General features: G+C 41.5%; 2 protein-coding genes across 5 annotated transcripts; one reads left to right on the forward strand and one right to left on the reverse strand.

Moving 5' to 3' along the window:
* The first annotated feature begins 6,861 nt into the window (after positions 1 to 6,861).
* Positions 6,862 to 32,871, forward strand: LOC131218592 (extra-large guanine nucleotide-binding protein 1). The gene is made up of 8 exons (XM_058213223.1): positions 6,862 to 8,664; positions 9,078 to 9,215; positions 9,447 to 9,551; positions 9,672 to 9,845; positions 16,901 to 17,081; positions 27,602 to 27,843; positions 29,026 to 29,189; positions 32,106 to 32,871. Exons 1-8 carry the CDS (start codon positions 7,291 to 7,293, stop codon positions 32,683 to 32,685), a joined length of 2,958 nt encoding a protein of 985 aa, XP_058069206.1. The 5' UTR covers positions 6,862 to 7,290; the 3' UTR covers positions 32,686 to 32,871.
* Positions 32,872 to 35,036: 2,165 nt separating this feature from the next.
* LOC131218593 (protein root UVB sensitive 4-like) lies at positions 35,037 to 43,632 on the reverse strand. 4 transcript variants are annotated; one of them, XM_058213224.1, is made up of 11 exons: positions 42,199 to 43,584; positions 39,398 to 39,544; positions 39,150 to 39,296; positions 38,611 to 38,673; positions 38,451 to 38,527; positions 37,630 to 37,735; positions 37,358 to 37,457; positions 37,074 to 37,225; positions 36,521 to 36,586; positions 35,341 to 35,636; positions 35,037 to 35,230 (listed from the first exon to the last, which is right to left on the reverse strand). In XM_058213224.1, the coding sequence occupies exons 1-10, from the start codon at positions 42,652 to 42,654 to the stop codon at positions 35,397 to 35,399; spliced, it is 1,554 nt and encodes a 517-aa protein (XP_058069207.1). In that variant the 5' UTR covers positions 42,655 to 43,584; the 3' UTR covers positions 35,037 to 35,230; positions 35,341 to 35,396. The 4 variants fall into 4 exon arrangements, with proteins under 4 accessions (XP_058069207.1, XP_058069208.1, XP_058069209.1 ...); XM_058213225.1 differs by lacking the exon at positions 38,451 to 38,527 and having other exon boundaries at positions 37,358 to 37,396; positions 42,199 to 43,588; XM_058213226.1 differs by lacking the exon at positions 39,150 to 39,296 and having other exon boundaries at positions 42,199 to 43,384.
* Positions 43,633 to 72,089: the final 28,457 nt, after the last annotated feature.

Below are 72,089 nucleotides of genomic sequence, written 5' to 3' on the forward strand. Positions count from 1 at the left end.
TTGGATATCGAATTCGCTGAGTTCAATCGCCCACTTCGTGAGCCGGCCTGAAGCTTCTGGTTTCTGTAGGACCTGACATAGTGAGAGATCAGTCATGATGATAATTGTATAAGCTTGAAAATATGGCCGAAGTTGTCGCGAGGAAACAATCAACACTAGGGTCACTTTTTCCAAAAGTGGGTATCTCGTCTCTGCCGGTAGTAATACTTTGCTGACGTAATAAACTAACAGTTGTTTCCCTTCGTGCTCCCGTATTAGTGCCGAGCTAACTGCTGCCTTGAACACTGTAAGATACAACAGCAGGGCTTCTCCTAGCTCGAGTTTCGATAAGATGGGCGGAAACCCGAGGTAAGACTTTAATTGTTGGAACGCTGCTTCGTACTCTTCTGTTCAATCCACCGTTTGTTGTCCCCTCAAAATGGGAGACATTTATCGGTGGCTCAGGAGAGGAAGCGGTTAAGTGCCGCTACTCGTCCAATCAATCTTTGTATATTTTTATAGTTTTCGAAGACTCCATGTTAAACAATGCCTTGATTTTCTCCGAATCTGCCTCGATTCCTCGTTGGCTGACTAGGAATCCGAAGAACTTTCCAGAGCTCACACTAAAGACACATTTGCTCGGGTTCAACTTCATTTGGAACTTGCGCAAGATCAGGAACATTTCTTCTAAGTCGGTTATATGGTTGGCGGCGTGTACACTTTTGACGAGCATATCATCAATGTACACTTCCATGGTTCGGCCGATCAATCGAACGAAGATTTTGTTCAATAATCTTTGATAAGTCGCTCCAGCATTTTTAAAACCAAACAGCATCACTCGGTAACAATAAAGTCTTTTGTCAGTGACAAAGGTGATCTTAGATTTATCTGACTGATGCATTACAATTTGGTTGTACCCTAAATAAGTATTCATAAAACTAAGAAGTTCGTGCCCCACAGTGCTATCCACCAATTGATCGATCATTGAAAGAGGAAAACTATTCTTTGGGCAGGCTTTATTTAAGTCGGTATAGTTAATATAGATATATCACTTCCCATTAACTTTTTTCAAAAGTACGACGTTAGCTACCCATTCCGAGTAGTATATCTCTTCTATAAATTTGGTATTGAGGAGCTTTCTAACATCTTTTTCAATGATTGCGTACCTTCCAGGACCGAGCGGACATCGTTTCTGTCGGATCGGCCGGTAGGTCGGATCGATGTTAAGTCGATGCATGATAAGAGATGAGTCGATTCCTGGCATGTCTTCATGGTTCCATGCAAATATGTCAGAGTATCACCGGAGCAGGGCTATCAGATTGTTTTTCAGTGGCGATCGCAGAGACGAGCCAATTTGTATCGTTTTAGATTCGTCGGTCTCTACCAAAGGTATCGAAACAAGGTCTTCCACCGGTTGCCCTTGCTCGTGAGTTTCGACTTGGGGATCTAGTGACTCGATATTGTTACCTCGGTCGGGACTTTTACGGCTGTTGCGTAGCAGCGTCTTACGTCTTGCTGATCTCCTTTAACAACTCCCACTCCCGATTCAGTCGAAAAATTCATAGAAAGATGGTATGTAGATACCAAGGCTTGGAGGAGACTCAAAGAGGGTCGGCCAAGTATCGCATTATAAACAGACGACTGGTCGACTATTAGAAAGTCAACCATTACTGTCACCTGATGCGTAGGGTTTCCAACAATAAGTGGTAGCAAGATGATACCTTCTGGGAGTATTTGTCCTCTAGAGAATTCGATCAATGGGGTACGCACCGGCCGTAAGGTCGATCGTTCAATCCCATTTTGTTGAATGCTTGAGTGAACAGTACATCAACAGATGATCCTGTGTTGACAAGTATGCGGAATACCCTTCGGTTTGCGATGGTCAGAATGATAACTAATGCGTCATTATGAGGATGATGAATGCCTCAAGCATCTTCATTGGTGAACGAGATGCAATATTTTTCTCTCTTCTTTTCCTTTAAAGGCCGAGTTATGATCAGAATTTCGGACTCAGGTCGACTAATGCTCTTGGCGTGACTTTTTCAAGCATTATTTGAGTCACCTCTGCCGCGGGGACCACTGACGATAGTCCGGATATCCTCCGTGGGTTGGTTATCCTCCGAGTGTTCTTCCGCTGTCCCGGTTCTCTCGACGTGTTCTCTGAGCCAGCCTTCTCGGATAAGCCTTTCGATCTCTTCCTTCAAGTGATAACAATCACTCGTATTGTGCCCATGATCGCGATGGTACTGGCAATATTTATCCTTATTCCTCTGGTTCGGATTACTTCGAAGCTTATTCGGCCAACTGACAAATCCTTCACTCTTGATTTCTATCAGCACCTGCTCTTGAGGTTTATTAAGCGGGGTATATATAAAAAACTTTTGGTCAGGTCGCTTACCTGACTTTCATTCATTGCGTATTCAGTCATCCTTATGCTTCTTTCCTCCGGTCGAGTCAACTTCCTTTTTGGCTGACTCTTTGACTGGATTTTCACGTTCTGGACGGCCTCACGCAAGTTTCTTTTTTCCTCGGCGTCCGCGTATTTATTTGACTGAGTCATGAATTCAGCAAAAGTCTTAGGCGGATTCTTGTCCAGGGATGCTAGAAACAATTTATCCCTGACGCCTTGCATAATGGAATTGAGTGCCGTCTCCTCTAAATGTTTCTGAACTTAGAGTGATTCAAAGTTGAAACATTTGATGTAGTCTTTCAGTAGCTCTCCCTCTTTCTGAACTATGTTGTTTAGATGCGCATGGGGTTTCAACTTCTTCTTCTCGCCAATAAAATTGGTGAGAAAGGCATCGCTGAGTTCTGCGAACGTGTTGATGGACTTTGGTTTCAGCTGCTTGAAGTAAAGTCGGGCCACGTCGGCTAGGGTGAGGGAGAAAGCCCGACACATTATGACATCCGAGGCATCATGCAGTTCCATATACGTTCGGAAACATTCGATGTGTTCAGTTGGGTCGGTTTTGCCTGTGAAAGGTGTAATCTGTGGGAGATAAAACCTTTCCTGCAGCCAAGTTTGCATCACTTCATCGACGAACGAGGACACTTTTGTTTCTGTCCTGGTTGAATATGCATCCCGACTATGCTTCATATCCGCCATAACCTCTAGCACTTCTTTTTTAAAGTCCTGAAGGTCAGCTTTCTAAGGCTCGTTACTTTCTGTCATCTCTTTAACTGGAGGTCGGCTGCGCCTCCTCCGATTTATCTCTTGTCGAAGATCAGTGGAAGGTAGCACGACAGTCGCGGAATGAGCGGGCGCTAGCTCGGGCGGCCCATGGGGCTGACTCGGCTGTGCCAGCGACCTCGGGGCAGTGGGATGAAGGTCGACAACTTGTTGCGGAACATTCATCGCCTGTTCTTGTTGAGGCTGTTACATCTGTTGACGGTGCATCTGCTCCAACATTTGTTTCATAACGTTTATATCGGCTCTGAGTTCTTGGACCTCCCAATCCAACCGTCCATTTTCTCGATTCCGCTGGGTATTCCTAGCTGCGGTAGATGCTGCAGGACGAGCCGCGGAACCTTGTTGATTGTCAAGTTGGTCCCGAGCTCCTTGGGTCCTGTCTGGACCTGACAGTCTAGCGTCATCAACTTTATTTGGTTTGGTAGGACCAGTTTTTCTGATTCTCACCATTAACGCTCGCTTAACACTTCTGAATAGACCCTGAAACATGACTTTTTGTATCGTTTCCTACATACGGTGTCAAACTGTTGGTGTAAAAAATCTAGTTCATCCTCTTTAGACCTTCGTGTACTTGCATAGGAAGAAGACAAAGGAGACCCTGGCTAGAGCAGGGGACCCTCCGATGCCAAAGTCAGGCTAGGAATCTGGGTCTTATAGTATTGAGGGGTTCTAAGAGAGAGTTTTTGCGTACCTTTCACCCTTCAAGTGTCTCTCATTTATAGGAGAGGGATAATCCCGCCGTACGGGGATTCTTTTCCTGATTTATAGGAGATTTGATTTAGCCGTAGCCTTCTTATGGATGCTTCTCGATCCCGAGATCCTCGGGGTCGAGAATTCTTTTCAATAATTTCCGGAATGGTATTTAAGCTTACACCGTTTCTTCCTTACTTGGCTCGGCCTTAATCGACTCAAGTAATAGATGAGTCTCGGCTGGCCGCAAGGATAAAGCTTTCTGCCCCCTGTCGGACGGAACAGGATCGGCTTATAGCCGACGTTCTTCCTTAATCCGATGCCTGACACTCTATCTAGCCTCGTATGGGTCGATTTTATGGTCGGTCAAGTTGCTTTTAGCTTAAGGGCCTCAATCGGCCCCTTTAGACATTGTTGCCTTGTTAACTGAGTTAACTTTATGTGTCTTATTTTGCCTATGGCTCTTGACTTTTAAGGTTTTGGTCGGGATTCGTTTTCCAGGAATCCGAGCTAAATCTCTCCTCTAGGCTCGTCTCGCACGTTGCCTCAGACTCTCGGGCAGTGCCGATAGAATTGGTCCATTTCATAACCGAGTCTTCGGACTTGTGTTTTTTCCCAACAGAAATCATTTCAAGAGTCAGTCTTTGTAACCTCATGAACAGGTTGGATGAAAAATAAATATTATTATGGGCCCCACAAATGCTTTAAAGATGACTTGCTATCTGTGGTGTAGTCTGTTTGAACCACGGATATGAATTATTTTAATCTCATACTCTAAAGTGAAATGTATAAATGAGGTAGATATAATAAATACATCATCGTGGGGCTACCAAATGTATAAACAGTGTGGAGGTAATTCCATGAACGTCAACGCTCATGACATGTACCCACACCGGCCGGGTCGGTGGTGTGTGTTACACGAGCCAATCCGCTTCAATGCCAGGCCAGGCCAGTCCAGTCATCAAATTGATAGCACGTGCACGTTAAATAAAATGTCATTGGTGATTTTCTCTCTAACCATCCATTTTTCACTCATGAGTCTGGCCCACCTCATGAGTCGATCGAACTGATTTATCGGTCTGGAAATTCTCACAGTCGGCCCCACTCAACGATTGGCTTGGATCTTGCATACGTGCCACACTTACAACTCTTGAGATGGAAATACTTTGCCGACTAATCTCAACCATTGAATTAATGGACCATCTCATGGGTGGGCCATTGCTAAGGAATTGCAGCTATCAGGTTCCATTTTTCCATTCAATTAGAACTCTCTTTGGGACGTTTCTCTAAAAGATTCTCGACCAAACAAAAACGGATAACGGAATGGATGGCCTACATTTTTTTCGGGCATGATCTCATACCACTCATCCATTTGGTGGCCCACTTATTTACGATCCAAATATTCTGACACAAGCGCCAAACTGAACCGTCCATGCCCTTTACTAATCGGATCGGACCACACAAAAAGAGACTCATCATGATAGGACGATCATAGGCATTCGATCTACGACCGAACGAGCGGTCCAACGGGTGCCGCGAATCGGGCCTGAAACCCGATTAAGCTACAGCCGCGGCAGGAGACTCGTTGGCGCCCTCTTTCCTTCCCGACAAGCCCCAGGAAAGAAAGGCAACAAAACAAAATAGAAAAAAAAAAGAGGTCCCACGTGTCAACCCGTGCCGCACGTCAGCTCTTGTTTACTCGCGCGAGTATAGAAGGTCCCACGTGTCGACGCGTGCACTCGTGGAGAATGGATGGATCGTCCTGACCCAGGAATCACGTCAACATGTACAAAGAAAATGGACGAACGAAAGAGCTGCCTCAGCTCCACCTTCAATCGCACAAATCGGCTAATGAATGGCCAGGATCCCGCACGTGTAACAAGATATATGATCCTAATCCTACTCGAGTGAGTAGCTTTCGCGTTTGTCTCGAAACAAAACAAAAATAGATTCCACCATAGCTGGGCTTTCCTGTACGTCTGGACGAACTGACGATTGGTCAATCACAGCTCACCCGGTCTTCAATATGTACGGAAACTAGATAACATGCATCCCACCAGAACGCGGTTTGGCTAATGACGCTGCTACTAGCCATTGGTCGATGCTCAGTGGGCCCACCATGATGTATGTGTTTTATCCACGCCGTCCATCCAATTTTCCGGATCCTTTATAACTTGATCCAAAAAAATTAACTAAATATAAATCTCAGGTGGACCACACCACAGAAAAGCAACAGTAATTGAACGTCAATCATTTAAAAACTCTAGGCCCAACTGTAATGTTTATTTACATCCAACCTATTGATTATGTCACATAGACCTGGATGAAGGTCAGAAACAAATATAAGCTTGATCCAAAACTTTTGTAACCCACTAAACTTTTAATGGTAAGCGTTCAATCTACACGGTTTCTTATGATGTGGTTCACTTAAGATTTGGATCTACCTCTTTTTTGAGATGATGCTATAAAATGGTCTGAAAAAAATGAATGGACCACATGGATGAAACACATACACCATAGTTGGCTACCTAGCACCGACCAATGGGTCACAAGCCAATCCACGTCCGCCCATGGTTATAGTTCGACAAGTGTACGAGAAAAATGGGCCATCGAATAAAAGGCGGGAAAAGATCCAGTGTCTACCCATGCCCGCACATGTTTATGATGATTCGAATGATTCATCTCACATGCTTTCTGACAGATTGAATTGGAGCCATTGCAATCGTTGATCTTTTGGTGTCCATCTATACACCATCCATAGAGGGTCACGATCATCCAAACGGTGTGATTTTCGATACAGGTCCCATTACCATTCAACCAACTAAATGAACGGTTCAGTTCCTATTCGATGTCACTCGACAAACTAAAGGACGAGATGGACGGTTCAGATCAACTAAAGCCAGAGGCGCGTAACATCTCCAGTGCAATGCACCAAAGCTTGTCCATCGGTAGACGAACCAGAGCCGCCCTCTTCCAACAAAAAGCATTCTCTTCGCGTTTCTCTGCCGGCCTTTTGCACTTCTTGAAATCTCTCTCCAAACGCCACACACCAACCGATTTTCCAAACAACGCGTCTTCTCTCCTTCTTCTCTCTGGTAAGAAAGAAAAATCATTTTTTGAAAAATTCAAAAAAAAAAAATCCATTTTTTCCTTATTTCTGGCAATTTCATTTTTTCTTCTTTGTTAAAACTCTGCCCTGCATTTTCATTCGAGTGGAGGAAGAATCTCTGTACCATTTTAGTAAATAACTTGAAAAGTAGGGTTAGTAGTACTTCAACACCAACAGACATGGAGTAGCTTCCAAGGAGAAGAAAAAAACACCGTCTCTCACTCGCTTTCTCTTTCGGTGCTACTCTTCCCTACCATTCTTCCGTGCACTCAACTTCTTCTTCCTAGGGTTTTCGAGTTAGGGTTAGGGTTTCTGCAAGGAGATGGCGGGGCTTCTCAGGCGAATGCTCCCTGCCGGAGCTCCGATTCCTGACGTTGACAACCCCGAGTACTCTTTCGCGCTAGAGTACCACGGCCCACCGGTCGCTTACGATCTCCCGCGGGCCGTTCCGATCGATATTAACCGCATACCCACCGCTTCGGTGGTCTCAGCTGCTTCTCTTTCCGACCGTCTGTCGGTGCCTGTCGTCCAGCCACTCCCCTCTCCCGATCCACTGAAGAGGTCGTCGAAAGATGCAGTCTCGGGTTCTTCTGATGTGATCGTCTCTCCGACGTCTGTGATCGCGTTCAACCGGACGGTTATGGATGGCCGCAGCGGCCTTGATAGCTCGGGCGCGTTGGGGTCCTCTGATGGCCATGGTGGGTCCCATGAGTCATCCCCTGGAATTGGTAGCTCGGGAGCTCTTGGGTTTTCGGATGGGCATGGTGGCTCCGACGAATCATCGCCTGCAGGCGATGGATCAGGAGGGTTGGCTTTGGATGGGCACAATCATTCGCTCGAGTTATCTGGGGAAATTGTAAGCTTGGGGACGTTAGGATTTCCAAATGGGCATGATCAGTCGCATGAATTGTCTGGCGATGTTGGAACCTCAGGCATGCTAGGCCTTTCAGATGGTCATGATCGGTCGCAAGAGTTATTGGGCGAAATTGAAAGCTCAGATGCAGTACCATTTTCTAATGATTGCAAGGAGAGTGAAGATTTCTCTAATGATATGAACCAGCCAGACTGGGTCTCGACTGAGTCAGTGTTAAGCTCACCGTTCCCTTCCTCTGAGAGTTCGTCTAGGAAGGAAGAGGACTGCGGCAATGAGCCTCTGACCCATGCCAAAAGAACAGCACTTGTGACCTTCCGTGACGCCGAATCCAGCGACAGGATCGAACAGGAATCCAATCCACTTGGGACCGAAACTTCCCATGAAAGGAAAGAACCTGACTCGAAGATAAGGAAAGGGTCGTGCTATCGGTGCTTTAAAGGCAATCGATTTTTGGAGAAAGAGGCTTGCATTGTTTGTAATGCAAAGTATTGTGGTAATTGCGTGCTTAGAGCGATGGGGTCAATGCCTGAAGGAAGGAAATGTGTAACCTGCATTGGGTACCCGATCGATGAGTCAAAGCGGGAGAACTTGGGCAAATGCTCCCGAATGTTGAAACGGTTGCTCAGCACGTTGGAAGTTCAACAGGCAATGAGGGCGGAGAGATCGTGTGGAGCGAATCAGCTGCAAGCCGAGGATGTTTACGTGAATGGGAAGCAGCTATCTCAGGAAGAGATGGTTTTATTGCAGGCGTGTCCAAACCCGCCAAGTAAGCTGAAGCCTGGTAGATACTGGTACGATAAAGTATCCGGTCTTTGGGGAAAGGTGAATGGGATTTTGCATTTGTGTATTTGACTGCTTCTAAGAGGAACAATGTGATACTCAGCCCCCCCTGTGTTTGTGCAAGTGGGACCCACACTCCATCAATCAAGATTTGATATGATGGGCTTAGTGTGGATGTGAAATGCCTCAAAATTATCCTGGGTTAAACAATCCTAACCATGTGATCAGTGGCCTGAAAATGACTGTTAAGAAACAAGGAAATTGCACCAAAGCATGGATGGCTATGACCTTCCATCAGACCAACGGTCTGGAGAACACTGGCCCCACCTGTACAAGCTGGGAATCTGTGAGGATATTTTGTATATCCTTGGGTCAAGGATCATGTGACTCATCTGTTTATGATGTGTGTATTGGCGTGCGAGCTTGACAGAATGACTTTGGTGAAAATTTAACAGGAGGGACAGAAGCCTTGCATGTTTATCAGTCCGAGTCTGAATGTCGGAGGCAGTCTTATGCAGAATGCTAGTAATGGGAACACACAGATTTTTATAAACAATCGGGAGATTACGAAAGCCGAGCATCGGTTGCTTAAGGTTTCTGTTGCTAGACACATTCCAATTATTGTTTTTTAATTAATTTATTTTGTTTCTATTAAAGGAAATAGAAATTCCTACCCCTGCATGGGTAATTTTGTCTTTAGGTGGTTGTAAGAACGCTCATTGTAGAAACCCACAGTGGTCAAAATTGTCCCTGTAAGGTTGGAAATAATGTTCCTGTTGATTGAATAGACAGTCAAGAGTTACAAATTTCTGTTTACATTGCAGTGTGTTGGAGTCCAATGTGCCGGAAATCCTCACTTTTGGTTGAATGCTGATGGGTCATATCAAGAGGAGGGACAGAAGAATCTAAAAGGGAATATATGGGAAAAGGTGTTTTTTCTTTATTCTTTTACATCCTCTGTCAATTCTTTGTTTTTTCAGATTTTAACAGTAATTTATGTATATTTGTTTTTTTTTTTTTTTTTTTTTCAATTTTATTTTTTATGGCAGACTGGAATAAAGCTCATTTGCTCCGTTTTGTCATTGCCAACGCCTTCCAAGCCTGGGAACCTTTCAGAAGAAGGGAATAATCTGGTCAGACCTGACTTCCTTGAGCAGCGTATTCTTCAGAAGCTTCTTTTAGTTGGATATCATGGATCTGGGACATCTACTCTATTCAAACAGGTAATGGGGAGTCAAAACTAACTGTTTCTTCTGTTTTCTGTTACTATGGCTCTCCCTCTTATTATTATTTAAATTTTTTCTTTTTTTTTAAAAACTTGAACTATCATATCTTAGGTAGCATTGCGGTGTATGATTGAAATCATGGTTGGAAGGTGTAGCACACTTAGGGCCCGTTTGGATGCACTTTGATGTAGAGCGGGTCGCGGACAGTTACATGGCCAAGATGGATCAGAAAAGGCCCGGTCGACGACAGAAGTGATCCAGACCATCGAACCTTAAATCGGGCGTATCTTGCAATCCGGAATGAGTTATCTGACGTAAAATATATGATTTTGGGGTAGAACGAGCTACTGAAGCCAACCAACCCAGCTACGCCGGGTTGCGCAACCCGGAATTGCAAAAAATCCCTGGATCGACGGTCGTTTCCCTGTTTTAATTTCGTTTTTATTATAAATAGTAAGTTTTAGTTTGATTATAACTCTTCATCCGTCGGGCTTTAGGAGTTGCGCCCAATGTGAAAAGAGCTTAGAATAATTAGGAGAACGGTTTGGTGAAGCCAAATGGGACACTTACTATTTTTGGCCGAAAACCTTGCGCACTAGTAGACATCACGACCGTCTATAAATAGTATAAGTCGCGGATTCTGGGAGTTTGAGTTGTAGTTTGATTCTGATTTCTTTTCCATTGCTTGGTACCCCTATTTAAAGGGTTGTGAACTCGTTTTTATTCATCATGTAATCTATTTCGAATTTTATTAGAATATATTTCTATTTTCTTGCTTTCTTTCCTCGTGGATTCGAGAAGTCTCTGTGAGGAGTCCGGATAAGCTCCGTGGATTCGGAGTAGTTATCCTTGAGGAAGACGGTGATCGTCCTCATCACGTTCATCCCTGCGTCAATTGGTATCAAAGCGAGGATTCCTCTTGGGCCGATGGCAAACAATGAAGGTATGAATCAAAATCCTGTGGACGGTGATACGGGGATTCTATCTTTCGGAAAGAATGGAAGCTTTCCACCGGGAGAGTCAGTTGACCATGCAAGGGCTGCAGGCAACTCTCGACCGTCTTGCGGATGCGCTACTCTCGCACCGAGCCCTAGGCGGTGCTCCACCACCTTTGGTTGCTCCCCCACCCATGGTGGCTCCACCACCCATGGTTGCTATACGACGCAACCCCAATTTTCGTAGAGCACTACCAGTGGCAAACTGTAGGGCTACACTAGATGATTCAAGTTCTAGCGACGAGGACCTTAATGAGGGTTTTGCTCGACGACCAATCCATGGAGGTGATTATCTAGATCGTGCTGAAAGAGACTATCGAGGTAAGGCTGAACTTCCTAGTTTTAACGGTTTATTACGCATAGAAGATTTGCTCGATTGGCTAGCCGAAGTAGAGAGATATTTTGATTATATGGACGTGCTAGATTATAAAAGGGTAAAATTGGTAGCGTTTAAATTAAAATCTGGTGCTTCTGCATGGTGGGAACAATTACAACTCTCACGAGCCCGCCAGAACAAGGCGCCCATCTCATCATGGCCACGGATGAGATGTCTTCTTCAATCTCGATTTCTCTCCAGTGATTATGAGCAGATATTATTCCAGCAATATCAAAATTGCAGACAAGGAAATCGAACAGTTACAGATTACACTGAAGAATTCCAACGGCTGGCTACATGAAACGATCTGTCAGAATCTGAGTCACAGAAGGTGGCACGATTTATAGGTCAGTTGCGACTGACAATTCAGGACTGAGTTCAGATGTACCCAGTCGGGACTGTGGATGAAGCAGTTCACTTGGCGGGTAGGGCAGAAACATAACTTGCAAGAGTTCCTGCTCGTCCATATCCTTCAACTCGACCCCCCATTACGGGTCCCACGCAGGATCCAGTGCTGCCACGAGAAAAAGACCCAGTACTTCAACTTCTTACAACCGCAAACCGTGATACGGGGAGCGGCTCATCCAGACCTCAATGTGCAGCACCCACAACAGCGGGTTCGAGTAGGATTCCAAATCCTTATGCTCGGTCAAGGTCGAACAATTGTTACCGCTGTTGCCAACCAGGCCATTTATCAAACACTTGTCCTCAATGTCCCGCGGCACACTTGATTATAAACGAAGGGGACACTGAAGATGAGACCGTAGAAGAAGATCATCGCTTTGATGAACATGAACAAATCACTGAAGAAATAGCAGGTGGCGATGAAATGACGGGCGAGGATCGTGGCGAATTTCTAGTTGTGAGGCGATTACTTTATGCCCCATGAAAGGAATTACATCCACAACGACATAATATATTTCGTACTCGGTGCACCGTCAACGGAAAGGTCTGTGATGTGATCATAGACAGTGGTAGTAGCGAGAATATCGTCTTGAGAGTGATGGTGGACAAGTTGCGTCTACCAACGATGAAACATCCTTCCCCATACTTAATCGGCTGGATAAAAAAGGTGAATGAGACCAAGGTAACTGAACAATGCACTATCTCGTTTTCAATTGACAAAAATTATAAGGATCAAATAATTTGTGACGTGGTCGATATGGAAGCTTGTCATATGTTACTCGGTCGACCTTGGTAGTTGGACCGTGATGCGACCCATAGGGGACGAGATAATGTTTACGTATTCGTCAAGGATAATCGAAAAATAATTCTTGCCCCTATGGCATTAGAGAACCACCCTGAAGCCTCTAAAGTGGAGGGGAGTTCCCTCTTGACCATTCGGGATTTTATGGAGGAATCCAAGGAAACCGGCGAGGTATACGCTGTAGTGGTAAAGGGCGAGGAAGAGGAACCCTCAAACATCCCTCCAAGTTTAAGACTGTTGCTAAACGAATTTAAAGAAGTCTGGCCTGAGGATTTACCTGATGGATTGCCCCCCATGAGGGACATTCAACATCACATAGACCTCGTCCCTGGGGCTAGCCTGCCCAACCGCTCTCATTATCGGATGAGTCCGAAGGAGTGTGAGATACTTCAGGGGCAAGTGGAGGAATTGATCCGTAAGGTCTCTTGAGAGAGAGAGCATAAGCCCATGGAAGCTGACGCATGTGTGTCGACAGCAGAGCAATCAACAAAATTACCATGTGTCGACAGTCGGGCAATCAATAAAATTACCATCAAATATTGGTTCCCAATACCACGGTTGGACGACGTGCTCGATATGTTAGAATGGGCCAAGGTGTTCTCTAAACTAGATCTAAGGAGCGGGTACCATCAGATTCGTATTCGACCCGGTGATGAGTGGAAAACGACATTCAAGATCAAGGAAGGGTTGTATGAATGGCTGGTCATGCCCTTCGGCCTATTGAACGCACCAAGTACTTTTATGCGTTTGATGAATCAAGTTCTAAAATCGTTCACTGGCCGATTTGTGGTAGTATATTTTGATAACATATTGATATATAGCCAGGATGAGGTGGAGCACAGGAAACATCTCAGGCAGGTGCTGCAGGTCCTACAAATTAACAAGTTGTACCTCAACTTGAAGAAGTGTAGTTTTTTAACTGACAGCCTGTTGTTTCTATGATTTGTTGTAACGTCCACAGGCATTTGTGTGGACGATGAAAAGGTGCGAGCTATTAGGGAATGACCGATCCCGACAAATATTCATGAGGTGAGGAGTTTTCACGGGTTGGCGACTTTCTATCGTCGATTTGTGCGAGATTTTAGCACCATAGTCGCGCCTATAACAGATTGCATGAAAAAAGGACCGTTCCAGTGGACCGATAAAGCTGACAAGAGCTTTCATGAGATCAAGCATCGTTTGTCTACAACACCGGTTTTGGTGCTTCCTAATTTCGACAAATTGTTTGAGGTTGAGTGTGACGCTTCGTACGTCGGAATTGGAGGAGTATTATCACAGGAAGGCAGGCCGGTAGCCTTCTACAGCGAGAAGCTCAGCGAAGCCCGAAAGAAGTGGTCGACTTATGAGCTTGAGTTGTATGCAGTTGTTCAGGCGCTGCGACATTGACGGCATTATCTTATTCAAAGAGAGTTTGTTTTGTACACTGACCATAAGCATTAAAGTTTATTAATAGTCAGACTAACGTAAATCGTGTACATGCTAGATGGGTTGCATTTTTACAGGAATTCACGTTCATTTTGAAACACAAGTTAGGGCAGTAGAACAAGGTGGCTGATGCACTTAGCCGTCGTGCATCACTACTTGTTACGATGAGCAACGAGGTGGTCGGCTTCGACTGTCTCAAGGAGCTGTATGCCGAGGATGAGGACTTCAAAGATTCTTGGATGAAGTGCCAAGAAGGTCACCCCAGTGACCTTCATATACATGACGATTTTCTCTTCAAAGGGAATCAATTGTACATCCCCCAAAGTTCTCTAAGGGAGCAAATTATTCAGGAGCTACATGGAGGTGGCCTCGGTGGACACCTGGGGCGAGACAAGACGCGAGCTCTTGTGGAAGAGCAGTATTACTGGCCGCAATTAGTACGTAATATGGGAAAAGCCGTACAACGTTGCCATGTTTGTTAGATCTCCAAGGGGCAATCTCAGAATACGGGCCTCTACACCCCATTACTGGTGCCTAACGGTCCTTGGGAGGATTTATCAATGGACTTCGTGCTTGGTCTCCCACGAACACAACGCGGCATGGATTCGGTGTTTGTGGTGGTAGATTGTTTCTCCAAGATGGCGCACTTTATCCCATGCAAGAAGACCCTCGATGCAACACACGTGGCGAATTTATTTTTTAGGGAGGTCGTACGGCTACACGGGGTCCCCAAGACCATTACTTCCGATCGTGGCACGAAGTTCATTAGCCACTTTTGGCGGATTTTATGGAATCAATTCAATACACGACTTCAATTCAGCAGTGCCGACCACCCACAGACTGATGGGCAGACCGAAGTTGTGAATCGCACGTTGGGAAACCTCCTTTGGCTGTATTTCAGGAGAAAAACCGAAGTAGTGGGATTTGACCTTGTCTCAAGCAGAGTTTGCATTCAACAACATGGTGAACCACTCGATAGGGAGATCACCGTTCCAGATTATCTACGGACGAGTGCCTAGCCACACACTTGACTTGGTCCCTCTACCCAAGCACCCAGGCACGAGTATTGCAGCAGAACATATGGCAGACAAGATTATGGGCATCCATGCAGAAGTGCAGACCAAGCTATATGCTTCGAACGAGAAGTACAAGGAACAAGCGGACAAGCATCGGCGACAAAAAGTGTTCGAGGTGGGCGACCACGTTATGGTCTATCTGCGCAAAGAGAGATTTCCGATCGGGGCATACAACAAGTTGAAAAATAAGAAGATTGGACCGGTACCAATCATCCGAAAGATCAATGACAACACTTATGTTGTTGATCTTCCAGATGACATGGCAATCTCACAGACTTTCAATGTCGCGGACCTGACAGAGTATCATGAACCAGAGCATGACGAGAACTTGAAGACGAGATCTTTTGAAGTGGAGGAGACTGATGTAGAGCGGGTCGCGGACAGTTACATGGCCAAGATGGATCAGAAAAGGCCCGGTCGACGACAGAAGTGATCCAGACCATCGAACCTTAAATCGGGCGTATCTTGCAATCCGGAATGAGTTATCTGACGTAAAATATATGATTTTGGGGTAGAACGAGCTACTGAAGCCAACCAACCTAGCTACGCCGGGTTGCGCAACTCGGAATTGCGAAAAATCCCTGGATCGACGGTCGTTTCCCTGTTTTAATTTCGTTTTTATTATAAATAGTAAGTTTTAGTTTGATTATAACTCTTCATCCGTCGGGCTTTAGGAGTTGCGCCCAACGTGAAAAGAGCTTAGAATAATTAGGAGAACGGTTTGGTGAAGCCAAATGGGACACTTACTATTTTTGGCCGAAAACCTTGCGTACTAGTAGACATCACGACCGTCTATAAATAATAAGTTTACTATTTATAGTAAGTCGCGGATTCTAGGACTTTGAGTTGTAGTTTGATTCTGATTTCTTTCCCATTGCTTGGTACCCCTATTTAAAGGGTTGTGAACTCGTTTTTATTCATCATGTAATCTATTTCGAATTTTATTAGAATTTATTTCTATTTTCTTGCTTTCTTTCCTCGTGGATTCGAGAAGTCTCTGTGAGGAGTCCAGAGAAGCTCCGTGGATTCGGAGTAGTTATCCTTGAGGAAGATGGTGATCGTCCTCATCACGTTCATCCTTGCGTCACACTTCCTCAAAAGGGGTTTCAAGCCTGCTTTTTCAATCAACTCGTCAAAAACCAATTGGATTGGTTTTTACCAAGTTGGTGTTTTAGTGTCTATTTTTTTAGTTGCGCAGGAGATGTGACGGGGATTTCCAAAGTGCATCCAAATGCATAACATTATCTGCTGTTTGGATCAAAATGGTGTTTAGGCCTCAAACACACTTCGGAGGCATCCAAATGGGCCCTTAATGCTCTCTGTGTTTGGGTGTGTTGGACTAAACAGAACCTGCATCAGCATCCTCCCTCTTTTTCTGCCTCAAATAGTAGTTTAAGTAGCAGCACAGGAAGCCTGTTCTTAGCTCATTGTGGGAAGCGGGAACTGCAAACACCCAAATGTTTTTTATTTATGGAAAAAGTGCTTTCTTCCATACAACATTCATAGTAAGAATATTGTTTTCTTATGGATGATATTGTAGTACTGAACTGGATTGGGTAGTACCAAATCCGAGTTGACTCGAGCAGGTTGCATCGGACTCGTCCGAATCTTAAAACCATTTGTTTTTCTGATAATTCTCTAATATACTTTTTTCGCTAATGGTTTTGAGCTAGTTGATAAATGAGATGCGTCATAACCTGTCTAGTTGATAAAGTCACTTATGACTGTGAGGTGTACTGAGTTAACTCCATTTGGCCTGGGGGCTCCAATGCATTTGAGCTCTTGAGATCTGAATATTTTGAAAATGGAGGACACAGTGGATTGCCACCAAGAATGTTGCCTTACATCTGTGAAGCTTGACCTTTGAATTATGTTTTGTATAGCCTTGCAGAAGTGTCAAAAATAAAGAAAAAGTCTTCTTTAGCCAAAGGCTGAAGCAATACTGGGTTGAGTAAGTTAAATTTTTATTTCAGGCCAAGTTTTTGTTTCAACCTGTCCCGTTCTCTGAAGATGAGCGTGAAAACATCAAATTTATGATCCAGAGCAATCTGTATAGCTATCTTGGTCTACTACTTGAGGGGCGTGAACGTTTTGAAGAAGAGAGTCTGGCAGAAATGAGGAAAAGACGAGAGCTTGATGAATCTGCTTCCGTAGGTATGATCCTCAAATTTGAGTTCGCTCTTGTATGTTGCTTGTGCCTATGGATGATGTCTATTTTTTTTTTCCAATTTTATATTAGGATCCGTCAACAAGAAACTGAAGACAGTGCACAAATAATTGGTTATGCAATATATTCTTAAATTTGGACCATATAGAATTTTAGTGAGGAAGTGTGATCTATGAAGACACTAAGTTCACCTGTGTATGAATTTCGAAATATTCACTATTTTGTTCCCTTTTAGAGGAACACTATTTCACTTATTTATTTAGTGTTACCATGATTTTCAAACTTATTGTCTCTGTATATTTTGAAAACACACTGCTAACTATTCCTTTTTTTTTTTTTTCCTGTTGTATGACTGTATTTTTCTTGCTAGCATGATTTGGCAATATGATTTTTTCTTGCTAGTAATCGAATGGGCGACTGCTGTTCCGGGGCTGAAAGATTTTAATATTCTGTTTCTTGGCCCGTAGTTTTTGGGTCTGCTATCTCAGCAGTCCCCTTTTGTACTGCTCTTTTTTCTAATATATTCTAGTTACTTTCAAAAAAATATATATATTTATTTTTAGCTATCAGTTGTATTAAGCATTCTATTCTTTAGATGAATTCTATGGCAGCTCAGTTTGTAACCTAGTCTGCTTGGTAGAGGTTTTTCTTTTATTTGAATGGCAACTAAAATATTAGTAAAAAACAATGTCCGAAGGCCGTCAGACATCTTGGACAATACGGTAATCTGTGACCATCGGAGAGAAGATAACACCAGCATTGGAAGGAAAGGAACCTGAGGCCTCAAACTATTAGCAAGCAAGACAGCGGTTGCTCCTTTCTTTCCAAATACCCCAAAGGATAGCTGCAAAACAAAGATCCTAATAATTTGTGCTTCCAATCTAAGGGACACATCCTTAATCTGCGACAAATTGCTGAATTGATTGCGGCATCACCCATGCGACCTCGAAGTAGTTGCAGGATCCTTCTAATTAGGTGCTGCTCTTGCTTGGAATCGCGCTTCAGACTCTCACTCCTGCTCCTACTCCTACTCCCTACTTATTTATACTTGTTTGCATTTTGAAACAGACCTTTTCCCGCTCTGGCACCCAAATTTATCGCTGCTTTGCCTCATGCTTTGTGCAGTTATACCTTGAACCATTGGAGGCACCAACCCCAAAAGAACAATGGATGAAGAGTGTAGGCCAAAGTCAAGGACAATTATATGGATGGCTAGGGTTGAAAGAAATTGGGCTAGAAAGTTCGACCAAGGGTCTAGCACGCATTGTAACTTCCGATGGCCATAACTTCGCATGCAGATATTTGTTTAGTGTGTATGATATATCGTTTGAAAGCCATAGACGAGCTCGACGGCTTGGCCAATAACCCGAGGTTCATTTCTCCCCAAATGGCTTCGCAAAATTTAATAATTTTAGGGGTCAAATTAGAATTTTAAGTTAAAACTTACTATCTTTAGTAAGTTCCCTTTTTGCTATTTTTGGGTTTTGAGAGTTTGGTTGTGCTCCAAAGTCTTTGTTTTAGTCATCTAATGATTGTCTATGAGTTTTAGTAGATGATTAAACTTTATTACTTTTAGTATTTTTTACTATTTCAGAAAAGTTTCCTATTTGAAGTGAAAATAGGAATCTAGGGCTTCTTTAGCTTATATAAGCACATCAAATACATTGAAATTAGCATTTTCATCAATAATATTAATTTTATCTCTCGTTTTTAGAGATTTCTCTCCTTGTGGATTCAAGGGCTATTTTTGAGAAGAAGATGGTAATATCTTCTCTTTTATCCATGCATTGGTATGTTAAAGAGGTGGTTGGTATCTTCAGCGTCCCTTAGGCACATGCATCATCCTGATCCGCTAACCTTGCAAAGCATGGCTCTACAAGGGGCTTTTGATTTCCATAACCATCTGGTAGGAGCTTTTGGAGCATCATCATTCAACAGTTTTTTATACATATATCTAACCGAGAATTGGCATGAGGGATCCCAAAGCAGGATGTCCTCCCTTGAGAGATCAACTTTCACCCGTGATAGAAAATGAATGAGATTCGAGAGCTCTTCCTCAATTTCAGTTAGGTGCCTTCTAAAAACAGGGATTCAAACAGCCTGAGTGCCCACAACCTCAACGTAACCGACTTTGGCTTAATCTCATTAGTGAAGAGGCAACAAAAAGAGCTTTTCAGTGGGAAGTACCCCGCTCCAACGGCCCTCCCCAATCTAGTAGCCATCCCCTCCTTGACATGCACAGCCATCCCTTGGATCACAGTGATTTCCAACAGTTGGAACATCTGTATCTAGCCAACAAAGCCTCATCGATCAGCTGGAACGTCTGTTTCTAGCGGATAGCGAAATACCTCACTGTCCTTAGTATCTTGCGGATAGCGAAATACCTCACTGTCAACAGTTGGAACGTCTGTATCTAGCTGGTGGCTGTTGGAACATCTGTATCTAGCGGATAGCGAAATACCTCACTGTCCTTGCAACGTCTGTATTTTCCACCACAACTCTCCTCCAGAGTGATGATTGTTCAGTAGAGAACCGGCAAATCCACTCGCCAACAAAGCCTCATCGATCACTTTTGTAGATCGTATACCTACTCTTCCTTGTGAAGTGGGTTTGCACACCTCCCAATTTAGGTGGAATTTATGTTTAGATTTTGTTCCTTACCATAAAAAGTCCCATTGAATTTTTTGATTCTAGCGATCACACTTGCAAGTCACCAAAAGAGAGACGAAATTCATTGCCATGGTGGCCATGCCGCCTTTTAGAGAGAGAGAGAGAGAGAGAGAGAGAGAGAGAGAGAGAGAGAGAGAGAGCTCCTCCATGAATCCAATCTCCTTTCCATTCTGATTATTACTAGGTTCCAAAGACACGCTTGGACGGGGACTCCACACAAAGTGGCTGCCCAGGATAGGTCAAAGGAAGAGAGCAAGGTCATTGGCCTGCACTTATGCCAATCATTTCAATCTTTAAGAGGTTCACCTCTAGGCCCAAAGATGCCTTGAAGCACCAACAGATGCAACGCAAATGAAGCAAGAACTCACTCTTAGCTTCACAAAATAATCAGTGTGATTAGTGGATTGAAGATGCGAAACAACCATACTATTTCTACAAACCTAAAGGTGAATGGCCTAGTCATCGTCCCATGAGGAGGTATTTACATATGTAAATTGCCACCCTTGATTTTACTACCTCAAGTTGGTCCATTTCCCAAACCACTAATTTATCATCCGATCAAAGTGGTTTTTTTTAGAGATGACAAAATTTTATTACGGCCAACAACAACAAAAAAAAAAGAAGGGAATTTCACAAGTAAATTCCTAATTAATATGGAATTTGCATTCTAATACCTTCTCAAAAAGGTTTTCATCAAGCTACCTCATTAATCGATATAATTATCATTCCACTACCTTCCGTGACGGCAACCATGAGAGCAAATCGGTGGGTCGTTCGGTGTACCCCACCATGATGTTTATGTAAAACCCACCTTGACCACTAGGTGAGTCATACCATGTTAGGTTAAGAGCCCAAAATCCATCTCAATATGTGATTCGGGTAGACCACATGATTGGAAACAGTGTACATGACAATGCTCGCCCTTCAAACTGTTTCCATAAGTCTGGCCACCGTGAATCATGGATGGGTATGGTTTGTGGGACACATGCTTACATGTTTGTGTGGAATCTAATGATTGGAGTGGATTTCATATAATTATTTGAATGGACTTTGTAAAAATCAAGGGTGGATGTCTAATGCTCGGAGTGGATTTTACATCATGGTTGGGCCTGTCAAAAATCAAGAGCAACATCCCGTGTAATTCCTTTTTTTTTTTTTTTTTCCTTTTTCTTTCCTCCGAATTCTCTCCGTTTACACTTGAAGAGGGACAACAAGATTTGATTTTTGGCTGGGCCCACCATGTTGTTTATGTAAGATTTACTCCAACCATTAGATGCATAATCCTAGATTGGGCCCAAAGCTAAAAAAATTAGGTAGACTTGTGGTTCAAGTGGGCCACACCAAAGAAAACAGTTGGGGGGAGACGCCCACCCTTGATTTTCACAGAGCCTACCATGATGATTATATGAAATCCACTCCAACCATTAGATGCCAAACAAGAATTTAGGCCAAGTGATATAGGACAACTAACCACTCGCTTTAAAAGCTCGAACTGATAGAGCGTGGAGAATCAATGCCTTTATCTCAGGCCTCAGACAGGCACTTGGTCAAACCCCCGTCGTGGGCCCCACTTCACATGGGTCTCGCCTCACATGAGCCACCAACTTCACACGGGCCGCCCACCCCTAGTATGCCCTCGCTTCACACAGGCCACCCCAATCGAGCCTGGTGTGAAAATGCCCTTGCATTACTAGGGGCCTAAAAGTTAGACTCATCTGTGATTCAGGTGGTCCACACCAAAGGATACATTTTGGAGGGTGAATGTTGCCCTGTACATTGTTTCCAATCATGCGGTCCACATGAATCACGGATGGGGGTGATTTTTGGGCCATTGGCTTAACTTGAGGTGAGGCACCTGGTGGTCAAGATGAATTTTATATAAACATCACAATAGGGCCCACCCAAGCAGCCGACTGATATGCTTGCACGCCCACCCAATCGGCCGTAACGGGTGGTAGTGGAATGATAGTAATATCGATTAATGGGGCAGCTTTTTGAAAACCTTTTTGAAAAAGGTACCGGAATGTAAACTCCATATTAGTTAGGCAATTCTTTGTATAATTCCCCAAAAAAAAAAGGAACCAAAATTGAAAACAGAAAACATGAAAAGAAAGGAAATCTGATCGAAGTGATTTTATTTATTTATTTTAAAGATGATTAAATTTTATTAGGGCCAATAGAAAAGAAGAAGAAAGGAAATTAGAAAAAATAGAAAACAAAAAGAAAAACTACAAAAAAGGAAACAAAAACAGGAAGGCAATAACTAGGCAAAAAGCCCACTCCCACAACTATGGCACCTAATCCCTTAAATACATATGAACCTGACTAAGGACACCATTGGCAGACCCATTGATATTCCAGAAGCAGAGAGGGATATGCAATCAAAGGTGGGCACCACGTGATGGATGGTCCACATCAATGATTATTACCTCTTTAGTGTAGTTAATATGGACTGTTTATTTCTCCAAACCACTAATCCGATTGTTATGTTCATCCAATTAAAGTAATTTGAGACTTGAGAGGGATGGGCAATCAAAGGTGGGCCCCACATGATGGATGATCCACATTGATGATCAGACCTTTCTAGTCTACTCAATATGGAACGTCCATTTCCCTAACTAATCCAATGGTTAGGCTCATCTAAATAGAGTGATTTGAGAGAGATGGGCAATCAAAGGTGTGTTGCACATGACGGACAATCCACAACAATGATTAGACCTCAATAGCACACTCAATATGGATTGTCAATTTCCCCAATCACAAATTTGATAGTTAGGATCATCCAGTGAAAGTGATTCGAGAGGATCGGGAAATCAAAGGTGGGTCCCACTTGATGGATGGTCCACATGGATGATTAGACCTCTCTAGTACACTCAATACGGGCCATCCATTTCCTCAAACCACTAATTCGATGGTTATGATCATTTTATCAAAGTGATTTGAGATGAATGGGCAATCAAAGTTGGGGCTTACATGATGGATGGTCCACATTGATGCTTAAACCTCTTAGTACGGATCGCCGATTTCCCGAACCACTAATCCGATGGTAAAGATCATCGGATCAAAGTGATTTGAGAGGGATAGACGAGTAAAGGTGGGCCTCACATGATGGACAGTCCATGTCAATGCTTTGACTTTGTTAGTATACTCGATGTGGATCGTCTATTTCCTGATGGTAATGATCATTTTGTCAAAGTGATTTGGCATGCCTATTAATGTGATGGGGCCCATCTACAATGATTTGGACATATGCAACCTCCCATGTGTGTTGATGTGGTCAGGTGTGGGTCCATCATGTATAGTTGCATGAAGCGTGAAGCAACATAAATTCGGGTGCGGGAGCGGGGAAGCATCTGGTTCAAAATTTAAACAAGTGTAAATGGGTAGGAAGTGGGAGTGGGAGCGAGAGTCTGAAGTGTGATCCGTAGGAGCGGTAGCTAGTTAGAGGGATCCTACAACTAACATGTGGCCATTTCTCATGTATTGAGCCATTATTGACAAGTCACCGGTTGGGCCGTATTCACATTTTCACACCTGTTTCCAACACAAGCAAACATGGGAAACTGAGTTATGTAAATTGGAGCAAAATCACAAGCTTGGTAAACATCTTACATGGTGAACTACTTAAATATATAAATGGATCCCTATGTAAATACTTCACCATTTGCAATGTAAGCAGACAAACATTCCCTTAAGGCGTCCACAATAATGACAAAAAGGCGAGGGAAAAGGGGATGCCCTTGGAACCCACGCTTTCTGAAGAGCGGTTGGTGAAACATTGGACGAGATACACTTGCATCCACCGCCTCCACCTAACATTGAGACCCGTTCTGTGCATTATGTACTCTCTGAAGTCCCAATTTGCATTGTCAAAAGCCTTTCCTAGATCAACTGTGCAAATCAACCCCGATTTGTGATCTTTCAACTTTTGATCGATGCATTTGTGGGCAATGAGACTGCCGTCTAAAATTTGCATTCCCTTCGGAAAAGCTCCTTGGGAGAAGGATACAATGTATTCCAACATTCAATCTCGATCCCAAAACTTCAGTCAAATTCTTATACATGGATCCTATTAAGCTAATGGGCTCAAAACTAGATATATCCTTTTCTTCCTCCTTTTTGGGGATGAGAGTGATAAAGTAGGCACCCAAGTCCCAAATTCTCAATAAAGAACATCACATCTTCCTTGACATCATTCAAAGAAATGGTAGAATGCAATTGAAAAACTGATTGGTGTTTTGCAGATATTAAAAATATGAACGAAGCTTGCACTTTCTAATGGTTGGTCACAAATACTTGCAAGGTGGGAAATTTTAGAAGGATTCGAATATAATCAAGAATTCCTTTAAGATCATGTTTTTGTTGAGGCATATTCTACAACATAAACATTTTGAAATTGAGGAAGTTTGGATTCTGTACCTTTTACGTGAGAGCAAGGTGACAGGCAGTCTTGCTAAGGAAGGTTACACAGACCATGTTGCTAAGGAAGAGTACATAGACCACTTAGGATTCAAAGGCCACTTCTTCATATTGAGTAATCCCTGTTCCTTGATTAAAAACATCTCTTTGTGCTATGAGTAGTCGAGTATCGAAGTCATTACTTAAAAGATTCTTAGTTATGATTCCACCTACTCATGAGTCTTGCACATTCAAACGATTGAAGAAACAGCAGACGGAGAAGACCTAAGAATGTAGCATGATCAATCTGTTGATGTATATCAGTATACCAGGCTCCAATGAACTTAACATTTTGAGAGGAACCAAAGATTGGGAATGATTGAAATGTTGGCATCCTCATATGAAAAAATGAGAGTGGCTGGCTGAGCTTATATGAGTTTTTATGGTGTTGACATTGATGAGTTTTAAGTAGAATCATTTATAAATTTTTGAGGGGTGCGCTCCAGTGGTACCTGTACCCAGTGTTCAAATTATCTCTGATATTATTGAAATATCTCCGATATTATCTTTATCTTCAGCTCAGCGATACTGATAACGCTGGTAGTATAAAAAATTCCAGGTATTAGCCATGTATCGCTAAGTATCGCCAATGTATCAATATCGCTAATGTAATCGCCAATATTTTCAACTATGTAAATTCTAGATGTCGCTTGTATTGCCAATGTATCACTAATATTTTCGACTATGTAAATTCAATGTAATACTTGTATCATAAGTATATCGATAATATTTTAATAATATCGCCAATGTATTGATATTATCAAAATTTTGTTTATTAGAAAAAAATTTATTTCATATTTTTTTTCATAGGCACATGGTTGTATGTAGTGTTCAATTTGTTGTTGATAATATTGATTATATCTCGATATTATCGATATCACAACACGTGCGATATTCAGACCACAATCCTTCGTTTCCTTTCCAATTGTTGATGATTTCTTAGTGAAATATCATGTGTTGTTGATATTTTGCAATGTTGATGGATGTTTGGATGGAGGGTTGGATGGTTAAATAGGCCAGATGGGATGGTTGGACTGATTTCTTACTACAACACATGCTTTTAAGGCCCCCATCAAATGCAAATTTGTTATGTATGCATTCTTTTTACAATTTTATTTTAATTTTTTTTAAAATTTAATTTCTAAAAATGCAAATATGTACATTTTAACATCTCCTGAAGTTTCGCAGAAAATTCCACCGGCTTTTCCCATGTTTCCCCGCATTTCCAGTTATCAGCGATATTATCGGCGATATCGATATTGTTTCCGTATCCCTAGCTAGTGAAACTTGTAACGATACCAATACTTCGAACATTGCCTGTACCACAGTAAACTATGGTGGTACCGGGCAGATGTAAGGCTCACATGATGCATGGATAAAGTCCAACCAGTCCATCATGTGCAACAGCCAATGTTGTCAAAATCGTTATTGTATTGCAAATTGTAATAGCGATTGAATTGCAAATCGTAATTTGTTTTTTCTGAATTCTTTAAAAAAATCATATGAAAATATATAAGTAAATTCTGAAAAGATTAAAAACTCATCAATCATCCACTTTCCATTAACATGTACCAAAAAACTAACGCATATTATGATATTACCAATTGAGAGAATGTATATGGTATACGGATCATGATAGTAAAAGGATTCTTGTCTTTTTTCCTTTGTTTTCTTTTGTTGTCTTTACAAAAAAATTACCTTAAAAAACGTACAAGGGTCCTTTAATAAATTTGTTCATTTGTACCTTTTTTGAGTGTAGAATCATGTTAGAAAAAATGGCATTAGATTCCATTCTGAAAAAAAAAATATATTTGATTTCTTTGTTTTGGATTCTTGAATATCTATATCCCCAACTTGTCTCTATCCTCTGTCTCAAAAGAAAAAATGAGGATATTTTCAATAGGGGAGTGTGTTTTTCATGTTTTATAAGCAAGAGGGTACAAAGCTAGTAGAAAAAATTGAATAGAAAATATTTATTTTATTTTTTTAAAAAGCAATTTTTGGGCCCATTTATGTAGCCTATGATTATCGTGCAATTATTTAGGATTTGCGATTTGGGTGCACGATTCAAATCGTACACCCATAAGATACGCTGTGACTTGTACCCCCCTTTTTTGAAAGGCAACGGATACTTTCATTGAAAGAAAAAGGGGTTCTGAGGTAGCGCCAACTACAAGCCCAAAACAGGAAACAACAAAAACCAAAATACAAGAATCGTAAGCATCCCAATGTTACGGCCCACTCATCAACAAAAAGTTAAAGCTTTACAGACTACCTGCTCCTCCCCATTACTTTCATTGCGGAAACATATGAACCGTACGATTAATACCACGGATTGTATGATTCATATAACACCAGCACTAGCTAATGTTACCCTCAGGCCCCCTCAATCAGACTAATCTGTGAATCAGGTGGGCCACTCCAGAGGGAACAAGTTGGGAGATTTTAACGGAGGGCCCATGGTGTGTATATATGAAACCCAGGCTGTGCAGATCCTTCATATGGTCTGGATGAAGTGTCAGGCTGAAAATAAGGCTGCTCTAAAGTTCATGTGGGCGCCTGTGTAAATCAAAGGTGGGCATCCTCTTTCACATTGTTCCCTGTGTTGTGGCCCACTTGAGCGTTGGATCAGCTGATTTTTGGCACCTGGAGGTAATATGAGGTGACACATATGATGCACAGGTTGGATGGTCTTAATACTTCATGTGGACCCCACATCTGCCCAGAACCACCACAAGCTTATGATGGCACTGTACCACTTGAGCGTGCCTGAATTTTAACACAATTCTCAATTTGGTAAGATGACTTTTGTGATTTGGAATTGATGGATATAATGGAAAGCAACTTCAGATGTAAATTTGGACAGATTGGTTTTGGTGTGGGTTTTTTTTTTTTTTTTTTTTTTTTTTTTTAAATTCTAAAATTTCTGCTTCAATTATTATTTATTTTTCTGCTCCACTTGTTCGCAACTGTAATTTTATTCTTATCATTTTTTCGCCAGTTTTTTGTGGTAGTCATTCTCAGGATTCTGGATTTCTATCATGGAGTACTAGAATTTCAGTAATCAAACAAGAGGAGATTGGCGTGCTGCTAATCTGGATATTGACTTCTTTAATTTTATTTTCCTTTAATGATTTCAAAATTTCAATATAGGGTGGTTATGAGTCTTATTTGAATCAAATATTTAATTGATGATTTTGTGCCCTTGCTATTCTTGTACATTTTTTTAGTTTTTTATTTATTTTTATTTTTATTTTATTTTTTATTTTTATTTTTGAGACTCCTAACAGCACACAGGCCCTTTTATATTGCAAACATAAATTTTCAGGCTATTTTATGCTGTATTAATGAGTCTGAAAGAAAAATCTGGTAATTACAGGCCATGCTGACAATGCCAGTGATCAAACCATATATTCCATTGGTCCAAGGTTGAAAACATTCTCTGATTTTCTTCTCAAAGTTATGGTGTCTGGCAACTTGGAGGATATATTCCCAGCTGCAACTCGTGAGTATGCGCCAATAGTCGAGGAGCTGTGGAAGGATGCTGCTATTCAGGCCACATATAGTCGAAGACGTGAACTAAAAACCCTGCCCAGTGTTGCCAGTTATTTCTTAGACCGGGTAAATTTAAAATTTTGGGCACTCTTTAATTTGCATCTGCATAAAGGAGTTGGGTGGTTGCGTCCATAGAGTATATTGAGATGTATGAGGTCTGCAAGCTCCACATGCACCTGTAATTGAAATTTTGATGAGGTCCACAAGCCCTACATGTGCCCTTCTCCATGTGCACCATTCCATGCGGCAAAAGTGCCAACCTTGGAAGTGTGTGGGACATCCGAACAGTGCATAAAATCACTCTCACCTGGTCACTCATCATGTTGACCCCTCGTGTATGTTGAATGTGCTAGTTTTTTTAAACTGTCCATTCTTTTTGTATGGGGTTGGCCACCTGATGGATAGACCATTCTGATTTTTTGCATATGGTCAGGGTCACCTCATGCACTGCTCGGATGCCCTGTTCACTTGCCAGACCATTGTGCAAAGGTTTGCATGGGGCTATCAAATATCTGAGAAGAATACAGTGTTGCTTTTCGTTAATTCCAAATTTGCGATAACTGGTCGGAAAGTTAGAACAGCAAGTTTTCGAAAAGAAATGAGAGTAAGAAAAGGTGCTAGCTATAGCACTGTTGACCAATAGCAGTGTGATGTTATACCAAACAAATAGTCCGACTTTTGATGCTTCTTGAGTTTCATCCTGACCATTCCTATGTTTCTATTCCACATCTACGAACTTTCACAACACCCAAAGATATGTTGAGAGCATTTGGTGGAAATAATTGCCAGAGCAAAGACTGAGAGCTCAGCCTGTCATTCATCGTTATTCCTTAGCAACCTAGATACTTGGAAATCTTTAAATTACTGAGTTTAGGTAGCCCAACAAACCTCCCCCCATGACTCCAAATGACGTTTGGTCTACTCCTGTCATGTGCCAGCATCCGTTGAATATGGGCAATTGGCAATATTTTCCAACCATCCATTGCTTTTGACATGTATGCGGTCCACCTGATGATTGACTGACTCGATCTCTGGGCTGCTCATCTATATAGTAGCGAACCTGATGCATAGCTCGAATTCCCCTGAGGCACCAGTTTGGCATGTTTAACTGTGGGTATATGTGCGTGGGTTTAGCAGAGCTCAAAGTTCTCTTATAGTGAGTGCATGCGGTAGTTAGCTGTAAGATTCTCTCATGTTGCCTTGAGTCACCATTTAGTCACTAAACTTACTCATGGCCAACTTCTGCAGGTTGTAGATATTTCAAGAATGGAGTATGAACCTTCCGATGAAGACATCCTTTATGCTGAAGGGTTTACTTCATCCAATGGACTTGCATACACGGACTTCTTGTTTCCCCAGTCAGCATATGATAGCACTGTTGATGCTGCAGATCAGCATGACCCATTGCTGAGGTTGGTATTCTGAATGAAATTGTCCAGATCCACCATTTCTTGCACACTAATTCTGCACAAAGACCTGAACCCCTTCATGCCATTTGCTCCCATGTATTTAGGGGATGTTATTGTGGTTCGCGGATAGTCTGAATAGGTTAAACATTTGCATTTTAGAACTTGGTATTTTAATTCTGACACGACGCACGCACGCACGAATGCACTTCCTACTTGATATGTTTAAATCCTCTCTCAGCTTTTGGTGTTGAGCAGTCTGCTAAATCCCCACAGCCCACAAGTGCGTACGCTGTTGGACGTGCTAACCTGGCTTGTGTATGATACGCCTGAAACATACATCCACTGGGTACATGACCTGTCCCAAAGGTCAGGCTGGTCCACTGACAAAGAGAGCTACATTCGTGCATTGAATTTGGACTGTTGGCAAGATTTTAAAACATTCATTTTGTTTGTACATGCATGGCCCATTTGATGAGTTGACTGGCCTGGATTTTGGGTTTGGTCACCTACACATTATGGTTCACCTGATGCATCACCTACGCAGTATGTCTAACACAGGTGCCAGGTTGGTGCTTGTGGGCACTTGGTACATTGACTTGATGAAACCATAGCTTGCAACAACTTGAAAAAATCAGGGCGGTATTGAAAAAGTTGTCCTCTTGTAGATTTGAAACCTAGACCCTTTTGTTTCCTTTTTGGCATGGTTCCTGATGACGGGAAACACAATTCGTTGTGGATCAGCAGGCTAACTGCCCTCAAATATGATTGTACTACTTCCTCATCAGGGGTGATGTTGATTATGAAAACATCAATCGTTGCTTGTTGGTAACTATTGGTACTGATGTTTAAAGCCTCCAACTTGGTTGGAAAGGGACCTCTTGACTCTTGTATTTGAGTTGGCGAAGTGAGTGGGCTAGTAAACGAGGATCGGATCATTTATAGATTGTGGGTCAGGACCTGGGACACAGATCATGGATAAATTGAGTCCAAAGCTTGGTTGAGTTCTGAGTTGGTCAAGGATTTTTGAACTTAGCTTGTTGCCCCACTGTGTAGGCCTGCACAAGTGGCGTCCGTGGTTAGGTGATCTAGACCAGTGTTTTATCATATCGGTATCACACATCGCATTGCACCCTTGGGATATGGATACGTATGGGTTATCGCATGGGATATATCGGTCGTATCACAGAAATTATCGCCATTTTTGGGAAACATTGGGGAAATATTGGGAAATTGTTCGAATTTTTCAATAAAATTTCGGAGACTGTTAAAAAAGACATTAATACACACGCTTAAAGCATAACATCACAAAAAACAAGTGCATATAATTGGTTTCCGTTGTATAGGGTCCTAAGCTATGCGTTGTTTGATTGGACTGATGCAAGTATATTTAAAGTCTATTCATATAATTTATAAATGTAAGTAGACATCCATTATTTTTAACATTTATGAAATTAAATTAAATTATTAATTATATTTAAAAAAATTCAAACACTCTTAAATGCTCTGAAACATTTATTTTTGGAAAAAAAAATAATCATTTTGGAAAAAGAAATTTTAGAAGAAAATTATTTATTATTATAATTTTTTAATTAAAAATATTTTTTATATGAAAAACCTCTAAAACTACATGAATCAGTAGATCAGGCTCATATGTTTGATTTTGTGTTTGAACAATTAGATTGCAACCAATTTGTGAGAAATTGTGAAAATTTCAAAAAAATTTCAGTTTTCCCCAAATCAAACCACTTAGCTCAAAATTGCAATATAATAGTGTATGTAATGATGATTTTATTAAATACTCCTACATACTCTGAAATTATAGGCCCAACTAACCACTGATAGAAGTGGAATTTAGAAAAACATTTATTTTTTAATTTTTAATTTTTACTATTTTTAATTGAATTTTTTAAATTTTTTTATTTTTATTTTTAAAAATCTCCTAAACTACATGAATCACTAGATCAGGCCTCATACGTGCTTGATTTCGTGTTTGGACAGTAAGATTGCAACCAATTTGGGAGAAATTGTGTATTTTTAATTTTCCCTAATGTCCCCCAAATCTCGAAATGAAGAATCAAGCATTTCTAACTTTAAATCTCAAAATCAAAGGTTCAAATCCTTGATTTTCCATGCAAAACATGAAGAATCAAGCATTTCTAACCTTTTGGTACTACTTCGATATGATTAAAAAAAAAAAAAAGGATCAAAATACTCGTCGAAATGAAACCGGCCCCAAATCTGCTTTGATCTTGATTCCGATTCAAAAACTTTGTTTTTCTCCCAAAATATTCAAAGGATGGACCGAAATCCACCCTAAAGGTATTGAGAAGAAGGAAGAAAGAAGGAAAAATAGGAAAAATCGATTTTTGGGTTTTTTTTTTTTCTTAACACAGTACCAGTTCCTAACAGTATAGCTAAAGAAACGGTAGCGATATCTTGCTATATTTGCGACATCGCACGATACATTTAGCAATTCTATGGATTTTTGATACTCAGCGTTTCATGTTGCTGAGCTGCGATACCGATAATATCGGCCAATATTATCAATACTGCCAAACACTGATCTGGACTGTCAATCTGATTGGGGATGCCCTAAAATCTCTCTGAGTGGCCTAATAAGAGTGGATGGTTAGGAAGAGAAGGGGGAAACAGCGAAAGAAACAGCAATGCTATGGGAAAAGGCAAAGGTTGGATCAATAGGATCCCCCAATCTGGAAGATTGTTGGGTCATTGCCCACAAACTATGTAGCCATCAGATTGTGGATCACCCATCTACTGGCTGCACCTGTAAGCACTTAGTTTGGACACCATGCATTAACATCTGACAATTCTTGGGTGTGGTGGGATAAAATCCTTGCTAACATGGTTTAGTTAGTTACTAACTGCTACTTTCATCATCATTTATGGTCATGCTTGCAGATATGAACTCATCCGGGTACACGCAAGAGGCCTTGGGGAAAACTGCAAGTGGCTTGAGATGTTTGAAGACGTTCGAATTGTCATCTTCTGTGTGGCCATGAGTGACTATGATCAGTTTTGTGATGATGGAAACGGGCAGCCTCTGAACAGGATGTTGGTCAGCAAGAAACTCTTCGAGAGCATCGTCACCCATCCAACCTTTGAACACATGGACTTCCTCCTGATACTCAACAAGGTTGATCTGCTCGAGCAGAAGGTGGAGCAGGTTCCGCTCTCCGTCTGCGAATGGTTTGACGACTTCAATCCAGTGACCAGTCGCCACCGCTCCAGCAGCAGCAGCAACAAAGATGTGGTCTCGCCTGGCCACCAGGCCTTCCACTACATTGCAGTCAAGTTCAAGAGGCTCTTTTATGCTCTCACCGGACGCAAACTATACGTTTCGATGACGAATGGGTTGGATGCGAAATCCGTTGATGGAGCGCTCCGGTATGCAAGGGAGATTATGAAGTGGGAAGAAGATAGAGCGGTCTGTCCCAGCGAGTACTCAGTGTATAGCACGGAGGCGAGCTCCTCTCACTGATTTTGCCAGAGAGAAATGGCTGTAAATGGGGTGTTGTGATTGTATTGCTTAGGAATTCCAGTGTATATATAAAAATAGAGTGGAAAAGAAGCAAGGGAAAGTGTTTTTAGGTTGCCATTGTATTGCTGGTAACCATACAGAAATTTGCATTGAGGAATGATCCTGTTTGTAGCTTATAATGCTCAATTGTGGTGTATAGTAGGGTGAGGATAATGCATTCAAGCAGCTTTTGAGGATTAGGGTTCTCTCTTCAAAAAATTGATTGATTCTCGTGGTTTGATGGTGTCCGGATGGTGCGTGGCTTCAGCTGTAATCGAGCTGCTTGGTAGGCCCCACTGCATAATCACCGTCCAAATTAAGTTTTTTGGAGATTGTTCTGCGTAATACTGATATTCTGCGGCATACGGATTTCAGGCAGCACTTGAATCACTTGTAAATGGAAAATTTGTTGAATTTTAGGCAGTGTGGCTTTGTTTTGGAACAGGCAGTGTTTGGAGTAGTGGGAGAATTAACTAGTTGAATCAAATCGACTCATAGGCGAGTCAGGACTGCATTGGCCTGACTTGTCTGACTCGGGGGATGAATCATCCATGTGACTCGTGTTGAACCAGAGTGGGTATGGCCAAGTCCGAGTTGACACGGAGGATTCATCCAACTGTTTAACCTATGGACCCGACCATGTTTGATATTTGGAGCGAGGATGCAGCCCCAGATCCAACCTACTAGCATACGGTTCAGGTCTAAGTTAAGAGGATACATGTTGGGTCTAAGTTAAGAGGATCCATGTTGGGTCCATGATAGTTCAAGTCCAGCTGGGCCATGTCAGGCCTAGATTAATAAGAGGACCCACAATCGGTCCATTTATCGAAAGAGTCATTTTCGGCTAGGGTCTAATTTCTAATTTCATGTTTAATATAGACTGTTCTTTAGGTTGGTTTCTACAACTTTATTATCTTAGTTAACTTTATTGCATTTTAAAGCCCAGTTCTGGTTTATTTTTGGGACATCCAAATTTGGCTCATTTAAAAGTCAGGTTTATAGTGGGGGATGAATTGGTTCCAAACCTGATCCATTTTCATAATCAGGCAGTGTTTTGCATCTGGGCCAACCCAGGTCCAATTCGTACACAAACGCATTTATTACTGGGTCAGGTAGGCTTGACCCATCTCAGGTCCCTTCAAGTAGGTCTATCAACAGGCCAGGCTTGGGCAGGCTAGTGTCTGTCCCAGCTCACATACAAAATAAAACCTCAGGCCAAGCGCTGTCTGGGCCACTGAGTTAGAATCCAAGTTAAACATGTGGTACCTACACCTGTGGCCCATTTGCCAATCTGCAGTAGGGGCCATATTAAAAAAAAAAAAGAAGCATTAGAAGTGCCTAAGCGGTTTGTGAAACAATGGGATGTTCATTGTGTTCCATTTCAGGCCTAGCCTGCCTAGTATTCCTGCCATGAGAAGGCCAGGCCGGAAAGTCTGATGAACCAGCCCAGGCCATTGACAGCCCTACCCATGAGGCACTTTCAAGGGTACCCCTCAGGGTCATGCTTCTCTGGAGGTGGTGCGGATTGAGTTGGATGGATGGCTGCATTTCTTAAGGGATTCATTTGATTGGGTATCAATGCCTGGGCATATGTCCAGAAATTTATAATGAAATCTAGGGCCCACCGTATTTGTAGACTGGATCATCTTTATGTCCCAAGTTGGGACACTGGCAATACTGACCATCACAAGTTTGATAGGCTCATTGTATATTCTCTTTAACATCAAGCTAACTGATTCCCAAACTCTCATACATCCAAACTTAATGCCATTATATCCTACAACTCCCAACTGAGAACTAATCACATCCAGGCAAGACTTGTGGAATTGTACTCTGTCCTGCCAACATGCCATTTGTGTCGAACATCAGTAACATGACAACAGTAGGCCCCACCATGAAGTTCACCTGGGACAAAAATCAGGCTGTTCCACTAAACCAGTGGTCCACTTGAATCAACGGGCAACTAACAGTCTGACTCAACATATAAGTCCAGCATAACTAGCAAGCAGATCTGCCTGACTTTTAAGAAGGGTTATGTACACATAGTGGGGCCGACCGTTTACATGGAACCAAGGTCCTACCCAAGTGGATTGTTGGTGGGAAAAGACGGTATGGTCCTAGTTGTGGTACCATTGATTGAATCTGATCATTTCTCATCCCAGTTTCACAAAATTCTCAAAATTTTGTAGAGATTATGGAAAATCTTTCCCAGTGGCTCCAAATTAGGATGCATAGGAGTTTCACCTGAATCAATTCCACCAAATCATTTCCCAAAGAAATCAAATAGAAACATGGGGTGCATGCAACCAACCTAAAGAATGTTTCTTTTGTTCTTTCTACTTTTTCCTGTTCATCTGTAAAACATGCAAAATAATACAACATTAAGAAAAATGGCAATATGTTGAACTCGTAGAGACAATGGTGTGTGTGTGTGTATGCATGTGTGGTCCGGGTTTGTGCCCTGGTTGTTTTTCTTCTCTTTTTCCTTTTCCTTTGATCCCGCTTCCTGCAAGAGAGAAAATAAACAATTAAGAAGAGGTAAGGAACAAAACTCACCACCCACCAACCAACCTGCGTGTGATGATGCAATTAGAAGGTATAGAAGGATGCAATTACCTTTACACTTGATGGCATTGCTGAAATCACTGTAATTGTGCTTGTTCATGTCCTGTTTAGTCACCTACAAAGCTATATCGTATCTGCTCATGTGTATTCAGCAAGATGTTCTTGACAGCCCACCCTGTTCTACAGATTGCTTCCATCAATGGATTGATCTCCCCTTGTGCGTATCTCCTGCTATCTTCCACCACCTCAAACCATTCCTTGAAAATAGACTCCTCAGCTCTGCTATCTTCTAAGTTGCATTTCTGGTTGTGCCTACTCAGTTGAAGTGCCTTCCGGACTTGGCATGCCTGTAATAGTAGCATGTCGATTATGATGAAGGTTAAAAGCTAATTCCTCAGGACATGGAATGTAGAAGTGAGAGGGCTAGAAATGGAGATTTGATGGCTTTCTTTCTCCAAAAGTCAAATAAGGAGAATAAATCAAACTACCACCATGGGTTTCATAAAAGGACTGTTGAAATTCATGACCCTACCAAAGAATTATGATCTGATTGGTGAATTAGTAGTTAGCACACCATAAGTCACTAGTTTTCATCAGCTGAAAACCGAAATGTGACGTAAGTGCAAACCAGATAGCTATACCAAAGGAGGTATTGTACAATGTTCAATCGAAAGAGCCTTTTCTGTTTTGACACAACAACAGCAAAGGTAAGGCCACCTTTTGGTAATCTAAACAGATCGATGGGTGCAGCCCATCAAGCGCTCATACATGGTCCACTCTTCCAATATTAAATGATCCTAGCCATCCAGTTGGTGGTTTTCAAATGAGCAATAACAGCCTATGCTAACAGAGTCAAATTGGATTGTTAGGATCATTAAACAAGGGTGATTTTTTGGGGCATCTCCCATATATGATGGGATCCACAACATGCCATGCATGTGGAGTTTGTTGGGACTTTGGCTACTTGCTTGATTTGTATATTTCTTGACTGCAACAGAGTCAAAGTCAAGTAATTTGATCTCATAAAAAGACGCCAGGCCAATCATAAAACAGTTTTAACTTCTAATAGCAAATGATGTCTGTATGTGCACATTTGGATTGGTCCAAGCAGCATCAGGCGGGTCAAATAAAGTCGTTGGCGAAGAGTATGTACATTTGGGTGGAACCCAGCAGCATTTTGGGCAGCAAACAATATGATTAGTATCTTCTAATTGCATGTTTTTTTCTTTACCTGCAACAATCCCGCAACTATATCTGTACTGCCTGCTCTTTCCTGTAGACAAAGGAGAATCCCTTGCTGAAATTTATGCACCGCATATATCAGATGAGTTCCACATATAAATCAAAGTTCCTCCTAATAAAAGATTTATTTGATACTCTGGCTAAGTAGAATGGTCCATACACATGACAACACCACTATACAAGGGCTTGCATAGATGTACCTCACCTTGGAGGTCCAAATTATGGGCCCCACAATATCAAATTGAGTGCATGATCATAATGTCCAATGAATGGAGATTTGCTTGTTGAATTCGGATAGTTGACTGCTAATTTTAATCACCAATTTGATGGTCTCCAATCAAACCATACAATCCGTTTAGTTCAGTTTTGATTAACAAACAGTGAAGCCACCATTTGAACTGTTTGGATTGAGGTTGTGTAACCATATCCATGTGTAGAGTGCCATGAGCACGAGTAATGTTGTCATACTTTGCCAGAGTATCGAGTGGCTTTCCTCCCAAAAAATACTCTAGTGGAAAGAGTTGAGTTCTGGTATTACTAACTTGCCGCTTTCTTGTCAATCCCACGTACGAGGTCTCCATGCAGATGAAGTAGAAATCCTCGCCTCTCAAGGATTGCATAGTCAACATCGAGGACTTGGGTGATATATTCTTGGGATCAATGCACCCGATTCTGATGGGCCATGACTCACTGCCTGATCCAAACCTCACCAATCATCTGTAAGCTCCAGCATTGATGTTCTCTCAATTTTTGAGAAGCGTGTATAGAGATGGAGCAACCAAAATATAGTTTGAAAGAAGCTAAACTAAACCATTTAGAGCCTCACCTCTACTGCTCATGAAAACACCTTCCTCATTGCTCACGTCTGCAGGTGAAGGGACAAATCCGAAATGAATCCATTTATCTATTATGATCTCTAGCCTATCCTGGATATCAAGATCCAAAATATAAGGGGATGAAACATGGAGTTTACAGCAAGGAAAAATGTGAATGAATCTGTTATACTATTGAAATCAACCTATTGTATGACCTATAAGCATCATAGAGTTTCAAAATTTTGATTGAGCAATGCAAGAAAAATTATTGGAGATCACCAACCTTTGTTAATGTTTGTAGATGTACGTGTTTGAGCCCTTGGTAGATAGCAAACAGGTCGATTGTGGAGAAAATTGGATATACAACCAATGGAAGAGTGGCTTGTAACCTTGTAGAATCGATCATTAGGTAAAAAAATGTCAACATAGTTCTCAATGCATTATAAGTCAAACAAAAGCTGCTATAAATGTAAATCGAGAAACATATTTCCCTCCCTTAGAAAGCAAAAAATCGGTTGATTCATGAAATGTCACAACTGTACATTGTAGTTTCACAAGGGAATAAGTGAGCTTGAGCTCAAAAGATCCTTTGCATGCAATTAGGGGCCCTTTGGATGGTGGAATTTGTTGATCCTGGGGGTATATTAACACAGGGAGTAGTCAAATCTTGATTTGTCACTCGTCAAGTTGTTTGCTTGCATTCTAGAGTGGGAGTCATAGGTGCTGGAATTTGTAATATGTTTTTTTTTTTTTTTTTGAAGATTGGGAATTTGTAATCTGTTTGTTAGTTTTATATATTAAAAAAAGAAAGAGGAATACTTCAAAAAAGAAAAGAACAATCCCTGATTGGAAAAGATTGGGGGGGAGAGAATGCAAGGATCGAAATGGCCCCTTAGGGATGCAGAAGTTATTTATTCAATGTACAGATCATGTTCTGTTGTGCTTGCATGTATAATTGCAAGTATAAAATTCAAGCTTGACTTTACTAGATTGTTTTAAGCTTATTTATTGTAAACATAAGGACATTAAAAGAATGCCATTTGCATAAATATTCACTATTTCAACCAGAAGAATTAAATAAGATAATATGGGTGGAGAAGAAACCTTTGGCTATTCTTGCACAAAATATTTAAGATAGCAGCAAGCATCAGACCCAAGTTATCAAAACAAACGGTTTGAATCTGAAATAGACATAGAAGTTTCAGTCTAAAAAGTGGGGGGAAAACATGGCCAACACATTCTGAAGGCAAATGTTATATAGTACCTGAGCTTTTGCCGAAACTTCACCAAGATTATCTGCTATGGCAAAGCTCCGATGTATGGCAGACTGCCAATACGGTGGCAATATTAAGGTCTTGCAGATAAAAGTATGGTTACAAAAAAAAAAAAAAAAACTTCATTTCTTCTTTGAGGCAACATAAGCATATTAAAACACACATTCCTGTGACAACTACAAACATCAAACTGACATTAGAGGGCTCCATTTAGGACCTGTAGATGTACCCTACAATGGGATTTGAGTTTGAATGGGGGCCCAACCTAGCTGCGTTTTGCAACGCAGGAGGCATTTCGGCAGAATGTATTAAATGCTCCCGTCAGCAAAAACTGCATCAAAATGAAATGCCACAACAATGGGTCAGACCCATTACCATGGCATACTCATTCAAACCAGTGAACAAGTTGGTCAGCCTAAAGTTCGGGGGTGTTGTAAACAGGCCCTTATGTTGTTACTATCAACTTGATGTAAGTATAACAGGCCTGTATATTAGTGAATCAAAAGTATACAGAAGGTTGAAACCTTACACCGGTTGCTAGGTAGGCAGCCAGACTAATTGATTTCGCAATGTTCGCTATAGTTGCAAGAAGCAAAAAATACTGGGGAAACATTGGAGTCAGCAACTCAACTCCAATGCTCAAGCTGAATAAGATTGATGTTGAGAACCTTACCCTCTGCATATGAGACAAAAACAACACATAGCAAGATCAATCACTAAACCTAATTCTAATGCCACCAAAAGATTGAATTCTAGAACAAGTAACAATACTCATGCCTTCAAGTTGGCATCGAATGCAGATCCAAGGCTGGCGGTGTATATGCATCGGCTAAGCCGTCCAAGCCCATCCTTCAGCACCCAATTCAATGCAGCAGCCGATGGAAGGGACATAGAGGACCCAATCCCTATGGCTCGAAACATCGCCTGAAAATCAATCAATCAAGCATTCCCATAAGAATCTTAATGCAACCATGATTCTTTGCAGCTACTAAAACTAAATGATTTAAGGATTCTTCTTCTTCTTCTTCTTTTATTTTTTGTCAAATTACTGCAGTGAGGAGAACATATGCAATGTTCAATCAAAGCCAGTGGCATTTTAGTCCGTGCTAGAATTTTGTACAGGTAAAGACACCAAAAATGGATCCTGATCCTCATGTGGGCTGCCCCACTGTGGATGGGTGATGTTGCAAAAATAGTGGAGAAACCGAGCAACCAACGCCTACCTTGGAAATGGATGGTTGGAAATCAAATAAAGCAAATGGTCCACATGCTAATGCTACAAGTAAGTTCACTGATTGAAAGGCTACTATTGTTCACTGGAGGGCATCTTTTGTCCATCACCATCCATAGTGGGGTTTGCCAGACAAACACTATTGATCACCAAAAGGTAGGTCTCACCTATAAAGAAGATCATTCGAACAAAAATGCCCACTAATTTGGGCCGAGCACTACATAATACTTCAAACAAAACTCATCACTCCAGACCATCCCAATTGTGGGCCCCACTATCCATGTGGCATAACCAAAGAACTACACCCATCAGACGATCTCACCCATTTGACCGACGGACTATGGAACAGATCAGAAAGCCTACTGACAAGTTCCAGCAAAAAAGGTAAAGAAGGAGAGGAGTCACCATAGCTAAAAGTCTCGGAATCGACAACAGGCTAGAGACCATGGAACCAAAATGACCCAAGGGTCTAGATGGATGGTCTTGATCACTTAGCTCCATGTGGTTTACATCCGCAGATTTCGAGTAAGGGCCTCAATTATGAAGGAAGGTGTGAGGCACCTTATCCATCCAAACATGTATACAGTCTCTACTTTATGGGATTTTGAGAATTCAAGCTGCAGAGTAACTCGAAGCAAATAAAATATGCAAAACAAGAGGTATATGAGAAGGAAAATGTAGTGGTCATGGAATTCCAAATCGGCCGTTACAAAAAACATAAAAAATAGCCGTAATGATAGACTCATAACAATTTGTAACTGCCTGCAATGGGCCTATAATGGTTTATAAACAATTTTTAACTTTTATTTTTTCAAAAGGGGGAGTCCTAACAGGGCCCATATCATAACGGTAACAGTGGTGATCATTACGGCCACTGTTACCATTATGGAACACCTTGGTAGTGGTGCATTTAATAAAAGAGAAGAATACAAAATAAAATTGCCTAGAGATATGAATGAAGAAGAAAGAACTTTGACACTCATCTTTGCGAGAAGATGATTAGAGCTCTTAAACCTCCAACTATAATACTCTGTGAAGATCTTCCGTAGAATCAGTTGAAGACCTTGGTTAGAGATGAGTGTGGAGAAAGAAGAACCTCAACACTCCTCGAAGAGAGAAGATGGTTGAAGCTCTCTGATCCTCAACTTACTCTAGTCCGTATCACATGGGTATGCATGGGCTATGGTGTGATTATGAGTGGAGTAAAAGGAGAGAGGTCAGTTATGGTGGAGAAAAAATGAGAATGTCAGAAACCTATTAAAATAACATAAACAAGTGCGAGAGGAGAAGGCTTCTCGCCAAAATCAAGACTTGGGTAGAAATATGGGAGGAGAGGGCTTTTTATAGTTGGGTAAAATGACAATTTAGTTATTTTGAGATAGATGGTAGTAAAATATGCACATGTTCCCTTTCTATTAGCTCTTGAATGCTTGAGGACACATGACGCTCTCTCATTGAGTGGTTGGAGTGGCATGCCTTATAGTTTCCAGAAACTTCATGGGTGGGTGTGTAGAAATTGGTATTTTGGAGTTTTTACAAAGAAATAGCTATGAGAGAGGCAGTTTGAATGATAAAGGAAATGGGAAAAGAGAAAATAACCTCATGATGAGGTTGTGGCAAAAGTGGACCCCATTTCTGCCCTTGCTTTTGTGGGAGGACACACGGAGGTTTCTGCAGACCCTTTTATTTTGGTCAGAGTGCTAAATTGGGTGGTTTATCTTTTGCAATTTGGATTGGATTGGAAGGTTTGGATTCCTTGTGAGAAGTAGCCCTCCTCATTTGGCCTGATTGGTTATCCCATTGTCAGTTGGAGTGTCTGGACATACGTTTCGCCATACTTGTTTTGAACCGCCCATCCAACAGCCACCAATCAGACAGTTGCAGCTGACCAATCAATTCAATTTCAGGTGTCCACTATGGGGTCCATTACAAACATCCACCACATGTACGATCCACCGTACACAGCTCCAGATTGCATTTTTACCACTAGACGAGAAAATCTAGTAATAGAGAACGGAGTGCAAGGCGTGGGAGCAGAACCATACACAGCTCCATATTGCATTTTTACCACTCAACGAGAAAATCTAGTAATTCACACTGCTAAATATAGAACGGAGTGCAGGGAGTGGGAGCAGAACCATATAACACAGCTCCAGATTGCATTTTTACAAGTCGAAGAGAAAATCTAGTAATTTACACTGCTAAATAGAGAACAGAGTGCAAGGCGTGGGAGCAGAACCATACACAGCTCCAGATTGCATTTTTACCACTCAACAAGAAAATCCAGTAATTTACACTGCTAAATAGAGAACAGATTGCAAGGTGTGGGAGCAGAACCGTAATTCACCTGGGTGGCAAGGACCTGGAGCGTCGAACTGAAAACCCTATGCAAGAGCTTCCACTTCAGATAATCCATGTAGTTCCGCTGCACCTGCTGCGGGACGAACAGCTTCCGGATCGCTGATCTCGAGATTCGAGATAACCGTCGAATCTCATCAACGAACAGCACCGACCGATCATCAGGAGACTCTCCACCTCCACAATCAAAAGGGACCAATCGGAGGTGGGTCCCATCCCACGAGTAGCGGGATGCCCTTCCCGCTCTGCGGATTACGATGGGGAGGGGTTCAGTTTCCGCGGGGCCATCCCGTCCGTTGATGAGCCTGAGATGGGAGGTGGACGGTGAAGATGATGGTGATGGTTTGGAGAAGGAGAGAGATGGACGGTCGAGATTTGTGGGGGTTTTCTTCCATGGGATAGGGAGGGGAGAAGAATGGGATGGAGTGTGGTGTGAAGATTGCATGAGAAAACGGTTGTGTGGGTGTTTTTGTTTCCGTTTCTTACCCTCTTTTTGAATATCTTCATGGGGTTTAGGGTTCTAGCAGCGAACACCACACGCACGCCTTTGCTCACACGTGTGACATATGAAACAGCCATGTAAGCGGATTGCGTACTGAGTAAACTGTGGGGCCCAGCGTGGATGTACGTGTCTTATCCACGCCGTTCATCCGATTTTCCATCTGGGGTTTTAATAGCGAACGCCACACGCACATCTTTGCTCACACGTGTGACATCTGGACCAACCATGGAAGTGGGTTGCGTACTGAGTAAACTCTGTGGGGCCCACCGTGGATGTATGCGTCTTATCCACGCCGATAGTCCATTTTTCCAGCTCATTTCAGGGTTTTAACAGCGAAAGCCACACGCACGTCTTTGCTCACACGTGTGACATCTGGAAGCAGATTGTGTACTGAGTAAACTATGTGGGGCCCACCTTGGATGTATGTGTCTTATCCACGCCGTTCATCCATTTTTCTAGATCATATTAGGGCAGGAATCTATAATTGATGAATACCCACCGCCTAAGTGGACCACACCACAGGAAATAGTAGGGATAATGACATCCACCGTTGAAACCTTCCTAGAGCCCACAGTGATTTTTATTTGTCATCCAATCTGCTGATAAGGTCATAAAGATATGGATGAAGCGAAAACCCAAATATCAGCTCGATCCAAAACTTCTGAGTCCCACAAAAAGTTTTTAACCATAAGTGTTCAATTCGCAATGCTTCCCGTGGCGTGGTATATTTTGAGGTTTGGATATGCTTCTATTTTGAACTTGTGCTCTAAAATGAGCTAGTAAAACTGATGGACGGCGTGGATATCACGATGGTGAGTTTACTCAGTTCACAATCCGTTTCCACCGGGCATCAGCTTAGTAGGGACGGCCCGGTCCGAACCGGGTCATGCTTAGGGCTGGCAATGCCCGGGGCGAGCCCATCCCGGCCATAGACCGAGCTTTGACATATTAGCTGGGCCTGTGGGTGGGCTTGGGCTCTGTATGGCCCGTCAAACTTTTGGAGTGGGCTTTGGTTATTTTTAGCCTGACTGGAACCGGCCCAATATTTGATACTACAAAATTGCCATTCCGATCCTTAATTAGGCACCGCAGATTTCTTTGTGCACGTGTGGCTCAATTGATCAACGGATGGATTCATGGTTTTAAGATTCGGATGAGTCTGATTCACTTGTGTACATCACACTCCCTAAGTCGGGCAGGTCGTGACTGGACTCTAGATTGAACAAGTCCATCCGAGTCTAAAAATCATGGATGGGCCATTGAAATTCACATAGGAAAAAAGGATTTGATCAATTTACAGGTGGGCCGGGCTTGGGTGGTTGTGATTGGCCCATCCATTATTGGGCCATGGGCCTTATATTTTGGGCCAGGCCAGGTCCTACCCACCGATTAGTAGTTGGAATTTGATTTTAACCCAAGTGATCCACTGATAGAGGTGTACATGAGTTGAGCGGAGGAGCCGAGTATTGCCCTGCTTGTGCTCGACTCAAACTGCTCGAGTCCCAACTTGTGCTCAGCTTGGCTTGGCCTTGGAGCTCGGAATAGCAGCTTGTGCTTGGCTCGTCCAAGTTCTAGCCGAGTTCAAGTAGATTTCGAGCTGAGTTCCAAAGGTAAAAGGGGGCAAATGGGGTTTCGATGGTGGAAGATGGAGTACAGTCTTCGTATACCGTAGGAGCACCAAAAGTTTTAAATAGTGAATGTTAGAAGCCTGCAGATGGTCATCATGTCATCGAAAATAGAAGGATGTTCGGTGCGACGCGTGGCAACTCTACCTCTACTTTTCAATGGCATGGTGCTCGAAAAGGGCAGATGAAAGCTTTAACGCCCACGTGGAGGGACGAGCAAGAGCCGTATCTTCAACGTATCCCCGCCATATGCAGAGAGATTGAATTTAGTCAGTCCCTTGGGGTCGCCATAACACGTGGCTGCTTAGGAGAGGAGAATTGAGCTGGGATTGGGTTTTTGGTTTTGAACGGGCGCTGGGAAGGAAGGGGCCGAAGGGGCGTAGGGTTTTTTTGAACGGGGCTGGCTGGCAATGACTGCTGAGAGAGGGAGTTTGGGTTTTTTGTTTTGGGTATATATACCCTTGGTCAAGTACCGAGTCGAGCCGATTTCGAGTAGTAATCGAGTCGAGCTGAGTCAAGCGGGGTCAAGCTTGTGCTCGGCTCAAACTCAATTCAAGCATCTAAAAATTAGCTCGTGCTCGACTCGAACTCATTTCGAGTCAAGTTGAGTCGAGTAATTCCGAGTCGAGTCGAGTGAGTAACCGATCTAATTCTGTTCATATACAGCTCTATCCACTGACATCATCTGTCTCCAACCTGAGAGATTTTGACTATATTGGCATAGTTGTATGATAATATTCTCTAAAGAGGTTCTACGTACCAATTATTTCGAGGATAACCTTCTATCATGCTTTGGAAAATTATTCTAACCAAAATGCCCTTATTCTTGCTTCAATAGTTATGCGGTTTTCCCATGAATAAGAAATTACATCATTAATGCCAAGAAAGTGACGTGGGAGGAAGCTTTTTTGGGAGTGGGCAAGGCCCAACTCGTGGGGCCCACATTGATGTATATGTATAATTCATGCCGTCTAACTTTTTTGTCGTGTCATTTTAGGACTAGGGCCCAAATATTAGTCTAATTTAGAGCTCGTGTGGGCCACGTAATAGAAAATTATGATGGTAATGGCACCTATTGTTGAAACTTTCAAGGTTCACTATGATGTTTGTTAGAAGTGGATGTTATTGAAGTCAGAACTTTTTGAGCCCACATTGAGCTGGCCGATTAGGTGGACGGAACGGATCACCCTATTATGAGTATCGACTCCTATTATTTAAAAACAATCAAGTTACTGATTACATCAACTTAGCAGACGCATACTAACACTAGCGTGTTAGAATGACCTGACTCATGGGTTTCTATTGCAGGCCCCAGTCCGTTCACTACTAGGCCGAGATCCGAACCCTGATGGGCCATCCCCACCCGTTGCCAACCTACAGGTGGGGTCTGCATAGTGGATGATCTGGCCCAAAGGTTAGTTCAAGTAATTGGGTGGACCCCACCAGAATTAAAAGAGATGGAGTTTAGTCATCCATGCACAAGCACATATTACACGTGCGATATCCAAGCTTTCCATCAGGTGGGCCATTGGGAAGACCTTTGAAACAAGATCGTTCCACTTCTCAGGTGCACAAAATACAGAACAAACCAACGGTGAAAACTCTTTCTAGCCATCCATCAGTTTTACATTGGCCCACTTTAGTGATACAACATGATTTATAAGCCACATGATCTAAACAATGTGGCCCACTTGATCGAAGACTCACAAATGTGCCATATTGGTGCCTGTATAGGTGGGGCCCACCTGGCCTGGCTTTGAACTAGAAATGGGCCTATTATGTTGGTTTGTGGGCTGATCTTGGGCCTCACATGACTCAAATCATTTTTGGGCCGGGCTTGGGCTTGAGTTATATACAGATGCCCAGGAGCATTTTGTCTCGGATATGCCCAAAGGCCCAATAAGACATCGGCCCATATAAAAATAACCATTTTTTTTGGGGGTGGGGGGGACAGACTCCTGCCTGGGTTTCTTTCATGTGGCATGCATCTATGAATCTAGACCATCCAAATCAAGGGCTCACCATTGTGGACGGCCTAACATAAACAACATCAAGTATCCACGAGTCAAAGGTCAGGAATGTTCAATCAATCTAATCTTGGGACACTGTAGGTGCCACCATTTTGTCAGTGTAGTTCAAGATAATCTATACCAAGTGTACAATTTTTAAGTGCCTGTATATCAAGCGTTATACTCTGCCAGAGTATCAAAATGCCTTCTACCATTTCCTGACGGTGGAGATAAACGATCCAAAACAAAATTTTCATTATACACCAAGCGGGCCCTATAGGTAATAGGATATATGCGGGAGCACTCAACTTCTGTGCTCTTCAACAAGGCGCAAACCGATCCATGAGCATACATATGGTGGTCTCCGAGAATGTCTCTTGACGCGGCTCCACTGGGAGATTTCGGCTCTTAGCCGATGACGGCCTTTGAAGAGGTTCTTCCTTGAGAACGTGGCTCGGCTCGGCTCGAGAACGTGGACTCGATGTGCTTTGGCTCCTCTCACGTAGCTTTGCAAGCTCATCCATCCATATATCTATCAAGACTGACATTATACCCCAAATATTTGAATCAGAGCCCTCTTTTTCTGCTTTTTTACTCTCTTTGTTAACACTTAACAGTTCTGGGAATATTCAGACTCTTATATATATAGGGAAGAGAAAACCAGCGGTTTTGCAACCGCCTCATCTTTAAGCGGTTTTGTGAAACTGCTTGCATGGGAAAATCAGTCAAAAAGAAACCGAGGGTGCAGGGGGCGTTGTATTTAAGAAAATACTTGGGTACGTCGGGCTATGTACCGACCTGGGTTAGTCTCACTAACACGGGAGAAACGACTTAACTTGCATAAAATCCAATCCGTCCATCGCGTAAAACATCATTTTTTTTTCCATGATAAATTAGATTATTCATGTTCAGGTGGATCACCCAAAGACAATTATACCAAAAACCTATAAATTCATGTGGTATGGCCCACCTGAGTTTTGAATACTGTGATTTTCATATGATTGTCTTCATCCTCGTAACTGATATCATATGAATGGATTGGATGGCATATAGATAGCACGGTAGTCCCAAAAACAAACCAATGTTTGTATTCCATCCCAACCGTTTCCTTGTTTTGGCCTACCTTGGATTTATATTATAGTAAATTTTATGATTAATGGTTAAAATGAGGAAAGTTACCTAATGGACGGTGAGGATCTCATTAAAGATCCATCCACGTGGCGTTCCCTTTGCGAAAATAACTGCGCAGGAGTCGAGCGCGAGTACCCAAGAGCAGTCCATTGTTTTTTAATACTGTGGTAAGTGCCTTTAGTGGATAAGAACGTGAGTCATCTGACAGAGTGTGATGGATGATACACGAGCACTTTTAAATCACTTATATGTGGAGTAAAAATATTTCAATTAAACTATCAAAATTGTAAGGCCCGTTTAGATGTATCATCAAGCAATCCAAGTTTTGGTCATTTATTTGACGGTTAAAAATGAAATATTCAACTGTCCTATTTCAAAAAACAAGTGTCCATGAATCAGAGCTTATAATTTTTAGATTAATCTAATTTTCGGTTCGTAACTAATAGAAAATGATTAAAAGCTATTTTATCGGTTTAGAGAGCTAATAGGTGGTTTTCATACAATTTATTAGTGGCTGCGTATCAAGTGCAATAGACAGCCAGAGCATCAAATACTCCACGTGGCAAATTCTGAAATCCCGGAAATCGTACCACCCAAAAAACTGATGGATCCGATTATAAAATGGGTTACAGCACAAAAACAACATGTACGGAAACAGATCGGCTACTCACCCTGCCACTAGCCAATGGCTAGTGGTCGGTGCTATGTGGGCCCCACCATGATGTATGTGTTTCATCCATGCTGTCCACCCATTCTTCCAGATCATTTTATGGCATGAGCCCAAAAATGAGGTTGATCCAAATTCAAGTGGACCGCACAGTGTTGATTGAATGTCCACCATTAAAAATTTCTTAGGGGTCACGAAAGTTTTGGATCAAGATATTTTTTTCCCTTCATCCGAATCATTCCATCCAAGTCTGTATGATCTAATCAACAGGTTAGATGTCAAATAACCGTTACCACGTGCTCTAGGAGGCTTTTAATGGTGGACATTCAATCACTACTGTGTTCCCATGGTGTGGTCTAGCTGAGATTTAGATCTAACTTATTTTTGGAATCAACCATTAAAATTATCTTTCAAAAAGGATGGACGGCGTGGATAAAATACATACATCATGGTCAGGTCCCCATAGCACCGACCACTAGCCACCAGGCTGATGGCCGCGTCACTCGCCAAACCGCGTCCAACATGCACCACCCTAAAACATCCACGTGGATCGAGGCATAGGCGGTAAAAATGAAATCGGATTGTGTACTGAGTTGCTCAGTACGCTCTTATCTTACTGAGTAAACTCAGTTGGGCCCACCACGAACGCATGTGGTTTATCCACGCCGTCCATTCGTTTTTCTAGATCATTTTATAGGTTCAACCCAAAATTGATGCATATACAAAGCTCAAGTGGTCCATACCACTGGAAAAAGTGGAACTATTGATTTCAACCGTTGAAAATTTTCTAAGGCCCTAGTGATGTTTATTTGTCATCCAATTGTTAATAAGATCAGAAGGACATAGATGAAGGGAAAACACAAATATCAGCTTGATTTAAAACCTCTGTTGTCCCCAAGAATTTTTCAATGGTAGATGTTCAATTTACACAATTTCTGGTGGTGTGGTCCATTTGAGGTTTGAATATACTCTATTTTTGAGATAAAACCCTGAAATTATGTATTAAAAGAGATAAACGGAGTGAATATAATGCATGATTGACACAAGGGCCCACGGAGTTTACTCGGTACGCTTACCGTACTGACTGAGTACGCAATCGGCTTCCGGTGAAAATGGACGCGGATTGCGTACTACCCCCGCCCGTCCCTGGCTCGGAATTGGCAGTTCTGTGGGCCGGCCCACAGTGATGTATCTGTAAATCCAAACTGTCAATCCCTTTTCTTAGATTATTTTAAGGCATAATACAAAAATGAGGCAGGTCCAACGCTCAAGTGGACCACACCAAATGATAAACTTTGTTGCAGTAAAATGGACACAGATTGCGTCCTACCCCTGCCCGAACGGTAATCAGTCCGGCAGAGCTATGTGTGTCCACTGTGGTGTAAGTGTTTTATCCACGCTGTTAATCGTTTTTCTTGTATCATTTCAAGGTATAAGCCAAAACATGAGGTGGGTATAAGGATTTAATTTCTCCCATTAGAAACTTCTAGGGAGCTGGAGAAGTTTCAGATCTTTTCACCTCATTCACGTCTACGTTACCTTTTGAATAGGTTGGATGGTAAAAAAAACATCAGGTGGCCCTTACGAAAGTTTCAACGGTGGGTGTTAATATTAATGCAGCTTCCTTTGTTTTTTAAAATTGTTTTTATTAAAAACGATGAATGGAGTGGATAAAACACTTACATCACGGTGGATAAAACACTTACCTCCGGGTGTGGGTAGGACGCAATCCGCTTCCCGTTAAAATACACTAAGCATTAAATGTTAGTCATATTAAATGCAAAAGTTATCTGTGGTGTGGTCCACTTCAGCGTTGGATCTGCTTCATTTTTGTTTTGATGCCTTAAAATAATATGAGAAAAGGGATTGTCGGCTTAAATATACAGATACATCACAGTGGGCTCACCCACAGAGCTGCCAGTTCAGAGTTTGGGACGGGCGGGGTAGTACGCAATTAGAGGTGGGCATCGAGCCGAGTCGAGTCGAGGTGGGCCAAGCTTGGCTTGGCTTGTCCATGATGTACTCGAGTTCGAGCTCGAGCTCGAGCTTGGCCTCGAGCTCAACATTGAAGCTGGGCTTGTTTGCCAAAGCTGTCGAGTCGAGCTAGTGGTTCGAGTCGAGTCGAGTTTACCTCGAATCGAGCTCGAGCTTGTTGGGTGAGAGAGTAATGGATTTTGTTCTTGATCCTCCTTCATTGATGAAAAATTCAAAAATCTTAAGAGAATCAAAGCAAAACCCGATGAAAAAACCAAACAAAGCTTCAAATCAGATGAGGAAACCTGTAAGAACCGATCTGTTCTTGATCTTCTTCCACCAGTAAAAATTCAAGTACTAGAAAAGAAACAGAGCAGAACACAGATCAGAAATCTAAGTAAAGAGCTCTAGTCAATCAGATCATTGAATTTCCTTGAAACTCTAACAAATCTAAGAAGAACCTATCTCGAATTTCTTGCGTTTCTCACCTAAGAAGTAGATATCAAGAGATTGAAATCATACTATTGTAGAGCTGAAATGAAAATTAGTGATGGTGGTCGGGGCGGGCGCGCGGCTAGCAGTGGGCAGAGAAAGAGAAGAAAGGGAAAGGGAAGGGGGTGCGTGCGGTCGGGTAGAGACTCTAGGGTTTGTTTTTTATTTTTTTATTTTTAAGTTTAAACTTAAAACTTATATATATATATAAAATATAATATTTAATATATTTATTAATCGAGCCGAGTTCGAGCTTCGAGTCGAGTCGAGTTCAAGTCGAGTCGAGTTGAAATGCCCCCTGGTCGAGCTTGGCTTGAACTCAACTCGAGCTTCAAATAATTAGCTTGGCTTGGCTCGAATCGACCATTCAAGCCGAGTCAATCCGAGCTGACTCGAGCCGAGTCGAGCGAGCTTTTCGAGCTAGCTTGACTCGTGAACAGCCCTATACGCAATCTGCGTCTGGTAAAAACTCCGGATGCATTCCACCGGACGTCCACTGCGTTCTACCGCTGCCCGTCCCTGGCTTAGAATGGGTAAGTTTGTAGGTGGGCCCACTGTTATGTATCGGTACATTCAAACTGTCTATTCCTTTTCTCATGTTATTTTAAAGCTTTAAGCAAAAATGAGGCAGATCCAACGATCAAATGGACCACACCACAAATGATTCTTCCATTTAAGGCAACTGGCATTTGCTTTGCGCATTTTAATGCAACCAAGCTTATCATTTGCTGTGGTCCATTGGAGTGTTGGATCTGCCTCATTTTGGTTTGATGCCTTAAAATAATATGAGAAAAGGGATTGACGGTTTGGATGTACAGATATATCACGGTGGGCCTGCCCATGTACTTGCCTGTTCGGAGCTAGGGACGGGAGGGGTAGTATGCAATCCACGTCCGAGATCTTCATAATTAATCTGATATCACCATCCACTGTGGGGCCCACGATGTCAACGGTTTGAATCATCGTACATGACTGTACCATATTATCGGACCCATTAATGGACGGTCTTCAGGTGAATCCCACGGTGAAAACATTCTAGCCTGAAATTAAGCTCGTCTAGTGGTCGGTGGGTCCACGTGTATGGAAAATAGGATGGTTAGAAAAAACCAGCGGCCCAGTCATATTCACCGTACACTTGTGGTCCTCCTGATATGTGGACCACGCTCCTCTTTGGGCCAGAGAATGTTGGCAACACCTGATGTTTCAGAACTGTGCACGTATACCCCAATCAATCACTCTCACTTATCAGCATACACGTGTAGCCCACATGATGAGTGGACGGCTAGATTTTCGGCCAGGTTATTTTCACAGTGGGATGATGGATCTGATCAATGGTCCGTATTTTACGCAAGTGTGCCATGTTGGCATGTGGTCCCTGAATCTTCCTTTAATCTCTCCTCAGGCAAATAGATGGTCAGAAAAAAATGCAGCTAGAGTCCCCGGCCCAGCCCTGCATTAACATTAACGGCCCGTGGCCCGTTCTGGTAGTCCAACGGCAACTTAAGTCACTTCATCATGGATAGCTAGTTGGAATATGCGTATAAATGATCAGAACCGTTAAAGTGGTAGGCCACACAATATATGTAGGTCATGTGAAATGTATGAGTTGCTCAACGATACTGTAAACATTCGAACCTACACTATCAATGGCCTACATTCAAATCCACTTTTGAAATCGCTAGGAGCATCTGGACCAATAAAAGAAGGGGTGCTGCTAAACATGGTGGGGCCTACTTCTTGAAGTAGGTGTGGCATTTCAGCCTTAGCGTGCAACTTCTGCTCCTTGCACAACACCAATCCCTGCTTTCCCCACTCCTCAAAAAAAAAAATCTAATAAATCCCTTTCAGAATAACTGAAAACAGCTAAGGGCCTGTTTGGATTGACGGTCCGGATTGTATAGCATTGCATTAAATGTGGATTTTTCCATTGTATAATGTTTGAATTAGAGTTCGCTTTCGTGGTTTACCATACACATGAATACATCATCAACTCAAAATTTTCAAAAGGCGGTAACGTGGTTTTAGACTGCACTACATCGTGAAGTGCAGTCTATTCATTGCGTTGCATTCTTGTGCGACAGCATAACTATCTCTTTGAAGGTTTTTCTATCTATGGAGAATGAAAATTTCCTATACCAGCATCGCCATAGATCATATCCCTTCCATATTGCATGTGGGCATTCAGATGCTCCATTTCTTCTCCAAAAGTCTAAGATTCATTATATAGTTGATACTCTTCTCAAGCTCTTAGATCGGACAGAGTAGGGATTTTGTTTACTATGATACTCTTCTCGATCTTTCCATGATATTGTATGGAGTGAGCAAGGTCATGGTAGGTCCTACAACTAGTATATGCACGGTAAGAATCGGATCCTATGTCAAGTCCAAAATTATGATAGGACGGAATCAATTGGTTGTTTGGCCCTAGTTGAAACTGTTTCTGACAACTAAAATAGATGGATGGCGTAGATGAGCGGTCCACTTGAGAGACTCACACAGACTACCGAGAATCAACTCTACTCCAGCATGGACGTGGGCTTTCGCAGGAAATTCCTGCGCTGGTAACCTAGGTGGGGCCCACTGTCATGTTTGTGAGAAATCCTCCTCGTCCATCAGTTTTGTGAGTTCATTTTAGGGCATGTTGCTATTTTAGATACCATCCATACTGTTAACAACGCCATTCCTATTGGGATGAATTGAAAACAAAAATATTAGCATGAATCAAAACTTCCTTGGCCCCACAAATATTTCAACTGTGGACGTCTAATTATCAAGTTTTCGGCTCACTTGAGCTTTTGATATGGTTCATTTTTGGCAACATGTACTAAAATGGTATCACAAAACGGATGGACGGGGATGATTTTTCACAAACAGGACAATGGGCCCCACCTGAGTTTCCAGCGTCCCTCCAGCATCATCTTAAAAATAGCCACCGTTGTACAAGTGCTATCAATATTATACGTATATACAATACGCAATCCTAATACGTCATATCCAAACATTGATCAGAAGAAGAATTTGTATACTTACCCGAACAATACCTCATATCCAAACAATGATTTATGAACAATTGATTTGGATGTATTCAGAAATTGATTGAACGTATACATGAACAGTAGTTGGATACAATACAATACACCCGTATACGTGAATCCAAATAGGCCCTAAAGAGAAACCATTAGGAGACCCCATGTATATGCATTTGGCACATCCCCTGTTGCTTGAATTTAGCACAATATCTCAGTATTGCTTGAAATTTATATTGAATGAGTTTTACAAAATGCTAAGTTTGAAAAATGTCCAAATTTCAGAACACTAATGGGGCATTGAATAGTAAGTTACTTAAGATAAGCTATTTATTTCACGAGTAACTTATCTTAGTTTCTACTTATTAAGAAAATCACTGCGTCTCTTCTCTTTTGTCTCTCCAGTCTTTCTCTTCAAAGAATTATAAAAATAGAAAGCTAAAAAAATTAACTTAAGTGATTAAGTACTTTTAAGTAAAAAAATTTACTTATAACTAATTATAAACTAAGCTTACTTATCATCTGCAAGTAGAAAAATTAATTTATTTAGTGGTATCGAAATGGGTCCTAGGTGAGAAATGAAAATTGGGTGGAATGTAATACAAATCCATTTTCATGTAATACCATGAAAATGTTATTATTATTATTATTTCTAAAGCATTACACTTTGATAGCTAACCATTGAAGAAAAGAGGTTACATGGCCTATACATATACAGGAGTTAAAATTTCACATGGAGTCTTCGTGTATCTATCTACGGGCTGAAGCATTCCATGAGCATAGAGAGTGTAGCTTCCGAGTAGAGGATCACCGGCCGCGGTTTTGATCCAACGGTTGTGATGGAAGACTCCTTCGCTCCAAGCAGCTTTTTGGGCTCGACCTGGTGGCTCGAACCCTCTGTGAAAATGGCTCGACCCTTTTCGCGTAACCTCGCTAATTCGGCCAGCATGCTAGACATTGTCACTCCACACAAATGCGAAAATGGTTGTATGGTAAGCAAGAAAGAAGGGGCTTTTGATTAGATGCTGTGATTTTCTAATGTGAGAGTGTGCATTTAAATAAGGTGAAGGAGACTGTACAGAAACCAGGGGTTTTAGAAAAGACGCCTGATTTGGCGGTTTTAGAAGTGGGGTTCACCGGGCACACGGTTGTGGTGGCCAGTCCGTGTGCTTTGTTTGGAAACAGAGGCCGCATAAAGAAATGGGATGTATTTTGGTACGATGGAATACTAATGGAAATTCGTATACATGCATACCTGAAATGAACACAGAGCATATGTTTGTGACAATCCAAACCGTCCAAATACAGGGATATACTTTAGATGCTTGGAATACCATATTTATTGACAAAATCATTTGAGTTAGAGGTTTTGATTCTTTCCTTTTTTTTTTCTTTATAGGGTTTTTCTTGATCATCTTATTGATAGCTACAGTGATTTTAGGGTTAGGGTTATGACCAATATATAGCGGGCCCAGTATTTGAACAGCTCAGATTTGTAAAATTATAAGCATCATTTATGAAAGTAGTGTGTTCGTACGTAGATGTTTATAATTCACAGAGTATTAATCTATATGAAGTAGAAGGGTATTTTATGAATGATCCTGTTGGCCTGAATCTGCGGTGCGAGAAATGACCAGACAGAGGCTATACAGCAGCTGTATCATAAGTTACGATGCATCCATGCACATTGACTTATAAGAAGAGGATACAAATTAAATATTATTAGACTATCGTATGACTTAAAATACTAGTGTGGCCCAAAAATTTAATGGGCTAATAAGACATCGGCCCATATAAAAAGAGCCTTTTGTTTTTTTTTTTTTTGGGCAAGACCATCTTGCCTGGGTTTCTTTCACGTGGCATGCATCTATGAGTCTAGACCATCCAAATCAAGGGCTCACCATTGTGGACGGCCTAACATAAAGAACATCAAGTGTCCACGAATCAAAGGTCAGGAATGTTCAATCAATCTAATCTTGGGACAATGTAGGTGCCACCATTTTGTCAGTGTAGTTCAAGACCACCTATGCCACGTGTACAATTTTTAAGTACCTGTATCTCAAGCGTTATACTCTGCCGAATTATCAAAATGCCTGGTGGAGATAAACGATCCAAAACAAAATTTTCATTATACATCAAGTGGGCCCTACAGGAAATAGGATATATGCAGGAGCACTCAACTTCTGTGCTCTTCAACAAGGCGCAAACCGATCCATGAGAATGCATATGGTGGTCTCCGAGAATGTCCCTTGACGTGGTTCCACTGAGAGATTTCGGCTCTTAGCCGATGATGGCCTTTGAAGAGGTTCTTGCTTGAGAACGTGGCTCGGCTCGGCTTGAGAACGTCGACTCGATGTGCTTTGGCTCCTCTCGCGTAGCTTTGCAAGCTCATCCATCCATATATCTACTAAAACTGACATTATACCCCAAAATATTTGAATCAAAGCTCTTTTTTTCTGCTTTTTTACTCTCTTTGTTAAAGAGATCTGGGAATATTCAGACTCTTATATATAGGGGAGAGAAAACCAGCTGTTTTACAAAACTGCCTCATCTTTAAGCGGTTTTGTGAAACTGCTTGCATGGGAAAATCAGTCAAAAGGAAACCGAGGGTGCAGGGGGCTTTGGATTTGGAAAATACCTGGGTACGTCGGGCTATGTACCTACCTGGGTTAGTCTCACTAACATGGGAGAAACGACTTAACTTGCATGAAATCCAAGCCGTCCATCGCGTAAAACACCCTTTTTTAGCCATGATAAAATTAGATTATTCACTTTCAGGTGGACCACCCAAAAAAAATTATACCAAAAACCTGTAAATTCATGTGGTATGGCCCACCTGAGTTTTGAATACTGTGATTTTCATATGATTGTTTTCATCCTCATAACTGACATCATATGAATGGATTGGATGGCTTATAGATGGGAATTTGACCGTATTGACCTCCAAGTTTGGTCAAATTAGCTTGGGAGGTACTACCTTCCAGATATCCCAAGAGTGGGCTTTTGACAACTTTTGCATATTTTTGGACGAAAATGTTCCTGTCCTTGGTTTAGAAGTCGAATGTTCTTGGAGTGAATAAGAAGTTACCTTCTTTTTTCAACCCCAAGAAAGTAACGGATTGGCTACTCCCCCTGCCACCAGCCAATGGTTGGTGCTCGGTGCTCTGTGGGCCCCACCATGATGTATGTGTTTCATCCATGCCGTCCATATATTTTTCCAGATTATTTTATGGTATGAGACCAAAAATGAGGTTGTAACGTCTTGGATTTTCACTGTTTTGGATTTTCAAAAATCCTTAAATTTTTTTTTTATAATTAACTTATATTATCACTTACTGACCATTAGCACTCAATGTTAGTTTATATACGGGTAATACCAGTAAAGAACCGTACAAGTCCGATTAATCAACCGTAGGAAGCCAACGAATCTGCCCGATCACTTGAGCATCAAGTTTAGCCCCATGATTTACTCACGTAGGGCCCAAAATCTAACCGACCCATCGCTAACTAATCAAGACAATTATAACTAAATTAAATATCTAACCGAAGCCGAGTCAGATAAGGCCCAGATCTTGACTAATAGACCAAATTAACCCCGTTACTCTTTTAGCCTAAAACTGACGGTTTCAAGTAAACATGACTAAATCTCCACTTTCGCTACTTATAAATAGGCCACGCTATGAACATAGTTAATCCAAACCCTAATAATTGCCCACGAGAAATCTCAATACCTAATTTATTCCAGAAATGCCTCGATTTTTAGAACAAGCTCTAGACCGCTCGTTAGTGGGCTACTAGTTCCAAAATTATAGAATAATGTCCATCTTACTGGGTTTGATATCTATTGCGGGAGTTGGACTTGGGTACTGTCCAGAACTACTCAACTTGAGTCAAAGGACTAGTGCATGAGAAGTGCAAATACCCTAAAGGAAGAAACTGAAACTTAAGTGAATTGGGTCATCCACTCTTATGCAAAGTTGAAGATTTCGGACCGTCAGTTTATGACTAAACTTTACACGTAGAGTAAGGATATTTCCCTGCTCATATCCGTATAGCCGTGGACTCGATTGACTATCGGTGACGTTGAGCAGACTTCTAATCATATCTGTCGATCGGCGCATCCAAATGACGGACCGATCATATCCATACGTAGATCATCGTTAGGGCTAACTATCCTATGGTGTATATTAATATGTATATCTCATAGTGGGCCCTAGAGGTTAGAAAGACCCTCCCATAGGACTAGTATAGTAAAAATCTAGCCCTTGAGGCCATTTACACCAAATCTGGCACTATATAAGGGTTTTATTTGGGCACCCCTCTTCATACGAATTTACCCTAGAAGAAAGAAAGAGAGAAATAGAAAAGAGAAAGAAGAGAAAAGAGGAAAAAGAGAGAGGGAAAACTTGGAAGCATGAGGGTTTGTGCACCTTCACCCTTTCATCTACTCTATAGCAATAACGTCCTTCATTGGTGTCGATTCGGCGACAATTGAAGGTAAGTATGAAATTATGTTGGTAGGTTTAGGTTTTGGGTTAAATTCCTTTCAATTCTTACAAGGCTTATATGCTTATTTAGGCATTTCAACAATGATTTCCTAACACCATAACCATACGGGCGTCGTGGATTAAGCGGTTCGTCACAAGGTGCGGACTATTATCCTTAGGTGGCCTAGCACTAATTTTACTATAAGTTTAATGATTATGAATGTTAGGATGATGTGCTTGAGTAATTTAGAGAGAACCTAGTAAAGACCCTACATGATACGTCCCCCTAAATCCCATAAAATGGTTAAGTATTGGTCATTTGTTCTTCAACATGATTGGGCTTGATTTGGAGTGGAATGTTCATCTCATATGTGATTTTAGTATAACCTTTCTTGTGGCATGTATGAATGCATAAAATCCTTGTTGTATGTTTGTGCTTGCATAAATCCTTGTTGTATGTTTGTGCTAGCATTAATCCTTGTTGTATGTTTGTACTATGAATGATGTATAACTCTTGATCTCTTCGATAACTTCACTCAACACGCACACACATTAATTTCATATTTTTGTTAATAATTGCATTGTACAAAATTTAAGTTTTTGTTTGATGTATGAGTGCATGACATCACTTGTGTTAGATGATGAATTCTGATTGGTTGAAGTGTTATTGAATACCATCAAATCCCTAGGTTGGTTAGAAAACTAAGGTGGGAGAAGATGGTCCCATTGGTAGGACCATCCTATGGCTAAACTAGTGGATTTGGGCGGATATGAATGGGTGACAGCAGTTGGACTACATGGGTCGCTTGTACTCAATGTCGTCCGTCACGTACTCGCCTGAACTCGCACTGTCAAGTTTGCTTACTGACCAACCATGTTTGTTAGCCATGTCTGCTTACTCTTGTATGGAACCTGGAATACCCTTTAACCACTGAAACCTATTAATAACCATTTGAAACCAATCTACTGACTCGAGAGCCGGGCATGGTGAAATGAGATAATGTGTCCCAGCCGTTGGCCTACACTGGGGTGACGAGCCTCCCCATAGTGACCACGAGTGATCCCTCTTCTTATCACTCTCAATGTGTTTGAAATCGGAGATGAGGAGCCCAATGGGATCAAGGATTGCGGGGTCCTGACCTCGCACATTGAGGGGCCTTGGCCTCGCAACCAGTTGAGGGTAATGATATGTGGGGTATACTAGTTTCTCCAATCTTCTGGATGAACAGAATTAATTAAAAACTCGGCAACACGATCACGATCACATCGCACTAGTTAGGTTGGTGATTGATAGTTGAGGTTGCAATGAGGAAGTGTTGGTCATGCGCGATTGTTAGACGAAGTCGCTCGAGGGAGTGTTGTTGTGAGGTCATGCATCATATCATAATACATGCATATGCATTAACAAGACTATTTAGGGATCTGTGAATGTATGTCTTTTATTAAATTCATTATATAATTGATGCTTGTTGTAACTTAAGACTAATAGTAACCATTGAGTTGGCTACTCACTCCCACTATAGGATGGTGTTTTAAAACATCAACCAGACCCTTTACTAGATACAGGTGAGGCGAAGCTCGACGAGCCGAGCGAGGTGAGCATGGATAAGGAAGAGGAGCTTCCTATTTCCAACTTATGGGCATATCACCGTATACTGTGCGAGTTAATTATGGGTTGTTGAGCTATGGATCTAGCGCACCATTTCTTTTAGATATTTATTTTATAAATTTTTGGGCAACACCTTGTACGACCCGTTTAATATTCCTATAGACTTGTAATTCTTAGTCGCATTTATTTCAGTAGATTAGTTGTGGTCGTGGTTTATGTTCCAGCCGATTCCTTTATTGCTCATTTAATCTGATTTATGCAGAAATCACCATAATTAATATATAAACGACACCCAGGAATTTGGAGGCCGAGTTCCTACACGGCTCCTGAAAACTCGGGGTGTTACAGAGGTATATCCCAGTAGCAAGTCAACCACATTACAGGAAACAGTGTTGAATGAGTGAAGACCATAAAAAACTTTTTGGGGGCCATAAAAGTTTTGGATTAAGCTGATCTTTATTTTTTTCCCTTCATCTATGTTTATATGACCTAATCAACAGATTGGATGTCAAGTAAACAGTACAGTGGGCCTTAGGAGGATTTTAATGGCCAGGTAACCACGATCCATACAACATAACAACCACGACCCATATAACATGGCAACTACGATCCATGCAAACCACGACTCATATGGGGCCACATTGATGTATGTGTATAATCCATGCCGCTCATCCTTTTTGCCATGTCATTTTAGGGGTAAGGCCCAAATATTAGCTTGATCCAGCGCTCGTGTGGGCTAGAAAATAGAAAATAATGGTGACTACAGAAACTTTCCAGGCTCACTGTGATGCTTGTTAGAAGTGGATACTGCCCAAGTCAGGACTTTTTGGACCCATAGCGAGCTAGTCGACAAGTTGGATGGATCGGATCATCCCATTATGGGCCTTAAGTTATAGTACCAATGGTTTGGTAGAAAAGGAAGTGAACACGTTGTAAACCACAAACCATGCAACATGACAACCACGACCCATATAACATAGCAACTATGACCCATGCAAACCACGACCCAAATGGGCCCACATTAATGTATGTGAATAATCCATACCGCCCATCCGTTTTGTTGTGTCATTTTAGGGGTAGGGTCAAATATCAGCTTGATCTAGCGCTTATGCGGGCCATAAAATAGAAAATAATATTGACTATTGAAACTTTCTAGGCTCACTTTAATGTTTGTTAGAGGTGGACACTGCACAAGTCAGGACTTTTTGGGCCCACGACAAGTTGGCCGTAAAGGTGGATGGATCGGATCACCTCATCGTGGGCCTTAAGTCATGGTACCTGATGTTTTATTTTTAAACCAATCTGATTTAAATGATTTTAAACTCGCAAGTATACGAATCGGATGTAGATATAGTACGTATTACGAGATCGTTCCCACGAGGACTGGTTGTCACAATTTAAAATTAAAGACTCTTCTTAACTAATCCAACAAATATTTGAGCTAGTAATTGAGTAAACTAAACAAAAATAAATGGTAAAATAATCGAGAATAATGAAAAAAATTCAATCAAGGAGAAGACTAGGACTTTCAAATCCACCCCTAATTATCATAAACCTTGTTCTACCTGTTGATTCACCCTAATTCAAATTGATATCAAAATAAATAAAGTGTACTCTATATCCTTGGTCGGGCACAGAGAATGTATAATTCCTTAAAGCATATGGATAATATCTTTCCATCCATGGTCAGGCATGGAGAGATGTAGATTCCTGTTTCTTCCACTATAGGAACCTGTTCATGGTCAGACACAAGCACCTAGAATAATATTCCAAACAACATCCATAACTAGACTTTGGTTGAACTCATAGAATGGAGAAGTATAGAGATTTCGGTTAAGCACACTAGAGAAAGAAACAACCTAATCAAATTCAGATAAAATCAACACATACAAGAGTTATTCAAATTAGGGGCTTCATCTTAGCCCTAGCTAAAAGATTAGCAACTCATGGAATCAATTAGGAAGACGGAAAAATAAGATTTATAAAAAAGAAACTTCATTCCCTCTCTTCTTTCTTCTCTTTTTCCAAGCTCTGGATCCCCTCAAAAACTTGATGTTTTCAGCTCCACGTCCAGCCACAGATTCCCCTATCTTCTCTCTTGCTTTCTTCTCTCCCAAAATGAATCGTTCTTCTCTCCAAAAAACCCCTTTCTTTCTGCTGCTCTCCTTCTTTTATAGCTCTTAGGTGCGGTGGAGAGCTGGACAGCTATTTACGCAGCAACAGCGGAAGATCTTCCGCAACAGCGTGCGTACTCCCTTTCATAGCCAAGTTAAGATGCAAAACCGCTCTCCTTTCCTTACTCAGTTTCCAAATAAATACCATCCCTTAGGACGTTTTCGAGTTCTCTACATGATGGACGGATCAGATCTTCCATCTGATCAAATATGGTGGGCCACAATCGTTGCAAAAGTCGGACAGCGTCCGGGCGTTTTCTTTCGCACTGACCGCGCTGTGACGTTGGTGGGGCCCACTTCATTGCTATCTTGATAAATCCAAGCCGTCCATTGGATTCCTCTCGAAAAAACGTTTGAGAAGGGATATTTTTGGGTGTCCATTGATGCGGCCCACAGAGCTTTAAACCTACCGTCCATTCTGCTTTTGAACGGTTGAAAAACCAATCCTCATTCTTTTTTTCAACTCCGTCACCTGGGCTTGGATGAGAGGGACCCAGGGACTCTGATGGACAGTCCGGATTGTCCGTTAGGACAATGTATGGGGCCCACAACAGAGGACCGCAAGTCCCTGTTTCACGCCAGAAGAAATGGAAACTTCCGTTTGAAGTTGGTGGTGTCAGAGGACCCATGATCGAATTATAATTGTAAATCCGTGCCGTCCATTGTAATTTACTCGAAATTTTAGTTGGAAATGACTGCTTTTGGATTGCTTTTGATGCGGTCCACCTGATTTCCTGCTCTACCGTCCGTCTTGCGTTTGATGGTGGAGATCCTATGATCGCATGTATGAGGCCAAAATTCCACCTAGGCGATGGTCTTCCCTACTTAAGAGGCACAATGGACGGTTCAGATCTTGTGACATGATGATTGTTGGGCCCCACTACTGAAACCGACGCCGGACGGCGTTAACGCTGTTGCGTTATTTAGAAATTTCCTTTTTTTTTTGTATTTTGTCTGTCAGCGCCTGCTGACCGACCTTGAGTGCATGGGTGCACGGCTGGTGTGCGTCCGCACTGTGTGCATGCAGTACACATGTGAGGTCCATCATGATGTATGTACAAAATCTCCTCCATCCATATGGTTCTCTATATAATTTAAAGTGTTGAGACCAAAGATGAGGCATATCTAGCTTGCAGGTGGACCCCAAACTGGAAATTAATGGACTGATCTGATTGTTGGGCCACTTATCGAGATATGAAATGGTTAAAATTTTATGTGTACGGTTTATTTATGCCCCCCATCCCATGTATGAAGTTTCGAGTCAATCGGATGACGAAAACCAAGTGATCTTGCATTCTGGACCATTTTTGGGCCTTTTTAATGTGAACGGCTTGATTTTCTCGGATCCCTGGCATGTAAATTCTTCAGTCTTAGTTTTCTAGAGTGCGTCCCTTGCTCTGGTGACTTCGGAGTGTCAAATCCATGCTTGTAGTACTTTTTTTCCATCAACACTCCTGATTTCATCCTGCAACAAAAATATAATTAAAATACTCCGTTAAACATTATCATATACGTAAAATCAGGTAATAATTGGGGTCTGATATATAATATTCGACCCTCATCAGTACTAATGGTTTGGTAGAAAAGGAAGTGAACACATTACAAACCACGATCCATGCAACATGACAACCACGACCCATATAACATGACAATTACGACCCATGCAAACCATGACCCAAATGGGCCCACATTGATATATGTGTATAATCCATACCACCCACATTGATGTATATGTATAATCCATGAGCCCACTGTGATGTTGGTTAGAAATGGACACTGCCCAAGTCAAGAATTTTTAGCCCCACGGTGAGCTAGCTGACAAGGTGGACGGAACAGATCACCCCATGGTGGGCTTCGACTCTTATTATTTAAAAATAAACAAGTGGATGATAACCACGATCCATTCAAAGGGTCATGGTTCACATGCACTATGGATCATTGTTGTCAACCATGACCATTTGTGGATAAAAACTACGATTCATTGTGCATAGGAACCACGACCCTTCGAATGAATTGTGGGTGTCATGTAGCAAGGGTCGAGGTTGTCATGTTATATGTGTCGTGATTGTCAAGTAATATTGGTCGTAGTTTTCATGGGTCATGGGTGTCATGTTATATGGGTTGTGGTTGTCATAGGTCGTAGTTGTCATGTTATATGGGTCGTGGTTGTTATCCGGGTCGTGGTTGTCATGGGTTGTAGTTATCATGTTATATGGGTCATGGTTGTCATGTTACGTGGGTCGTGGTTGATATAGTTCGCAATTGTCATGTTATATGGGTCGTGGTTGTCATATTATATGGGTCGTGGTTGTTATATTATATGAATCATAGTTATCATGTTTTATGAGTCGAAGTTGTTACGTGACGTGTGCAGTTTGTGCTTGTAATGTAATAAGGGTCGATGTTGTCATGTTATAAGGATCATGGGTCTTGTCATGATTTATGTGTCGAATTTAATCCGTTCATTGGATTTAGAATTTTACGACCCATGACAACTATGACTCTTACCACATTACAACCACGACTCTTACTGCTTTACAACTACCTGATGCGACCTATGCTACTATACAGATATCGTTTGCACGACTATGGCATGATTTGCACTAACTTGGTGACTACATGGGATAAACGTACATTAGATCCTTACTGTCTATTAGATGAAATGATCTATTTACACTGTGGATACTAAATTTCATTCAAGTATAAATCTTAAATAAACCATAACGTAGAGAATGGAGTAGAATTCTGAGTAAAAATTCCAATCTCAATTATTTCCCATGGAATAGCCCACCTGACTGTTGAATCATTCTCATCTTTGGGTCTCAATCTAAATATAAGGTGGGGCATCTAACAAACGGTGTGGATCTTATCCTCATGAAGTTATATCGTACAAAGTTAGAAAAGTAATATGCCCATCCGTATCAAAGCTAGACTGACGTTTTTCGAATATAAGATGACTATTGATAGACTGCGGAGCATAAAATACAGGCTATATAAGTTGTGATTGTCATATTATATGGGTCATGGTTGTCGTGTTATATGGGTTGTGGTTGTAATTTGGTAAGGGTCGTGGTTGTTATGTGGGTTGTGGTTCTCATGTGATATGGGTCGTGGTTGTTACATGTTCACTTCCTTTACTACCAAATGAAAGGATAACTATTGGTACAATAGCCTAAGGCCCACAATTGGGTGATTCGTTCTGTCCATCTTGTCGGCCTGCTCGCCGTGGGCCCAAAAAGTCCTAACTTGGGCGGTGTTCACTTCTAACAAACATCACAGTAAGCCTGGAAAGTTTTAATAGTGGATTCCATTATCACCATTATTTTCTATTATATGGCCCACACGCGCTCTGGTTAAGGCTAATATTTGGGCTCTAGTCTTAAAATGACACGACAAAAAGGATGGGCGGCACGGATTATACACATACATCAATGTGGGCCCTATTAGTTTGGTCCTTGCCCACACACAAAAAAGGGTTCCTTACACATTACTTTATTGACATTAAATACGACCTAACTTCTTATTCTCTAAAAAACCGTTCGACTACTGAAATAAGGACAAAGACACTTTAGTCCAAGTAATTTACAGAAGCTTGTCAGAAGGCCACCCTTGAAATATTTGAAAGGTTGATTGTCATTAGATGATTTGACCAAATTTTGAGGTCAGTACGGTTAAATCCCCGTATAGATAGCACGGTAGTCCCAAAAACAAACCAATGATTGCATTCCATCCCAACCGTTTCCTTGTTTTGGCCTACCTTGGACTTAAATTATAATAAATTTTGTGATTAATGGTTAAAATGAGGCAAGTTACCTAATGGACGGTGAGGATCTCATTAAAGATCTATCCATGTGGCGTTCGCTTTGCGAAAATAACTACGCAGATATCAAGCGCGAGTACCCAATAGCGGTTCATTGTTTTTTAATACCGTGGTCAGTGCCCTGAGTGGATAAGAACGTAAGTCATCTGGCAGATACACGAGCACTTATAAATCACTTAGGTACTGCATATGTGGAGTAAAAATATTTCAATTAAACTATCAAAGTTACGGGGCCTGTTTAGATGCATCATCAAGTAATCCAATTTTTGGTCATTTATTGGACGGCTAAAAATGAAATATTCAAGGGTCTTATATCAGAAAAACAAATGTCCGTGAATCAAAAGTTATAATTTTTAGATCAATCTGATTTTCGGGTCGTAACTAATAGAAGATGATTAAAAGCTACTTTATCAGTTTAGAGAGCTAATATGTGGTTTTCATACAATTTATTAGTGGCTGCGTATCAAGTGCAATAGACAGCCAGAGCATCAAATACTCCACGTGGCAAACTCTGGATCGAGGATTATAAGATGGTTACAGTATAAAAACAACATGCACCATCTAAATCCACGTGGATTGAGGATTAGCTGGTAAAAATCCCAATGCATTCCAATCCGAGAGCTTCGTCATTTGATATCACCATCCACCGTGGGGCCCATGATGTCAACGGTTTGAATTATCGGACCCATTAATGGAAGGTCTTCAGGTGAATCCCACGGTGAAAATACTCTAGCCTGAAATTAAGTTGGTCAAGTCATCGGTGGGTCCACGTGTATGAAAACAAGGAAGGTTAGAATAAACCAGCGGGCAGCGGCCCAGCCATATTCACCATACACTTGTGGTCCACCTGATATGTGGACCACGTTCCTCTTTGGGCCAGAGAATGTTGGCAACACCTGATGTCTCAAAACCGTGCACGTGTACCCCAATCAATCACTCTCCACTTATCAGTATACACGTGAAGCCCACATGATGAGTGGACGGCTAGATTTTCGGCCAGGTTATTTTCACGGTGGGATGATGGATCTGATCAATGGCCCGTATCTTACGCAAGTGTGCTATGTTGGCATGTGGTCCCTGAATCTCTTCTTTAATCTCATGATGGGCAAGTTGATGGTCGAAAAAAAGGAAGAGAATTTGACTGTACTGGCCTTAAAGTTTGGTCAAATTACCTTGGGAGGTATTACCTTCCAGATATCCCAAGAGTAGCCTTCTGACAACTTTTGAATATTGTTTCGGATGAAAATACTCATGTCTTTGGTTTAGAAGTCGTACGGTCCTAGAGTGAATAAGAAGTTACTTTCTTATTGCAACCTCGAGAAAGTGACGGATTAACTACTCCCGCTCCACCAGCCAATGGTTGGTGCTCGGTGCTCTGTGGGCCCCACCATGATGTATGTGTTTCTTCCATGCCGTCCATATATTTTTCGAGATCATTTTATGGTATGAGACCAAAAATGAGGTATATCCCAATATCAAGTCAACCACGTTACAGGAAACAGTGTTTAATGAGCAAAGACCATTAAAATTTTTTTGGGGCCATAAAAGTTTTGGATCAAGCTGATCTTTGTTTTTTTCCTCTATCTGTGTCTGTATGACTTAATTAATAGATTGGATGTCCAGTAAACAGTACAGTGGCCCTTAGGAGGATTTTAATAGTTAGGTAGTAAAGGAAGTGAATATGTCGAAAACCACGATCCATACAACATAACAACCACGACCCATATAACATGGCAACTATGACCCATATGGGGCCACATTTATGTATGTGTATAATCCATGCCACCCATCCTTTTTGCCGTGTCATTTTAGGGGTAAAACCCAAATATCAGCTTGATCTAGCGCTCGTGTGGGCTACATAATAAAAAATAATGGTGATTGTTAAAACTTTCTAAGCTCACTATGATGTTTGTTAGAAGTGGACATTGTCTAAGTCATAACTTTTTGGGCCCACGGTGAACTGGCCGACAAGGCAAATGGACCGAATCACCCCATTGTGGGCCTTAAGCTATGGTACCAATGGTTTGGTAGAAAAGGAAGTGAACACGTAGAAAACTACGATCCATACAACATGACAACCACAACTCATATAACATGGTAAGTACGACCCATGCAAACCACGACCCAAATGGGCCCACATTGATGTATGTGTATAATCTATTCTGCCCATCCTTTTTGTTGTATTATTTTAGGGCAAGGCCCAAATGTCAGCCCGATCTAGTGCTTTTGTGGCCCATAAAATAGAAAATAATGGTGACTATTGAAAGTTTTCAGGCTCACTGTGATGTTTGTTAGAAGTGGACATTGCCCAAGTTAGGATTTTTTGGGCTCACACTGAGCTGGACGACAAGGTGGATGGATCGAATTATCCCATTGTGGGACTTAAGTTATGATACCAATGATTTGGTAGAAAAGGAATTGAACATATTGAAAACCACGATCCATACAACATAACAATTATGACCCCATATAACATGACAACTATGACCCATGCAAACCACGACTCAAATGGGCCGCAGTTGTATGGATCGCAGTTGTCATGTTATATGGGTCTTAGTTGTCCTGTTATATGAGTCTCAGTTGTATAGGTCGCAGTTGTCATGTTATATGGGTCACAGTTATCCTATTATATGGTTCGCAGTTGTCCTGTTATATGGGTCGCAGTTATCCAGTTATATAGGTCGCAATTGTCCTGTTATATGGGTCATAGTTGTCATGTTATATGTGTCGCAGTTGTCATGTTATATGGGTCGCAGTTTTCTTATTATATGGGTCGATGTTATATGGATTGTAGTTGTCATGTTATATAGGTCGCAGTTGTATAGATTGTAGTTGTCCTGTTATATGGGTCGCAGTTATCCTGTTATATGGGTTGTGGTTATCATGTTATATTGGTTGTGGTTATCATGTTAAATGGATTGTAGTTGTAATGTGACGTGTGCAATTCATAAGGGTCGAGGTTGCCATGTGACGTGAACCCCACCTTGATGTATATGTTTAATCCACGCCGTCCACTACCTTCTCCATATTATTTCAAGCTATGAGCAAAAAATGAAACAGATCCGAGTCTCGAGTGGACCACACCGAGGGTCGTAATTGCTATGTTATATGGGTCATGATTGTCATGTTGTATGGATGTGGTTTTCAACGTGTTCACTTCCTTTTCTACCAAACCATTAGTACCATATCTTAAGGCTCACAATAGGGTGATCTAATCCAATTACATTGTCGGCCATCCCGGCGTGGGCCCAAAAAGTTATAACTTGGGCAATGTTCACCTCTAACAAATATCACAGTGAGCCTGTAAACTTTTAACAGTCACCATTATTTTCTATTTTGTAGGCCACACAAGCACTGGATTGGGCTGATATTTGGGCCCTAGTGTTGAGACTCAAATAATGCATAATTTTTCTCATTTATATCTTGGTTTTATGAACACGAATCAGCTTTAATGTTCTAATTTACTCGTTTTTGTGTTGCAAGGTGAATTTAAGATTTTGGATTGAAAAGGGTGTTAAAAGCATGAATTTGATGCTCAAGAATCACCAAGGCAAGGGATGGATCTTAGGAGAACAAAATTTAAGAATTTACATGCTAAAGATCTAAGAAAACCAAGTGAGGAATGAAGAGAATCAAAGATTTAAAGCGAAGAATTCTGAAATCGTCCTGAAAAAGCATATTTTAAACTCTGAAGTCTATTTTGAAAAACTGTGAAAAGTGAAGTTTATTTTAGCAAACTGTGTAAATTTGAGGTGGTTTCTAGAGTTTTTCAACTTGGTGAGAAAGTTGGAGTTCCCCACTTATAAATAAGGCTTCCTAGGGCATTTCTAAGAATCATTCAAGGCATTCTAAAACAAAATCTAGGGTTTTTAGAGAGTTTTATAGTTTTAATTTATTTATTTTATAAGCTTTTAGATATTTATTCCTTTTTGTTGCTTTATTTCTCTATTATAGTTATGTTTTCTAAGTTCCCTCTAGCCTAAACTAGAAGGAAAGCACATTGGTTTGATGTTTTCATAGCTATAATAATTGATTATTTTAATGATGAGAAGAATAGTGTATGCATGTTATTTATTGTTTAGGTTTAGTTTTTTTATTCTAATGTGAGATCCTTATGTTTTTATCATATGAGATCCACATTAATGGATAGACTTACCCTGAATCAATTAGATTTTCTAAATAAGAGAGGTTTTCAACCTGCTACATTTTTTGATATTCATTATCTTATAGATATTAATTCTTAAAATCACTGGTGCTTGAGAATATATATCAATGGTGCAAATTCATGATTTTCTAATATTTTATATCATTTATTTAAAATGTTTAAATTGTTTTATTTTTTGATTAGGCCGACCATAGTGCTCGGATTCTAGTCGTATTATCTAAATCATCATGATTTTGAAACATTAACCTATGTGTGGAACTTTTAAGCTTAGGTATTGTTTTAATTTAGTTGAATTACATCTATTCAAAACTCCCAAAATCAAATCATCAATTTCATTTTTATTACTTAGTTTGTTTTGTATTTGATTTTCTCATTCTCGTAATTCATCTTCCTGTGGGATCGACCATGTATTCATGAGATATTACTTACGAACCTTTGCACTTAGAGGCAAGCAATCACCTAGCCCTAAAATGACACGACAAAAAGGATGAGTGGAATGGATTATAAACATACATCAATGTGGGCCAATTTGGGTCGTGGTTTACATGAGTCGTAGTTGCCATATTATATGGGTCGTGGTTGTCATGTTGTATGGATCGTGGTTAATTTTCAATGTGTTCACTTCCTTTTCTATCAAATCATTAGTACCATACCATAAAGCCCACGATGGGGTGATCTAATTCATCCACCTTGTCAGCCAGCTTACTGTGGGCTCAAAAAGTCCTAACTTAGGCAGTGTCCACTTCTAACAAACATCACAGTGAGCCTGGAAAGTTTCAATAGTCATCATTATTTTCTATTATGTGGGCCACACGAGCACTGGATCAGGTTGATATTTAGGCCATAGCCCTAAAATGACACGGTAAAAAGGATGGGCGACATGGATTATACACATATATCAACGTGGGCCAATTTGGGTTGTGGTTTGCATGGGTCGTAGTTGCCATGTTATATAGATCGTGGTTGTTATGTTGTATGGATCGTGGTTTTCAACGTGTTCACTTCCTTTTTTACCAAATCATTGGTACAATAGCTTAAGGCCCACAATGGGGTGATTCGATCCATCCAACCTGTTGGCCACTTTGTCGTGGGCCCAAAAAGTCGTGACTTAGGCAGTGTCCACTTTTAACAAACATCACAGTGAGCCCGAAAAGTTTTAACAGTCACTATTATTTTCTATTTTGTGGCCCACACGAGCGCTGGATCAGGCTGATATTTGGGCCTTACACCTAAAATGACACGGCAAAAAGGATGGGCGGCATGGATTATACACATACGTCAATGTTGCCCCATATGGGTCGTGGTTTGCATGGGTCGTAGTTACCATGTTATATGGGTCATGGTTGTTATGCTGTATGGACTGTAGTTTTCAATGTATTCACTTCTTTTACTACTTAGCCATTAAAATCCTCCTAAGGCTCACTGTACTGTTTACTTGACATCCAATCCGTTGATTAGGTCATACAAACACAGATGAAGGAAAAAAAATAAAGATCAACTTGATCTAAAACTTTTATGGCTCCCAAAAAGTTTTTAATGATCTTCACTTATTCAACACTATTTCCTGTAACGTGGTTGACTTGATATTGGGATATACCTCATTTTTGGTCTCATACCATAGAATGATTTGGAAAAATATATGGACAACATTGATGAAACAAGTACATCATGGTGGGGCCCATAGAACATCGAACACCAACCATTGGTTGGTGGCAGGGGGAGTAGCCAATCCGTTGCTTTCTCAGGGTTGCAATAAGAAGGTAACTTTTTATTCACTCCACCACCGTATTACTTCTTAACCAAGGACATGAACATTTTTATTCGAAACAATATCCAAAAGTTGTTAGAAGGTCACTTTTAAGATATCTAGAAGGTAATACCTCTCACGGTAATTTGAACAATGTTCGACTACAGTCAAATTTCCAGAAAAAAATGCAGCTGGAATCCCGACCCAGCCCTGGACTTGACGGCCCTGGCTCGTTCTGGTAGTCCAACGGCTGCTTAAGTCACTTCATCATGGATAGCTAGTTGGGATATACGTATGAATGATCAGAACCGTTAAAGTGGTAGGCCACGCAATATATATGCCATGTGAAATGTATGAGTTGCTCGACGATACTGTAAACATTCAAACCTACACTAATGGCCTACATTCAGGTCCACTTTGAAATCGTTAGGAGCATCTGGACCGATTAAAAA

This window comes from Magnolia sinica, chromosome 11, assembly GCF_029962835.1.
Source record: "Magnolia sinica isolate HGM2019 chromosome 11, MsV1, whole genome shotgun sequence".
In the NCBI taxonomy this organism is placed as follows: domain Eukaryota; kingdom Viridiplantae; phylum Streptophyta; class Magnoliopsida; order Magnoliales; family Magnoliaceae; genus Magnolia; species Magnolia sinica.

Excerpts from the sequence above, each read along its gene's own strand:
- LOC131218593 (XM_058213224.1), bottom strand. The coding sequence starts at position 42,654 with ATGCAATCTTCACACCACACTCCATCCCATTCTTCTCCCCTCCCTATC. Across the intron at positions 38,674-39,149 it reads CTGCCTACCTAGCAACCGGT|TCTGCCATACATCGGAGCTT; the intron begins GTAAGGTTTCAA and ends CCGTATTGGCAG. Across the intron at positions 37,226-37,357 it reads TGTTTTCATGAGCAGTAGAG|GCAGTGAGTCATGGCCCATC; the intron begins GTGAGGCTCTAA and ends GGTTTGGATCAG.
- LOC131218592 (XM_058213223.1), top strand. The coding sequence starts at position 7,291 with ATGGCGGGGCTTCTCAGGCGAATGCTCCCTGCCGGAGCTCCGATTCCT. Across the intron at positions 8,665-9,077 it reads TATCCGGTCTTTGGGGAAAG|GAGGGACAGAAGCCTTGCAT; the intron begins GTGAATGGGATT and ends AAAATTTAACAG. Across the intron at positions 9,216-9,446 it reads CCGAGCATCGGTTGCTTAAG|TGTGTTGGAGTCCAATGTGC; the intron begins GTTTCTGTTGCT and ends TTTACATTGCAG.